Source organism: Nesoenas mayeri (genome assembly GCF_963082525.1).
Source record: "Nesoenas mayeri genome assembly, chromosome: 1".
Classification (NCBI taxonomy): domain Eukaryota; kingdom Metazoa; phylum Chordata; class Aves; order Columbiformes; family Columbidae; genus Nesoenas; species Nesoenas mayeri.
In genome coordinates, this window is record NC_137541.1 from 114895045 (window position 1) to 114952275 (window position 57231).

The following is a 57231-nucleotide window of genomic DNA, read 5'->3' on the forward strand; positions in this document are numbered from 1 at the left end:
GTTCTTTTTTACTTTAAAAGATGAATCATCTGGCCATTAAAAATAATCTCTGAAGAATTTCATGCTACTCATTAAAGCAATAGATATAGATTTATTATACGTATATTACATGTATATGTTATATGTATATATTATACATTATATATGTGTATAATCTCTGCATTATTCTCTTTCATTATCCTTTAGGAGGTTTATTTTCTTATTCCACTTTAAATCCCCTTTTTGTAGAAAAAAACAGTGTAAATGCATGCAAAAAATTAAGAAAACAAAATGAGTTACACAAAATCTGTATAGTCCGTTGAGTCTGCAAGGTCATCTTTTCAAGACTGATATTCTGCTGTACTGCTTCATTACACTGGCTTCATAACAAGCCATTCTGAAGGATAAATCTGCTCTATCCAAGCTTTAGGGGATGACTTTACTCACGGTTTTGGCAAAAGAATTGCCTCAGTGGGTATAACCATCTTCTGCTAAAATGGCTGCAGCTGGCTTTTCTTTGCCCAGATTAATACAGAATAAAGACACTTCTTTTCTGAATGCTCTATAAAAATGTGGTCTTATGTCTACAGGAGAGAGGGGGGAAAAAAAATCTCTCTGTTCCATACCATTGTCTCACCTGATGTCATGCTCTGGCCGAAAGAGTGTCTCACTGAAGACTGGAGACATGTCTCATAGCAGACCTTGCTCCAAGGAGAGCTGCGAACTACGTTTCTCTATATTGCCTCAACTATTTCACTGAGGACCCCTCCTGCGTACTTTATGGAAACTGAGTTCTGGCATACAGGCTGTTCAAAATTAGCATTTCAGAGGGGAAGGCTTATGGCATCTTTCCAAGCCTTCTCAAGAAGTCAAAAGATTTTAAATTTGCTACCATTGTTTCATGTTTCTAGGGAAGAAAATCTCAAAACCACTGATGACACAAATTTAGTTGCAGATCTTTTAAGAATCTGGTCAAAACTCAGAGATGAAGAGAAATCTGTAATTGCTATGTGTACCATTCAGAAATGGAGAGTTCTGGGAAGCCCTGGTTTACAGAAAAGTTATTTCTGTTTCCAGTTGCCCTGGAAACTGTTAAAAATCCATAGAGAAGATTATTAAAGAGCGATGAGAGTGAGGTAGTTAGCTACATGCTTCTTTCTTGGTGTTGCTGTGCCAAGCAGCCATAAAACAGTAATTGCTTAGCAGAGTTTTTAATCATTTAAGGAACAGATTTCTCCCATTACCCATCCATCCCATTACCTTCAGATGCTTCAAAGCATCCCATGACTCTGTCTCACACCTATACAATGAATGAACAGAATACACACCTAATTGGAGTTTCACTATGAAGATTCTTAGTAGCTCTAAAGAGGTTGGCCAATGGGCATAATGCTGTCATACAGGACTGAGCAATTCTCCCTTTGTAGAGCATTGGTAAAGACAACTACAAAATGTATTTCTACATACTATCCTTCTTTCCTTCTTTTTTAATGCAGGACTGAAGAATAATAGGTAGAGGAATCAGATCCTTCACTAGCTATCATTTTGCTCTCCAAAATAATAGCGCACATCAATGTCACTCCTGACTTGTCCATGCTGAGAAAATGCACTGTATTAACATTTTTCTGTAATAGCATTTGAAGTAACAATATTAACCGTGACTTTACCTGCAGATGAGACAAAACAAATAAAAATAGCTTGGTTGACCCTGTGTGGGTTAGCGATATATGGATAGGTATGCGTATAACATTTTGTTGATCCTGATTTTGTCATGATGTCAAGTTATTTGATGTGAAGCGACTGGAACTACTGCCTGACAAAACTCTTAGTAAAGCTAAGATACATACCTTGTGGTTTCTTACTTAACAGTGAAAGCTTAACATCTTAATATCCACATAGTGCTAGCCATTTGCCATTGGGAATTTGAACTGAGCTTTCATTTTGTAGCTACTAATACAGAAAAGTTATTAGCTCAGCTACTCTAAACCTTAGAGAATTATCTTTCACTTTAATGATTACTAAAGAAAGCTGTCCAGTTCGATGACTGACAAAATTCAGACATAAGTACTCATTTGAGAGTACTCAAATGAGAGATTTTAAAGCTTATTGTTTCAATTACAAAGCAGTTAAGAAGCCAAACTGGGCTCTTCTTATATATTATCATGGAGACAAACAGAAGAGTTCAGCTGAATACACTTAAAAGAATTTTCAATAAAAAGCTGAGCCTGTCACCATACCTTGTCTAAAAGTTAACACCTAGACTTCCACTAGGTTATCTTGGTTTCCTAACTACAATTTTATGTCAAGAGCACTTGACATGGATCACCTGAAACTTAGAACAGTCCCTTGATGTTTCTGTCATGTAAGTATCCTGGAATATAATAAATAACTAATGCAACGCTGAACTCATAATTTCAGGCACACTGTGCAGACAGTGAAACAACTGAAAGTCATTTTTATGCCAGGCATGAGTTTCCACTGCTACATGTCAAACAAAAATTGAACTTTAAAGATACTTATGCCTTATTGTAAATCTTATGGGAGAAAATGTTTCAAAGTAGTAGCTGGTGATTCACTGATTATCCTGAATATGTGATGACTAAGCACCACAATAGTACTTGTGATACTACAATTGCATCCTCCAACAGCATGGTGTCACTCTGAGGAAAGTGGAATAGTGAATACACAGCTGTAAATAATGTCATTAGAAACCGATTGCGCAGACTCATCTTTCATTGTTGTGCTTCAAAGTCTTTTTTTTACCAGTACTTTACTACGCAATATATGTTGTTTACTAAAAGCCAAATACAAAGACCTACAAGTTTAGATCTGTGCACTTTTCTCAAAGCTTGGCAGTGCACATGATTTGCATTAAGAGAATTTATCTGATTAAATTTATGAATCAAGACTTCAGGTGTCATTCAGATTTATTACACTGACATTTATTACACAGTGGTAGGCAGTTGTTTTTTGATTAAGGATTTTTTGTTTTGATTTTCAAAGATTATTTCAATTGGCTTTGGTGTAAGCAGTCTGTGGCTTGTCAGTTTGCTGCTGGAGGTGTACATGAGGAAATACGTATTTCTGCATTCTTGTTTGAGTATAAATAACTACTTAACAATGTACAAAATTTTAATTAAAAACTACATTCTAAAAATGACAGTATATGTACTTTCAGATTTTTCAGATTTTGAATGTTCACTACAAAAACAATTTAAAGAGAGTTATCTGAAAGATTCTCTTTCTTCAGCAATCCAGAACATTTTGGTTTTTAATTTATTCTCCAAGATAAACCAGCACCTGAAATAGCTGAGATATACTACATCTTTCACATACAAAACTGTTACCTCCTCAAAAATTTTGCTTTGGAGAACAAATAATTAATATGAATTTCCAAAGTGAAAAGGGGAATAAAACCTCTACAGAACTACAAAGAATTTTTTAAGGTGTTTTGTGAAGAATCACAAAACAAGTTGGAGGCTATTTACATCAAGTATAATCTCTCATGAGCTATTTTACAGAGTAATATAAATATCCTTTAATATTCAGTCACTTGGAAATAGCATAACAAAATAACTCCTGGGCACTTAAGCAAAACAGATGAAATATAATGAGCGACTCCAAATCAAAATATGTTGATGTTCTCTCAAAAACTCAGTGTGTCTCTGGAAGATATTATGCTGCATACAAAATGAATTCTTAATGCTAACAGATACAGAGAAAAACTAACTTGGGAATATTAGCCCACAGTTGGATGCAGTATGTGCATTTTTTCCCAATTCTTATAGAAAAAAGTTTGAGCATCTGGAGTTTGTCATGCAGCTCCCACGTATTTGCAAGTGAATGAGGACAGTCACTACTTTCTGCTTTTATTATGCCACATAGCTTAGAGTATTGCATGTCTCTCCAAAGTCCTGTGCTTTTGTTGAAATCCTGCCTTCAACAAGCTGGCTGTTACTCAGTGCTTAGATATAAATATGGATAAAAGCAAATTTTCACCAATTACACCACCACATGCAGGAAAGTTCTTCAAGATTCTCTGTTCTCTGTACATTGCTGAAAAGGAAGCCCCATGGGTCACTGCTAAAATCTCCCCAGCCTGCAAGAGTGGGTCTCTCAGGGGAGACCCACCATCTGATGTAAAAGCAGCGGTTTCTGTACAACCATCCATAAACATTAAACCCATTCTCATCTTGTATGGGTGGATTTTTCAAGGCACACCCAACTTAGTAACACAAGTCTCACCAGCTTCCCCGTGCAATTGTTCTCCACATCATGCTGGTACTTGCGAAAGTGCTAACCCAGCTACTCTTGATACAGGACACGTGCAGGTTTGCTTTGTTGCTTTACTCCTCAGAGGTGGAAACGAAGCGCATAGTAAAACAGATAAAATATTGCAGCTCTTCTGCTGCTGTGTTTCTAATCATGAGAGTTGTTTTGTGCCTTGGCAAGATGCTGGACAGAATGACAGTAAGTATTTTACACTCCTGTAAGCAGGCCAGCCTCTGCCAGGGCAGCTCGCAATCCCCAAATCACAGCTGATTGGTGATTATTGTTGAGTTTCCAGTTGAACAGCACAGCACAGTCTCTTGTATTATCATAGGTACACAGGGAATGGGAAATATTATGCTTCAATGCTACTGTGATCTATATCCTTAAAAGTATAGGTGCAGATAAAGGCTTTGTTTAATATAAAATTCTGCTTAGAGCTAGTTCTGTTTAGCTCTCTCTCACATTCTCAAAATGAAACCACAAATACTTTACATTTCACACAAACCACAAATGCAACTCGATGTGAAAGGTGACGTACACATGAGAGATTACAAAGCTCTAAACCCACAACACTGAACCTGGGACAATCCAGCAGCTTGCCCTGCAGTGTACGTCAGACAGAAAGCAAAGAGTCACGTCTGATTTTTCAATGCTGAAACACTTATGAAAGACAGAACGGTAAATACCTTTACACTTGACATTTCAGGGCCCTGATAATAAATATTTTCATAACTATCATAGAATCACAGAATGTTAGGGATTGGAAGGGACCTGGAAAGATCATCTAGTCCAATCCCCCTGCTGGAGCAGGAACACCTAGATGAGGTTACACAGGAAGGTGTCCAGGTGGGTTTTGAATGTCTCCAGAGAAGGAGACTCCACAACCCCCCTGGGCAGCCTGTTCCAGTGCTCTGTCACCTTCACTGTGAAGAAGTTTTTTCTCAAATTTTAATGGAACCTCTTGTGTTCCAGTTTGTACCCACTGCGCCTTGTCCTATCATTGGTTGTCACTGAGAAGAGCCTGGCTCCATCCTTGTGACACTCACCCTTTATATATTTGTAAACATTAATGAGGTCACCCTTCAGCCTCCTCCAAGCTAAAGAGACCCAGCTCCCTCAGCCTTTCCTCATAAGGGAGATGCTCCACTCCCTTAATCATCTTGGTTGCCCTACGCTGGACTCTCTCCAGCAGTTCCCTGTCCTTCTTGAACTGAAGGGCCCAGAACTGGACACAATATTCCAGGTGTGGTCTCACCAGGGCAGAGTAGGGGGGAAGAAGGACCTCTCTTGACCTACTAACCACCCCCCTTCTAATACACCCCAGGTACCACTGGCCTTCCTGGCCACAAGGGCACAGTGCTGGCTCATGGTCATCCTGCTGTCCACCAGGACCCCCAGGTCTCTTTCCTCTACACTGCTCTCTAATAGGTTATTCCCCAACTTATACTGGAACCAAGATAACAGTATTAATACTTGTTTAAATTATTATAGCATGACATTGCCAAGCAAAGAAGCAATGGGCACTATCACAAATCCTTAAAAAAGACAGCGATTAAGTGTACTTGCTCTTTCTTTTTTTTTTGGAATAGAAAAATAAAGCTTCTGTAGCTCTCAGCAACATGTTTTTCTGACACCAAAGCTACCTCTTAAAAATCCTTTCAATATGCAAAAGCAAACCTCTCTTCTCTCCATTAAAATGGAGAGTGTACAAAAATGTTACAATTCAGTGAGTGACTTCAGATCACGAGCATACTCAGAACTTAACTGAGGACAAACTATAGGTTTGCCATTTGTGCAAGCAAAATATTTGCTCAGTTGCTCATCAAATGCCACAGTACTAAACACTGTCCATTACTGGAATTGTATGTTTAGAAATGAGATGAGAATTATTTGCCCTTTTACATTTATGTTGCCCTTTTTTACAGATCTGACAACATTCTTTTGTCTGAAGATGCTGCTATTGCTAAGCATGATTCTGCTTTCCATAATATACATTATAAAATTAAAGACAATACACAGAAGTTCAGATGAGTACACAGTTCATAAATCCAGCCTATATGCACTAAGAAACAATTCAGTTTGCATTAACAAAGATGCTCTTCCTCTTATGACTATCATATGTTTTAGAGTATTTAACAACGCTGTATCGCAGTTTTTGATCTTGAACGTGTAGTTGGTTGATTGCTAGTTAACTGTTACTAATAAATCAGCAAAGCAGTTCGATCTTTATTCGATTTAAACCACAGAGCTGAACAGTTTTTTGGTGTGACAATCATGAGGGAATAAATAATGAAGAGGGAATAAATGCCCTTTTTTCTAATACAAGAACATTCAGATGTCAAATGAAGGTACCAAAAGACAGATTCAAGACAAAAAAAGGAGTTACTTCTTCAAATCTAAGAATCATTTGCCAAAAGACATACTGGATGATAAAATGGGTTAAAAACTGACTGAAAGCAATTCATGGGAAAAAAGTGGCTATGAAATACAATAAATACATCTTCTGAACCACAGGTTGTTGAATATACTGAATATATTGGTATACTGAATATTTACACAGGAGAAGTAATGCTACATGTTTGCTCTACTCTTGTGGGTTTTATTTGCTGGTTGTTTTGTTTGTTAGTGTTTTTATTTGGTTGGTTGGTTTTGGTTTTTTGCCACACGTTCATCAGTAGCCATAGGTAGAAAAAAAATACTGAACTAGACAGACCTTTGGTATGAGCAGTTGCCTGTTTTTTCTCCCTGGATTGAAGGATTTTTTTTCTCTACTAAAAACTAGTCCAGTACTTCTGCCATATTGCACATAAATCTTTTTGTATCCCAGAATAAATAGTGAGGACATACTGAATTTCCACAAAACCACAAGTACCAAACTTTATAAACCAGTATGAGTCAAGCTAAATAAAATTCCACTCGTTACACTAATGAAGTTCCAAAAGTCCCCCCAAAGCCCAGAAACATTGGCACAGTGTACAATTTATGTAACGAGTCTGTGGAAAACCCTAGAAGCACTAGAGTAATGCTCTGCCTCTCCCCTACCACAGGAATGATCCACAAAACAATATAAAATCAGTTCTCAATTCAATGAATTTTCATCCAGACAAAACGAAGCAGAGGAGATGCCCATAACTTGGCTTCCTTTACTCTCCTGGGAAGCCTTATGCTATCAGCGCATGTTAAGAGAGGAACAACAAATGGTCCCCGTTTGCCTAAGGATTTACATTAAAAGCATCAGCCAAACAGTAAATGAAGAGCCATTCCTATGGGGAACTGGAAATCACTTGCTTCAAAGTGCTCTCACTTTTTCCCGCCTCTCTCTAAGAAATACTTTTATAAGAAATGACAGACATTTTTTTTAGAGCGCAGTTTTCTTCCAGAGCTGAATTTCAGAAACACAAATAAGTGGATGTCATATCCAAGAAACATGGTTTTAGGCCTATAAAAATACTTTTCAATATTACTCTAAATTTAATCACAGTAACATCTTAATCTTTCCTAAGAAAGACAAAATAACACAGCTTAGCTCCACTTAGTTTCAAAAGCAAATATTTTCACAGCAGGTCTGTGACAATGCAGCACTTCTAGTACATAACGGAGGACTTCGTTGTTAGAGAGAGCTGTTTTCTTGGGACATTTAACTGTTAAAATTGTTAACATTTAACTGTTAAAAGATTCCACTCTACCAGAATATGAAGATACTTACCCTTTCTCAAAGACTTATACATACTGATGTCAAGACAATATATTCCAGAAAATCCCAAGGCTTGAAACAAATTTCACAGGGACGAAATACAGTCACCGGACTAGCTTTTTGTTACGGTTAGGGCATACGGCACATTCAAATGCAGTGTATGGGAAGGGGTGACTGAGGTAAGAAGGATTGAGCTGAACTAGAATCTACTGGCAAACTATTAATCTGCTACAGTCTTCTTAGAAAAGAAATTCTGGAGACATTGTGTGAAAGACCCTTTAATGCCAGTATCTTACAAAACAACATCAAAAATGTTTCATAATCTCAACATAAGTATTGATTCTATTAACATTATTTATTCTATTAACACCTTTATTGAATTACATTTATTCATTCTGACTCCTTTCTTCTCCTGCCCTCATTTTCAAATAGGACTTAAATAGCTATTTTACTAGAGAATGGCAATACTGAGATCTGTTTACAAAAATTTCTCTGACCATCCACAGTATTTAAGTAATAACACTGTATGACGAGTCCCTGTCCCTTATTTTGCCAGTTCTACCACTAACGGTTGAAACAGTATTGCAGTATCTTATGAAGTCACAAAAATAATTTGCAACAATTGTTTGCATACTTTAAGGAAACTCCAGAAGTACTAACATAGTTTGTCTTTCTCAAAAAGAATTCAGACTTTCATACCATCTTCTCTACTATTCCATCTGACTTCTTGGTTTATTACAACATCCTCTTTTCGGAGATCACAGATATAATTTTTGGAGGGAAATATACAAATCTCTTCCAATGAGGAGAAGCTTAGGCTTAGATCCTGAAAACATATGTACACTTCATGTTGCAACAACCATATTCCCCTCCTGGAGAACCTTAGAGTTAGATAAGTAATTTAATTTAGTCTTTTGTAGGCAGATATTGAATATTTTGTTTATTGCACAGTATACACAAGCAAATAATGTTTTACGGGTGTGTATTTTCAAATTCTTGATTTTTTTCTAATTGCCAAATGTGATAGCCAAAAATTATCCCTCAACAGATGCATTCTGACTCTAATGTAATCTTGGCCAGATTCTGAGGCTTGTATTTGTCTTTTTGCACACAATTGTGTGCTGACACCAAAATAAGAAGTCAATGTTAAGGCCTTCAAAACAGTCGAGGCCACCATTTACTGAGGCTTGTATCGCCATTTACCTCATATCTACTAACTCATGTAAATTTGGCAACCATTTTTTTAATTTATGCTGAGTACAAACATTTTACCAAGATATGAACAGAAGAAAAGTAGGGGGAGTTAATTTAAAAATATCTAACTTTGATAACTTACTGACACTCCTTTCATAGAAGGCACATTAACAAGTAAGCTATCCTGCAATGAAAATTGATATATTACCTTGAGAAATCTGATCCAAAGGCAAAGCAGATCACACTGTTACAATGTATCATTCATGTTGTCATCATGACACTATAATTTAATTAAGAGGCAAAGACATTTTGCCTCCTCAGCAATTATTTTTAAAAATCTGTGTCATATGTGATAAACACGATTGTGCAAATGACTGTATCAACGATTTATATGATTTCTCTCATAGAAGCTTCCCAAATCTAAACATTTTCTAGAGTGTTTTTCAATAGATTGGCACTTTCAGCATATGCATAATAATATATTTTGACTACATTTAAAAAAAAAAAAAAAAGTGATAAAAATCAATCTGCCATAGCATCAAAGTTTCCTGAATAGGCTTAAAATGCATCTCCAGCAGTCTATGCTACTTGAGTGTTAAATAATGAGGTAGCACATTGTTCCAAAATTGTTCTGAATTATGTAAACCATTTGCTACATGCTGTTTAGACTTTGTTCTTCGTTTAGAGCTGTTTGTGAAAGCAGCATTTTTTGTCTTCTCTGCCTCCCTGGTTTTGCTTTTCTTCTGAGGAAGCTTATTACTAAATTTTTTTTTTTTACCTTTTGATTTTTCTTCTTCCACTACTACTTCCTCCTCTCCCTCATCCTCTTCCTCCTCTTCTTCTTCCCCCTCTTCCTCTTTTCCTTCTTGTTCCTCCTCTCCCTCTTCCCCTTCTTCTTCCTCCTCTCCCTCTTCCCCTTCTTCTTCCTCTCCTCCCTCTTCTTCTTTTTCTTCCTCTCCTCCCTCTTCCTCTTCTTCTTCCCCTTCTTGTTCCTCCTCTCTCTCTTCCCCTTCTTGTTCCTCCTCTCCCTCTTCCCCTTCTTCTTCCTCTCCTCCCTCTTCCTCTTCTCCTTCTTCCCCTTCTTGTTCCTCCTCTCGCTCTTCCCCTTCTTGTTCCTCCCCTCCCTCTTCCTCTTTTTCTCCCTCTTCTTCTTCCTCCCCTCTCTCTTCCTCCTCTTCTCCCTCTTCTTCTTCTAGTCCCTCTTTTCCCTCATCTTCTTCAACTCCCTCTTCTTCTTCCTCCCCTGCTCCCTCATCTTCTTCTACCTCTGGTCCCTCTTCTTCATCTTCTTCTTCCCTTTGCTCTTCTTCATTTTCCCACTCCTCTTCTTCCTTGTTTTTATCTTCTTCCCCCTCCTCCTCATCTGCTTCTCCCACTGCTCCTTCTTCTTCTTCCTCCTCCTCCTCTTCCTCTTCTCTTTTCTCTTCCACTTCATCCTCCTCCTCTTCTCCTTCTTCTTCCACCTCCGTAGTCTTCCTATTTGCATCTTCCTCTTCCTGTTCTTCTTTGGATACCTCTTCTTCTTCCCTCCCTGCCAATGATTCTTCTAACTCCTCCTCTTCACCCTCTTTGTCTTTTTCATTCTCCTTTTCTCTGTTTTCTCCTTCATTTTCCTTCTCATCATTTCCTTCCTCTTCTGCCTCTACCTCTTTTGCTTCCTCCCTCTCTCTATCTTCACCTCCTTCCTCACACTCATCTCTTCCCTCACTTTTAACATGCTCCTCCTTTTCTTTTTCAGTGTTTTCCTCTTTTGCATACTCCTCTTCCTCCTCCATATCCTGCTTTTCTCCCTCACTCAGCTTTTCTTCTTCCTCCATCACCCTGCCTTCCTCATCTCCTTGCTCTTTGCCTTCTTCCTGATTAATCTCTTCAACCTCTTCTGCACCCTCATTCTCAGTGTCTCTTTCAGCCTGTGATTCCTCTCTTGCACTTTCTTCCTCATTATCTTTTTCCTCTTTGTCTTCATCTCTTTCTACTGAAACTTCATCTCTGTCTTTTTTAACCTCACTCTCTTCTTCTTCCTCCCCTAGTTCACCTTCACTCTCAACTGTTTCATGCAGTTTTTCTTTTCCACTTTCACCCTTTTCACTGACTTCACTCTCCTGGTCTTGATTAGATTCCTCCTCATTCTTAATTTCTAACTCCCTGTCTTCATCAGATTTAGCTTCAGTGTTTGTTTCTTCTTCATTTGGGCTTTTTATATCAGTCTCTTCAACATAGTCTTTCTCATTTTGTGGAGGTTGCATCTCCTCAGTTTCACTGTCTTCTTTTTCTAAGTCCATATCTTTTACTTTTTCTACTGTTTCCATTGCCTTCTGGACCTCTCTGCCTTTATAGTAGTCCTCTTCTTTTCCCCTACTCTTAAATCTGTATTTTCCAAGATCATTACTACTTTCCTCAGTTGAAGATGACGACATAGTTACAGCTATTTGTTTCAAAAACGGATCCTTTCTTTTAAACCCTTTCTGCTCTTTACTACCTTCGTCTCCTCTGACGCATATTCTTTCACATTTATCAGATTTTTCAACAACATCCTTTACTTTGTTTTGACTTTCTATTGCATCTTGACTACCTTGCTTTTTAACAGGACTGTATTTTTGTACTATTACCGAATCAGTCTGGGGCTGATCCCTGGACGCAGAAGGAAGTACATCTATTTTAAGGGATTGCTTAGATTTAACAGCTTTTGACTTTTTATTGGAAGAGTTTGTTTTTTCATTCAGAATTTGTTTTTCAGTTACACTCTCTTTGACAAATTCTGGATTTTCCACATGTTCTTTTTCCCTTTTCACTAATCTGCATTTGTCCCTAGTAATTCGCTGAACACCACTTTTCAAAGTACTAGCACTTTGTGAATGCTCAGATTTACCTTTCGTTGTATTATTTTTGGCCACAGGCTTCCCTACAAAGGCACTACGTTTTTCTAAATCTTGTTCTGGTAGCTCTGAAAGTGAAGACTGCTTTTGTAAAGAGCCAAAGTCTGATTTTGAGCCCTCCTTCATGAGATCAGAATCCTTGTTTTTCAGCCCACCCTTACCATCTCTTTTCAGTTTCACATTTTTATTGTTCTTCTATTCCACATGAGAAGCAGAAAATTAAAAAAGAAAGAAGGAGAGCATTAAGGACAAATGACAGCAAAAGAAAAAAGGTTACAAAAACATCTGAACAAGAAAAGAAACAATTTGTGTGAGGCAACTAAAAGATAGCATAAAAGGTAGGGTATTTAACATGCAATGGATTTACAAGTGCACATATTAGAAGAATGTAATGTTCTGCTGATGGCAAATGTACTACTACACCTTTTTCACTATCCAAGCACTCAAAGTAAACACAATAAAACTGTGCAGCCAGCATCATGTCCCATAAGCTAGAGCATATGCAATGTGTGCGGCTGTGCAAACAGAAGAAAAGAACTATAGTTCTCTTACACCTTCCTCCACCTTTCCCCTTGGGAAATCTTCTGATGCACTCACCGTTATGTTATTTCTATTAAGTTCAAATATCTGTTGTCTCCTGCTTTAAATTTTACACTTGTTTAACAAACTCTACAGATTAATTTTTAAAATATAAAATTAAATTCTATATACTACATGCTGAAATGGTGGGATCACTTTAGGAGTGCGATAGAAAGATAATACATTAGTATTTTAATCTCATAGTTAAAGCCAGTGTTATTGCTCCTCTAGATATACTCCATGGTGAATATCTGTAAATAAAAACCTTACTTACAGTGTGTCCTAGAAGTCAATTAAAATATTTTAATATCAACAAACCAGTACAAATGTATAGTATCAAGTAAGTTACAAAGTGTATATGATAGTCCGTTGCTCTTGAAACTGCTGAAATATTATATATTCTCATCTCAAACTATGCTGGATATGAGGAGTTCTATGTGTCTGCACAAATTCTCCCTGACTTCAGTCAGCTGCTTAGAATTTTACCTCATGTATATTCAGAAAATTAGCAAGAGGAGGCCTACAAAAGTTGCCTAGCTTTTTTAAAACTCCAAACAAAACAATAAAGTACAAGGATAACACAAGAATTCTAGATCTTTTCAACATCAGTATAAGTATAAAAATATATATATATATATATATATATATATATATAAAATCAGCTACAGTACCTTTTGCTTTTGGAGTGGTGATAATTTCAAGGACTGGTCACTGGGATTCAAGCTCATTGCATGTGTCTGCAAAAAATGAGATCTCTGTCAAAAAAAAATATATATAAGTAATAGGGAAAGCAGCATCAAAGCCCAGTTCTACTAAACACAGCTATTATAGGAATATTTTAGTCTTATGGCACAGTTTGGGTTGAGACAAATATGTATGATCACTCACCTCACCTATTTCACTTCCACTCCCTCATTTACTGCTTATAGAGTGGTAATCAGCTCAGATGTCAACATCTAAACTGTCTGTAGAGACTGAAAGCTACATGCCCTCTCTTACAACCCACAAGCACATTTTAGATCCACCTGCCACTGCAAAACTGTGGCTACAAATATAAGACCTTACTCCCTTGTAATCACAACGTTCAACTTAACAACCAGTTTGACACCACAGCCTTGAAATAACTCATTCAAAGAAACATTACATAGCAGAAATTTTCCTTGGAATTTTTCTTTGTATTTTTGTCAAGTTTTCCTGAAAGACTTTGTTCAAATTTACTGTTTCATTCTGATAAATGTTTTACAATTAATTCAGAATGGGTACAAAACCAAAAAGGAGAATGAAATCTAGCACAAAAAGTGTGCAATAATGTCTCAGTAAATTAAGGAAGGCTATGTTGTGCATCATATCTGAAAATAATTTTCTTATTGTAAATCAAAATAAAGTTTTATAACTGTTAAATAAATGGTATGGACCAACAGATTGCTAAATTATTAAGTACTGTAAGTACCAACAAGTCCTAATTTTGTAAAATGTGCAATTTCTCCAGCATAACTGACAACATATCCTGAGCTGAGTACAGAGTCTCATTTGTCTCCATTCCATTGACGTTTAAAAAAGACAAAAACCACCACTTTTTCCAGTGCACTCCATTGAGGCCAGGACATGCCCTATCTGCTGAGAGAACAAAATGTTTTGGAAAGGTGCACAAGTGATAAGGTGAATGTATTTTTAAAATAAAAGAAATATGTAGGAACATGCTTGGGGATCACTAAATAATCAAAATGTCTGCACTTTGGTCTTCCCTTTAATATGATCCATCTGTACTAAAAAAGCTCTTCCAGGAACAGGAAAAGACAGCTCTCCGCATGATTTCCTGCAGTTTTCTTTTGGAAATCATCAAGATGAGGAAAGTCAGAGATCAAGATCACCATGTGGGATCTGGCGTCCTTCTTCTTTCTGATATCCAGAGCTGAAGTGTAGGGAAGGGCTGCACTACTTGGGGCTGCTTCAGTCTCATATTACAACATTACTTGGAAAATGAAAATAAACTTAAGCATTGGACAATGATGATATTAAATGCACACTTATGTAACAGTATGTCGGTACTTGATGCCACATATTACATTTCAGGGGAGCCAGGAGTTCCGTACTGGAACCTGAATTATTATTTAGCTGCTTTATTCTTCCCTGCATAAAAAAGGACTGAATGATGGATTCATTAGTGGAAAATATTACCATATTTAGGATGTCAGTTGTATCTCCAAGATTTCTGTCATTATTTTCATTATCTGAATCTTCTTCAGCAGAGCCTTCACCAGGTTTATCTTTTTGAGGATTCTTTACTTTAAGGTAAAATAAGGGCAAGTAAATAAATACCATAGGAACGAGTAATATATAGCAAACAGAACACCCCACTCTTGTAAAATAGAGATTATCTCTATTTTACTGACACAGGACTGAAGTCCTGAGATTCCTCACTCCCTCAGCCTAAAGCACAGCAGAAATGCTTCCACCCCCGTTTCGTCAGTATTAACATTAGAGGTAACTTAGCAATCTGGCCTCTGTGGGCTGTAGATCTCTGACTAGTTTTGCAGGCTTTCAAAGCATAAATATTACACGGGACAAAGCTGCTTTTGCATAATCTCTTTAATAATAGTGTACCAATTAGACTAAATTAGCTGCAGTCATATTATCTATAATCTATTGCACATTATATGTGTCATGGATAAAGAGACAGTGAGTTTAACTCCAATGTAGCATCATAAAAATGTACTTACATAATTTTCAGGTTCACATCAAATTAATCAGGTGTATGATCAGCTTATTATGGCATAAAACCTGAGGGTTTAGGCCTCAGAAGTGTCTAAAGGCATTTCAAATCTCACTGCATTGCTTTCCTGGAACCAAAAATGCTAATGGACATGCTGGTAGCTTAATTCTAACTTAATTAATTCCTTTCAAATTGGATTTAACTGTCCAATAAATCTGAGCTAATTTTTACACAGCAGCTCTGCATTCTGCACTCTTCAGCATTGCTCTTCCCAGGAAATCACGCATACTCAGGAAGCAGTGTGAAGTCCAAAACTGCTCTAGAGAATCTGTGCAAAAATCCAGCACTACCAGTGCCACTGTTATCCAGGCTTTTGCATTAGCCAGAATATTGCAAATCCTTATTATCCTAGATAACAGAGAGTGAAAAGTACTTTTGCATTTCCAAATGAAGAAGAAAGCTCCTATAAGATTTAGTAGACATCTTTTCTTATCCAAGGTCTCCTGTAGGCCTTCCTGTGTCTTTATGGTTGTTCCTAATAATTTTTTTCCTGTACTCTTTTTTTTTTTTTTGTGAAAATGGGGCAAGTAGTTACTAATCTTACAGTATTTTTGTGAAGTCATATTTCTGGAGGCTTGAGGAACGTCAGGTACAATTCAGAAGTTGTTTCTCTTTCACTCAACCCTCCTCTAAACCTCTAAGCACATTTTCCAAACATGAACCAAGTGTGAGGCAATTTCTTGCAGGCATTTCTCAACTTTCATGTCTGTATTCTGCCAGAAGCTCTTGAGATAAGACTGAACTTAAACCTTCTTTGATGTTCAAACTGAGCATTTTTTTATGAATGATGAGAGCTAAACTAGGTAATTTTTAGAAAACAGCAACAAGATGGGGAGACACTTCACCTTTTCCATGGTCTCTGTCTTTCATAGGTTCAGCTTTAGGAAGACTCGTTGCAGAAAAACAGAGTGGGCTAGTGTTGCTAGTCACAGGCAATGAAGAATTTAAGCAGCTTTCTCCCAGTGGAGGCAGACTTCGTGCCATACGAATAAACTGTTCTGGTGACCTTTCCTTCAGAAGATTAAAAGAAAAATAATAGTGAATAACAGTAGAATAATAAAATATAAGCAACTTCTCACGCTTAACACTTGTATTTTCCTTCAGTTAATGATCCAGTGTTGTAACTTTGTATGCAAAGCATAACAAAATTTCTTGACCATTTTAATTATTTATAAAAAGTGGAGAGATATAGGGGGATATTTTAGGTCGTTTCTACACAATAATCTCAAGCAGGCCTAAAATATAGAAAAAGGATACAAATAATTTTTATTTTTATTTAAAATGAAAATAATAGTTTCCCAAATGACACTGACTTACTCCATCCACAGCTTCAATATATTTTTACAAGATAAAAATGTGGTTTTGTGGTAGAGTTAGTTTTCAAACAGGTAAGTGAAATGATCCAACTCATTGTGCTGCTAAAGAAATCACATGGAAAGTTTAGTGGAGATAGAGAAGAAACTTGTATTTTAAGTAGCTACAGGCTCTTAGGATCATTTTAAGCTGACTGTGAAACTTTCCCCTTTGATATTATATAAACTATGAACTTGTTTATTCTATTCAAGGACTAAGAGGGAACACCAAAAAGAGTCAAGTTCTTGTTATTCTTTTAATACTTCTAAAATATTTTTTTTAAAAGGAAGAGGGTCTACATTTTAGAGTAAAAAAATTACAAAAGCAATTTGAGCCTTCTTCATGGAAATAAACAAGTAAATCTGACCAATATTTATCTTTTATCTGCACCTGTTTTGGCACCAGGGCAGCTATCATTCTTCTTTTTATACATTCAAATTAAACACATATTTTAGGGAGCATGCTGGGTTTGTGCTGTGATTTTAGTTTAAAAAGCATTTGTTTCCTGAAACAAGCATGGCAACTCTAAACAGCTCTGAATTTACCCTCTCTCGACGTCGCATTCGTGCTGATGTTAGTTGTAAGGTGTTTGTGAGTAGTGAGTCCCCACTCATTTCAGTGATAGTAGCAGTCAAACGGCTCTCATTTAAATCTTCTAAGAGTAATTCTTCAGATCCTTCAGGTCTTGGAGCAGCAAAAACTAGCATGTGACAACCACCACAAGCAACCTACAGCACCAAAAAAGGTCTGCTTATTTCATCTGCAAGTATCAGTACAAGGATCTCATTTCCTTAAAATCATCTTTAGGGATTTAGATTATTAGAAAAACATCATAAAGTAAGAGATGTTAAATTGCTTCCAATTTAGGTCCTACTGAAGTTAGGAAGATAAAAGTACGTAATTACAATTATTAATGACTAGTGGTCTATATTTTCTTCTTACTTAAATACAACATATTTGCATTGAACAGAACACAAAATAGGTCTGTCAAATTATTGATACAGAAGAAAGCAAAGGTATTTCCGCTAATATTGAAGAGATTTGAGCTAATTATTTTGAAGTAAATCAAATGTGAGCAATATCGGTAACTTGAGCGATCCAAATCTCGATATTTTATCACAAAAGTCACAAAATATAATGCAAAGTCCTATTCCCTTCAATAGGCAAAGTATAATTGCATAAAGATCAGAGGCTTAAATTCCTAAGAAGGTTAAGTCCCTTACCACTTCTGACAAAACTTCCTTAAACTCTAAGTCCAGCAAACAAACAGAAGTGAGGCACAGACCTTTGCCCCAAATGTTGCTCAATCCTGGGTTATGCTTGCGCTTTTGAATGCCAGCAATTCTATAATATTTATTTCTTAAACACCTCAGGAAGTAGATTAAAACAATGCCCTTAAAGGAAAAGAGTATTTCTCCTTTCTCATCCCATTTGGATTCAAGAAAGCAACTCCTCAAATTTTCTTAAGATTTAATAAATGAGCCATTGTACAAACAGTCATTAAAATTAAAAAGATGTCACTCTGGTGCTTTCAGAACAGATATTAGTTTCCCTCCTACTGCAAACAATCTAAGAGCAACAAATATTCATTTTTATAGGCTATTACCAACTCTATAGACCAAAACACTATAGCATAACACTACTGAATAAAACCCTAAAAAGCAGTCTGTGTGTGTAACCCAAGCCAAGAACATTCTAAACTAAATTAGCAGTGAGATATAATTCTCTTTTTCTTTCAATATGTGTTGTCTACCAATTAAATGTTGTAGAAGAAAATAATTCTATAATGAGATTTCAACTCTCATTAATGATGTGCTTCATAAAAATATACACATTTTGATATCTGAGAAGCATGAACAAAAGTTTTACCAAAAGGACTGTGAACCTCAGGAAATTATAACACAAAGTGGGATCAAACTGATTTGTGTAATTCTCTTCTCCAAGTCCTAACTTGCCGTGTCGTCCATCTCCAAAAGTAAACATGAGGCCATTCTCTGTATACAGAAAAAAAAAGGATGTTGTTAATAACAAAGATTCAGTACAAAACCAGGGCAAAATCATTACAAAAAAAAGTAACAGACCATGCAAGTACGGAATATTTCTCCTGCGAAAGCAAAACCTGAACAATTCTTTTCAGATTTTCAACAGACGAATACAACCCAAATAGATATATATATTTTCAGACAAAATACTGTTGGAGATTAGTTAGTCTAGACAATTCCGGAAAAAAAACAAACAAAAAATGCCAACAAAACACTAAGATTTAAACTGTATAGCAACGCAAAGGCTTCTAAACAAGAATACTTGTTAGCAAGGTATGATTATGAGGTAACAATTCCCCAGGAGACACCATGTACAGAAGCATGCATGGCATGGCTGAGAATCAAACTTTCCTAATACGAAATCTGTCTTTCTCACTAGTTCACTTCCCCTTTAGAACTAGTAAGTCTGCATATGACTTCTACTGCTCATTTTATAAAGAAAGCTTTTACAGGATAATAGAGAGTCACTAGAAATGGATTTCAGAATTTTTCGCTTACATACCTGCAACTACAGCAGTATGATTTTCCCCACATGTAATGTTACATATTTTATGTCTCCTCAAGTGTTTCACAGACTTTGGTACCGAAGTTTCAAAAATGAAAGTACCATGTCCCAGCTGCCCATATTGTCCAAGTCCAAAAGTATATACATCTGTCTCTGAAAATGTACAAAGTAATTAATTAAATTTATCAGTCACGAACAAAATTTAAAAACAAAACAAAACAAAAAACAGGCAACGAAGCACCAAAATATATACAGAAAATAATTTTGACTGGTTCAATATGCAATATATTTTCTAACATAACTGCAAAATAATCCGCTGATCACATGTACACAAAAAATCAGCTAACAAAAAATTTATGGGAGTTTACATACTGCAAGTAATTTGAGACCACAATGTTTACATATGTGCGCGTTTTCAAGCAGAACAGACTCACCTTAATTTCTGATTACCTGCATGTACACCACATGACCCTAATTTTAATAGACTAGACCTCTTTAAACCAATACTAATTTGTGTCTAAGAAGAGACTGGAACAATAAGAGAACAGGTTTCAGTATCCTGTTCAACTACCAACTCAGCCCTGCATTACATACAGAGAACACTATAACTGTGTTATCTTGTGACAGAATAAACATCCTTCCACATTTATATTTTGTCCATTTAATGGATTGTCTGTGCCAGGAAAAAGAATGAGAGCTTCTCCAAAGTGATAAAGATTCTTGTTGTGTCCATCCCTGGCACTCCATCACAATAGAGGAAGACTGTGAAGCTTGGAAAGCTTGATGAGATCATGCTTGGAAAAGACTAAGTTTTTTTTGGGAAAAGGTGAAGTTTTCCTGGAATTTTATTCCCTGCTCCTCTTTCTTCTGCATGTGGGCAACAAAGGAAAAGCTAGAGAAGGACTAATTGAAACTCCCAAAATTGTTATGAAAACCTGTGAAAGATTTGAGAAGAACAAAGATTATTCTGTGTCAAGAAAAATAACTGAGACTTTGGAGCAATATATCCTTACATCATTGCCATGAACATGTCACCAGGTCAAAAATCTCACCACCTTCCAGAGCAAGAGAGGAATGGGTATCCACAGCTGAATGTGTGGAACAACACTCGATGGAGAATCTTTGCTTTTTGTGTGCCTCTTTGTGTCAAGGGAACAAGGTCACTTGAATAACAAAGTAAGTTTCAGTGCCACAAAAGCAGCCACAAACTGGAGAATTATTAAAAACAAATTATGCTATCATTCCTCCAAGCTAACCCTTCACTACTATCAGGGAAAGAGAAGGCAGAGAACAGATCAGATTCTGTATTACTAGACCAGTGCAGGGGACAGGGACCTGGGGATCCTGGTGGACAACAGGATGACCATGAGCCAGCACTGTGCCCTTGTGGCCAGGAAGGCCAATGGCATCCTGGGGTGTATTAGAAGGGGGTGGTTAGTAGGTCAAGAGAGGTTCTTCTTTCCCTCTACTCTGCCCTGGTGAGACCACACCTGGAATATTGTGTCCAGTTCTGGGCCCCTCAGTTCCAGAAGGACAGGGAACTGCTGGAGAGAGTCCAGCACAGGGCAACAAAGATGATTAAGGGAGTGGAGCATCTCCTGTATGAGGAAAGGCTGGGGCTCTTTAGCTTGGAGAAGGAGACTGAGGGGTGATCTCATTAATTCTTATCAATATGTAAAGGGTGAGTGTCACAAGGATGGAGTCAGGCTCTTCTCAGCGACAACCAGTGATAGGACAAGGGGTAATGGGTACAAACTGGAACACAAGAGGTTCCATTAAAATTTGAGAAGAAACTTCTTCTCAGTGAGGGTGACAGAACACTGGAACAGGCTGCCCAGGGGGGTTGTGGAGTCTCCTTCTCTGAAGACATTCAAAACCTGCCCGGACACATTCCTGTGTAGCCTCATCTAGGTGTTCCTGCTCCGACAGGGGGATTGGACTAGATGATCTTTTGAGATCCTTTCCAATCCCTAACATTCTGTGATTCTGTGATACTATCACAGTATATTTACCAACTCATATTGAACCTTCTAATTTCAAAGGGACCATGATCAAATACTGTAACGCTATGTATGGAAAAGCTCTTTCTAGGAAAGGGTTTGCCCTTTCTGTCCCTTGTAAATTGCTCCATATTAAGATGTAATGAATCCACAACATAAAAACGAAAAAAAAAAAAAAAAACCAAACAAACAAAAAAAAAAACCCAAAAAACACCAAAAAACAAACCAACAAACAATGGTCTCATAATTTTTCAGATTGTAGATGAAAAATATTCAGTAAAGCTTGGGCTTTTTACTAAAGGTAATAGCAAAGCTCCCTCTGCTGGAAATTTCAGTGCAAGAAATCAACACGTTCTCAGGATCTTGTAAAAAGTAAAACCTGAAATAAGAAATTTTCTGCAACATTTAGACTTTCTGCATAAGAATGAAAGAACTACTCCTGAAAGACAGGAGCTTTCTCTAAGCGAAGCCAAGTCTCATCTTCATTTTAGTAAATGACTTATTGCATAAATCCCATGTAAAAGTACTGTATCTTCTTAACTTTTCTTTGGAGACTGGCAAATCTAGTAATTTTCAAACTTTATGGCTTTACTCGATTAACATAATTATTCTGAGTGAAGTTGGACTTTTTTCCTATTATCTTATTTCCTATTCTAGCTTAAAACATACAATGCCTTTTTCATAAAACAAGTTAGACCTCTAAAGGCCTTTGTGTTTAGAAGGAGATGTTCTCAAATGAAAATTTTAAATGTACAGGAAATTATTTTCTTTTCCCAGTTTCTAATGACAACGAGGAGAACAGGCCAATCCAAAACCAGGTTAGAGTACTGCTGTAAGAATTTTTTTTCTATTACCCCTATAGACCAGGTTCGTCTCAATTTTGCTCCTTCTAAAATGCACTTATTGGTCAATTATCAATGCATAAGAATAGAAAAACTTTCTCTAGTGCAGAAGTGAGGCCCAACCTTAGTAATAATCTCATTTATCAGAAATTAGGTATTTCCTCCAATTTATCTTTATAAATACATGGAAAGAGAAGTCTCTGGCACAGCAACCTCATAGACGTAGTGATAAAATGACAGAGGTGAATTTCATCATTCTTAGCTTGAATTTGCTAATGAATTTGCTGACAGCACAAATCCAAAGGTGGATACAGCCCCATTTTTACTGTCTTCAGTCCCCGTAAGGATATGAATGGATGAGACAAATGAAACACGCTGCCAGCAAAAGGACAGACCTCGCTCCCCCATTCTCTCTTCAGTTCCCACTTGCACTGTCTCTGCTGTCCACCTGGCTTTGCAGTGAGCCAGCTCAGCTCAGTTAGGCCACGTTTTGGGGGGTTTGCTGATGTAGTCTCCTGTGGAACAGCCAAGGCACCACCAGAGTGCTACAAGGGGAGAGGAAAGACATACGGCCACAGTCGCATGGGGGATGTGGAGCTGCCTGCAGGGTGCCAGCAAGTCACAGGGAAGCCTCAGCCATAGGAACAGCACCCAGAAGAAACTGAACACAGGTCCTGGCCCGGCCTGGGAGAAGGACCTGCTGCCACTACAGTAGCAGCCCGTGAGAAGGGCCCTTGAAGGATTAAACGGTTTCAGAGCTTGCACAGAAGCCAATATTTCCACTGCTCCAAGTGACCGCCAGCACATGAGTGCCGGAACTGCTTCTCCTTGACTTCCTACATTTTCTTTCTTGGAAGAACAGGGATAATTCCCTGTAACTGTGCATCTTCCACCTTTGCAGGCATCTCCTGGAGTACATAATAGTTCTTTAATCTCTGTGGCCACTGTCAGTTTAAACAAAATAGTTCTAGACAAAACTCTATACAGCTTTCCCACATGCTTTTTGCTGAAAGAACTCAGTGAGCTCCAAGAGTGTTTTCAAGATTCATGTATTCCTTGCTATGTATTTAAGGCTACAAAGTTAAAAATCTATGGGGAAAAAAAAAAAAAAAAAAGAAACAGACAGGTATGCTTGTCCCCCTCCACACAGATTCATTTCCATTGAATTATTTTTACTACTATTACTATTATTCCAATGGGCTGTTCACTCTCTGTAAAAAACAGCTGTTGACACAATACTCAGTTTCATGAGAGCTAGTAATTGGATTTGGGGATTTCAGTATAAATAGTATACAGACTTAAGAATGGTTTGAAAATGAAGATAATCCTATATGGTTTGAACAGTCAGTTCTGTCATGAAAAGATAGAGCTTTTTCATCCTTTTCATTCTCCATCAAAATGGAATCTTGACTTTCCTTTCTTTTTAAAAGACCTTGAGACATAAGATAAAGAATCCAACATTTTACATGCTAACACGCTAATGTGCTGCATTGCTATGTCAAATGATCTGTTCTCAAAAGGACTGTTTCACCTTTTCCTTTGAAGAGGTAGCTTTGCTTCCCCTCCCTTCCAAGAATGAAAAGAGGTAATACATCGTTTTATAGAGAGGATTATTCCCAGAGGATCTGTCATCATCTGAAAAAATTGACGATTTTAAGGCCACTCCCAATCATCTGTTTCTCCTTCAATGTCTAGATTAATAAATCATTGCTATTCTACTTTTATAAACTTTATTGAAAAGGTACGCAAATTGAGACTGCTGCTCTCTCATATTTCTTTTGAAAATGACAATGCCAACAGCTTCCATTCTCAGAAGGAAGCATTTGCAAGTATTGTCAGTAGTGGATGCATGTTTTTTCGTCTCTGAGAGAGAGAAGTCACCTGGGATGAGGATATGATCTTCTGATGGGCTGTCATGAAATGAACAGGTTTGTGCTGCTACAGCGAGAGAAAGATTTTGCTTGTTCTGTAGAACAACTGCAAATATTGAAGGCAGAAGTGACAATAAGATTTATTAAGAAGATGGTTTCCAATACCATATTCAACATTTCTAAAACCTTGTATCTTTACTTTTTTTTTCCTAATCATTGCTCTCAAAAGTTTAATTTTTTGTTCTCTGAGGGGAAAAGGAAAAAAAACCAAAAGTTTCCCTTTTGGAGTTTCAGAGAAAAAAAAAAGGAATTCTTTCTTTTTTTACTATATACTTTCTACCATTTACTTTAATACTTGCTGGAGAGATTCCAAAGAGTGGTTTGATTTAATAACCCAGATAAGAGTGGTTCTTCCCATACAAAATTGCCAACAGAATAGATAAGGCAGTCATAAAAAAGAAATCAAATGAAGTCCTTAGGAATAGACTAATTGTGTATGAGAGTCAGGAAGAAACTTGCCTTGTACTCAGTAAAATAACTGGATTATGCTTTCTTCTAACTTGATAAACCCTAAGCAGAACTGATGACAAGAAATGAGCCAAGATGTACAACAGTTTCTCCACATGACATTTTCTCCAATCCTATTCCTATGTTAAATGAGATGGATGAAATAAGAATATACAATAGTCAGACACTCACTTCGTATTTTTTGAGACTGAAATGACACACCTTGAAAAGCTGGAAAGACTCTGAAAAGATGAAAACTGCATCAGTATCTATTGTGTTACTAAAGCCAAGCAGGACCCTTTCTCACGCAAGATGATACATGAAATTCAGAATTTCCTCAAAATTGTATTGCTTTCTTAATTTGGGAAAATGAGCTAAAAAGAGGTATAAATGTTACTATTTCACTTTAAAGATATATCTCTCATCAGAATTCTCAATTTGTGGTCATATCACTTGATCTCAAGATGAAATACACATTTCAGTAGTTATTTCAGGCTGTCTCTGGTGCAAAGCCTATAATGTATATATGCTACACTCACTTTTTAAATTATTACAGCATCCAAATATATATATTTTCCCTTTTTTCCCCAAATTTTGTTTTCAGTCAGAAAAAAAATCTTTCTATCAACACTCCTGACAAAGTACCTTTCACCTGAGACAGTATTTCCATTATCCTTTACTCTTTTGTTCAAAGTGTCTTAAGCAGAAGTTCATAGCTGTATGTTATTTAATAATAGCAGAATCACATTAAAAAACATCTATCTGACATTTCACTCTTACCACAACAACTAATAATCTGTAGGAAAAGTGTATTTTGTTGGAGGATATGGTTTTCCTCTTCTCTTAACCCAACTAGATCTTCTGGCACTCAGCATTTCGATCATCGACTGCCAACTAAGCCTACTATGTTGTTTTCTTCACTGTATTTGTTTGTTGGCATTTATATTTTGCCTCTTTGTTCTAGCTCTTGTACAAATTTCACTATAATGATGATGTCACCCAGGTCTACATCTTCCTACCAAGTCTCTGTAACAGTCATTTGTTATAATGAAATTTTATCACATGAAATAATGAAAAACAAAACATCTATTGGCTGGTTTGAGATTTAGGGTTAAAAAAATAATCAATAAAGGTAATCAAATTCTTCCTGCAGAACTCCACTTTATAAACTTTAAAATAATGCTATGATTTATACATTTGCTGGCCCAAAATTTATGGTAATTTTTTCCTAATAATGATAATCTGATTTCATGTAAATAAATTTAATTTATTATATAGAATACTGTCAGGGTAAGACTGCATGTTGGTGGAAGAAGACAGACAAAGGCATTGAAATTTAGACGAATGTTTGCATTATTTCCTGGATTGGCTACTATTATTTCCTCTTCATAGTTTTCTCAAAGAAGTTTTAACCTCCCCAGAAACCTGCAGCTTGACTCATCATTACACATAATCTTTCCTAGCACATCACTTCCACCTTTAATGTCTCCAGTGGCTTTCAGAACAATATCACATCATATTACAATCTCCCTCCGTTATATTTTCAGTTTATATTTTAGAAATTTTGGTTACATAACACTGAAGGCACTCCACCAGACTGACGAGAGATAACTTTAGCCTTTTCAAAATACAGAGTTAAAGACTGATATCTATACATCCTACTGACTTTCATAGCTTTTGCATTTTGATAGGAGATTAATTATAGGCATATTATACAGCTGTGGAATTCATTACAAGCCAAAGCTGATATTTTTCAAATTGTCTGGGGACAAAGTCAAACTTCCCTTTCCTGCTTCTACGCGGTTATACTTCAGGATACAACATGTGGAAGTAAATAGCCAGCAATGCTTTGCATATATCTCTTTGAAAAATTAACTTACCAGTGGCACACAATTATTTGAGTAATATACACCATTTTTTGCTTTCCACGTATGATACTTACAACCCTGTGAACTAATATACAACAGTTTTATTTGCTGATTTTACAACTCGAACAATATGTTGAATGTCTGTATCTGTACTAGTTTTATACCTATGTTAAAAATTCTGCTTAAAGTCACTGGCAAATTCTGTATCAGAAAAGAGACATTTAATCCATTTAGGTATCTAGTAGACTGCAGATCTCCATCACTATTAACAGATAGTTACTTCAGAAGTGACTTCCTAAATATTCAAGGCCATTTACATTTATTACAGATTGCGAACTTTCCTCTAAAATTCCCTCCACACACCAATGGCACTTTCAAGCTCGTCAGAGGAAACAAACATCTGTCATCTGTGTTGCACTAGGAGGCACTGCCTTGTTACAATCCCAGTAATAAAGGTGCTCACTCTGTAAAGGACATCTTAAAATGCTACTTATTGGAGCTGACACTATAAAGAAAAAGAAGATAGTATCAGTAATCTTTCATCCCTTCAGATGCTGGAAATCCTGAGCTGTGCGGAATTAAACAGGCCTCCAGCTCAGCACAGAAAGCTACACAGATCACATCCATGAAAGGTTATCCCATTTTGGACATTTGAGCTCTTATAGGATTTTCTTACAAGCAAAACAACCCTATTTGTTATTTATACCATCAAATAAAAAGGACATTCACATGGGAACTTGCTACTGAAGTTTTACATAAAGGCAAGGACGTGCAGGTGGTGTAACCACTGGGACCAAGCAGGAGCTTCCTGGAAGCTTCTCGGTTACAATCAGCTGGTGAAGATCATCCTGTAGCAAAGGCACATGTGCAGCCCAGATGTGAACATCAAGCTACAAAACTATATGGTCTTCCAGTTAGAATCACTGCAGCATCTTTCATTTCAGTGGGATATCAATTCTTCAAAGTAAATTGAGTTTACAGATTAAGTTATAGGGCTGTAAAAAAAGCTAGTTAAATTGCATACCTGTTAGCACCACTGTGTGTTCTCCACCACAAGCAACCTTATTAACCTTTTCCATAATTCCCGGTACAGGCTGTGGGACTCTATTGTTCTTCAGCTGTTCAGGCAATAATCCCAGTTTCCCATTCTCAGGTTCTCCAAAAGTATAGAGCTCACCATCTCCTGTCAAAATACAGAACAGAGGAGGATTTCCAGCATGTACTCAGAAGCAAGGCCGGCTTGCCAAGACTGCTGCAGGCACACATCAGTAAGACAGGAAAGTGTATGAACACTACAGGATAACTGAACATATCTGTATAATGTCCAAATAGCTACACAAAGCAGCCTGCTTTGATGGGACAAGACGCAGCTAAATTTTAGCCCCTCTTCAAGATAAGAACTGCAAAATTTAGCCTGCAAGAAATCTAGTCAAGGGAAAAACAAAACCATATACACCATGCTTCTGAGAGATTATAATTCCCTCTCTAATAAGTTTTTATGTCAACTGAAGTTGCTTGTAAGAATCTCAATTAAAACAGAAAATCATTTTGCATGGAATCTTGATGGAAAACCCACACTTTTTTCTTGTAAGATATAGGGAAAAAAATAAAAGATTAAGTGACATGAAACTGTGTATGGACTGGACAGCAAGAAGAGAGCTATATATCCAACAACAGGAATACCGCAGTAGTTCCATAGCAAGAACTCCACCAAAATGAAGTTAAAAAAATACTGACAAATCATACAAGACCCCTCTCATTCACACAGACTTTTAAAGAATCCAGTTCAAAAACTGTTCAATCCCAAATTCAGGTAATTAATTTTCTTTCAAGTTTCCTTTATTTTTTTCTTTTCCAATCACTTCCTTTGCTTTTCAACTGCTATGTAAGTCCCAGTTATGCTTCAAGGCAGCACTCTATATATCCTCCTGCCATAGTCAAAAACAAAACACATAAAATGTAGCTTCCGTTGCTATATTTACAATTTATCTATGTTTATCTACTTCTTTTACATTTATCTACATTTTACATTTATCCACATCCTTGTTTTACAATTTAACTACATCCACACTTCTGATTTTCTGTCCTAAAGGGCCCCCAACTATTCTAATAGGTCAGAGTGAGGTTTAGGTAGAAAACTGTCAGGAAAGCTTCAGGTGAACAGCTGAGTGTTCTCCACCCCTGGAAAGATTACCTGTGGAGCAGTGTCCTCACAGCAAATTGTGACCTAAAATCTGAATTTGAAATTACTTTAAAAAAAAAAAAAATCATACACTGTTATGTAAGAAAAAGTTTGGCTGTATCAAAGCACAAAGATAAACAAAACTCTCTCATGGAGCTAGTCCAAGATAAAGAAATGTTTAAGCTAGCGTAGGAGCTGTCTGCTAAAGGGAATTCAAAGAGAGAGCTACAGTTACATAATCAACATAATCACAAACCCCAGCTGCATTCTCTGTTATTGAAGCTCAGTCATCGGAAGCACCCATCCACAATATTTCTGGAAACATGCAGATGTGTATAAAAATGTACAAAAAAGTACAAAATGTACTTTTACTTTCAGAAGGCTATATTTTGTGTTCACAAACTTACTTTTACAGCATTTAGAGGCATTATTATTGCATGATGCACAAGTACCTGAGAGATTCTTCTTCAAAAGTGATTAATTGCTTGCCAACATGAAAGTCGGGTCAACCTTAGAAATGCCCATAGACAATGAAAACAGGTGACCTCAAAGGAAGTTTGAAAGCTGAAGCCTTATTTGGGTGTTCAAGATGGACTATTAGAGAAGTCCATTCCTCCACTGAACATAGGCAGACCATAAGAAAACAAGCTTATTACTAGTTTTCTGTTAACCTTTGTGAATATTCTCCCATTTGCATAGCTGCTATATTTGTTGCTTTCTCCTTGCTCTTTATCAGCCACAACTTAAATTTGGGAATTTAAGGACAATGGCAACGACCAAAAATATAAGCCTCCACAGAAACAGGAAATCCAGAAGAGCTAAAAGTAAACTTATGAATAAAAATCTAAAGTAGAAAACAATGAAGCTATATATGCATTGTAAAAGGAAATGACATTGGTGAAATTATTAAAACTAAGTTAAGAAAAATTGAAGGACATGATTCAAAACTGAAGTTTACTAAAACTTGGGCATACCAAGTCAAGACGGGAAAGGAATTTTATTTTTTTGAATTTTTATTTCTGATAATGAAAAAGTCAAAACTGGTGTCAGTAAGAAGTGTGCCATTTTAATTGAATCTTCCTGAGCTTTGCTCTGGCAATATACTAATTTAAAATTCTCTTTTGCATGAATAAAACCTGAACAAGAATTTCAGGTTGCAAAACCGCACCTTCTTTTTGTATAACTACGAGACATCTCGTTAGTAATACATTTTCATTTAAGTTATCTGCTAAATCCAATACATAAACTAGATTCAAGATGTTTTTCCTGGAAAACTCTTTTGCCAGCAATATGTATATATATTATGTGTGTGTGTATATATATATATATATATATATATGTACACACACATTTTCTTCGTGGCACTTGGCTCTTGCTTACTTGCTGCCTAAGAGTAAGCACAGCAGTGGGTGCACAGAACTGAGCAGCACTGACTGCTGTTGCCAGGATCCTCCATCAGAAGGGCTTTGACTCATCCTGAAAACCCTTAAACTACTATCTCTTTTGATAAAGCAGTGCTTCTCCTCTCGTCCTTTCAGAGGAAGCAATTCTGGAGCACTCATGCTCATCTGTGATGTATGTTACCTTTGGTATTGAAAGTCCACAATAAGCAAAAAAGAAAAGGTCTACTTATTATCTGTTTTCTTCAAAGGAAGCATGAGGACAGGTTTTCAATTAATTTTAACTATAGGCAGAATCTGAAGTACGTATCTTATTTTATGGTAAAGTTCATTTTGAACAAAAAAAAAAAGCATAAATTTATCAATGAACTTGAAAAGTTTGAAAAAAAAAAAAGAAGTATGACATACTAAAAGAGCAAAAACTGTAAAAATCACCTTTTTCATAGAAGTTGAATTCCTGCTTTAGATGGAAAATAGGTCCTAAGCCTCAACATAAAGTTGCAACCCAGCATTTCCACCAAATATTTAGAACCTAACTATGATGGCACAATATTTAGCTATATATCTTACAAGGCCTAAGAAATTTAACCTCTGCCTTAGTCAAAGAAACCCTGGACTCATTTATGTGGTTTCTGTATTTTCCGAGATCACTTCTGCCTCTCACAACAGCACAGATTCTACAGGTAGCATGCTCCTGGGCAAGTAAGGCTAGCAACTGCCCTTACTATCTTTACTGAATGCTCTAAATGTAATCAGGGAATGACAATGATACAGTCTAACTCAATGTCAAGCTTCCTGTGGGGTTTCACATGGTTCAGGCTATTAAGAGTAGCCACCCATGATCTAGTCACAGAGCTACATTCACTTCAGCAAGATAACCAAGAGGACAGCAGCTGTGTTTCCCCAACAGCAGTGTACAGAGGTGTAACCCCATCCTCACAAATGTCCTTATTTTTTCTGTCATTCTGACATTTTCTTCCCTGCACACACAAACTACACCAATAGTACTATAACATTTCATTTACCTGCATCTATCTGTGCAGAAATACCTTTGTTGCATACTTCTAAACTTCTTTTCTAAGATGTGATTTGTGGTCATTTCAACCTGTGTTTTTTAAGAAACAGCAAATTATCTCAGCTGCAGAAAGGAACATATAATTTCATTTCATTTCTAAACTAGGGACTGTGTTTAGGCTTCTCTGTTGAGTTTCCTAAGTTTGTTCTTCAAATTTGTTCTTCAAACCAACTGCAAGCTGAGGCTTTTAGTAACCAAAACATGCTGTTGTTAAAAATAAATTTTATTATAGATTGTATGGAAAAATAAATTAAAAAACCAACAGAAAGAACCTTGTATTTTTTGGAAAGTAAGTATTGTTTTAATACTCTTGGTTCTGCCATATATTTCTAGAAACAAGCTGATAAACTCCCAAAAGCACTTGGGAGTTAACTACTTATGCAGTTTGCTTTGAGGAGACAAGTACTTCTTTTTAAACGCTACTGCACTGCAAGTATTAATCCAATCACAACCTAATTAATAGGATTAGAGATTCAAATGGCCAAGCTTCCACTGACTTTCCAAACTAATCAAGTATATTACATTTTTTCAACTTAATAATCCAGCTAACAAAGATAAACTCATATATTAAAGCAATTTTTGAATATATTACACATCCCTTTAAAGCAAATAGTAGTCTAAAAACTATGAAGAATAGGTATCAAGCAGAAAAATAATCCACTCAAACCTAGATACATTCTGAGTACAGTAGGTGTGCGGTACATCTGCATTTTAAGAACAAAAAAAGTTACAGGTATGTCTCAAACAAAGCAACCTGATCTAGTTGAAGATGTCCCTGCTTACTGCAGGAGGGTTGGACTAGATGACCTTTGAAGGTCCCTTCCAACCCAAACTATTCTATGATTCTATATTTAAGTCCTTTCTGGTTCCATGAATATAATTTTGCTGTAAACACCAGAGTGGTTTGATACATTGGCTTTTCCTGCTCTCCATCTCTTGCAGTGGCCAAATGAGCTAAATATGCTTGCCAAGCTTAATGCTTTCTGAAAAGTTGTCCCCTCTTGAGGGAGTGTGGTGAATGGCTAGTCAAGTAAAGATCTGTATATGGACCCAAAATCACTGCTGCACACTTTCAGCTCTTTCTCTGTTGCTTTGTTTAAGACATACCTCTAACATGGGGGTCTGATGTCCAAAGTCCACAAAAAGAAATGAAACAGATACTGCGAAAAAGTCATAAAGAGGGCAGGAAACCACAAACTAAAAACTTATTTTCGGTGGAAGTCTTTGAAGGAATGCAAAGCAAGAGGAAAATGGAGCAAACAATCATCTTTCAAACACAGAGTAACCAGACCAGCTTCCTAATTTGCTGCTGGAAATGAGCTAGTCATTGCCTGTGCTTGGACATAGTCTAAATTTCAGAAGCATTTTTTTATTAAAAATAATTCCAGAAGTGTTTTTTATTAAAAATAATTCCAGATATATTCTGTTCTTCTATTTTACAACTACTTTTGACATCAGTGGGACTCATGCATACATGGCACAACGCAGGTAACTGACATGTCTAGTAGCTGAATTATTGTCTGCAAAGAAGACCTTCTAAAAAGCAAAAGTATGCAAGGTATCAAATAATCTTTTTGAAACTACTATATTTGAGAAAAGAGGAGGCTTGTAAAACCGAAGTACAAATTTAGATAACTGACTTCCGCATAATTTCCATTATAAATGCTTTCATCTACTAAAGGTTTGTGTCAGGATTCCACTCTACTTTTCATTGACTTGGCTTGACAGTAGTCAAACACCTAAAAGAAAAATGCCTATTAAAAATTCTGTGTCAAAGAAATAACAACTTTAGTTTAGTTTAGTTTAGGTTTTGTTTTTTTTTTTTTTTAAAAAAAAGGCTGGAATCCATACTTCGCCACCTTTTTTCTCAATGGTCTCTTATTAATGAACATCCTGCCCTGGAGAGGGCACTCTGTGACCACACTATGTATTCGAGCATCCTCATTAACCTCCTTTTAGTTTTAATCCAGATATGCCTGTGATCCTCACAGTTTGCTCAGCCAGTATACAGCTATGTCAAACATAAATGTATTAAGAAAGGGAACCATATGGTGCCATGCTCATCAGTTCCAGACAGCCACATGTGTCAAGTTCTACATCCTGCAACTATGCCTTTGTATTAAAGATACGAGCCATGTTTAAAAAGTCAAAATGTAGTAATTCTATAGTATTCTAATAACTGATAGGTTATAGGTGTTGAAAGCTTTCTACTAACAGTGTTTCTCTCATTTCTTCTATAGTAACAGCAACCACAATCTATAAAAGTTCCTCTGGTATACTTTATTGATGTTGAGGGAATTAATACAGATTACACACTTACCTGAATAGTTCAAATTTCATTTCTGGAAATGAAACGGTGGTTCTGTTAACAACTTTCCAGATATTTCCTCAAAAAAATATGTATCAAAAATAACACTAATCACCCTAAATTCTAGTATACAAGATAAAACATACAATACATACATACAATAAAAATACACGTAAAATTCCCTCTGCTAGACAAACTTACAAACATAATTCAGTGACTAACTGGTGATTTGAGGGAAATCACCTACCCCTGTAATATGGATATTCCAAATGCTATGTAATTATCTAGTTTGCTGTGTTCTACTGCCCCTCAGGGGCAGAATACTGAGGACGTGAACTCCTGTTCTGAGCCAGTTCAGCAAGTCCTACAGGCAAGTGTTTTCCATACACGAAAAAGAATCTAAGTAATGCTAAAAGAATCACCTTTTTTTAAGCAAAATCTTGTAACAACATAGTGCCTTGACTTCCTTACTAACAAGGCTTTAAGAAAAATAAGGTAAGTACATTTGTACTCAAACAGACTTGGCTTGAAGAACTTCCAAATTCATAAATTAATGGCTAACTTCACAGCTAAAAAATGTTACTATGGCACAGTTAGATTAAATTCATAAGCTTTGTTTTTAAACACTGTCTGGATATACATTGACACTAGTGCAACAGAAGATCAATTCAGTAAAAGTACTGGATGTTCAACACTAAATTTCTATGATAGTTAAAGTATCTGTCAAACAAAACTGTCACCAAGGGCACAAAGGAAAATAATTTAAAAAATTGCTCTTTCACCAAAGAAGAGGCCATCTGCATATCAGTAGTTTCAGCAAGACAAACTGAAGCCAAATTTGTGCAGGATTTGCAGATCCTAAGGCTGAAAATTAAAATTTTCCATATCACGCCCAGGCCTGTTTAAACGGTAACAGGTTCAACAACTGCCCGTTTCCACAGATGACAACCAGTACATCTTATTAATATTTTAAGAGCCTCCATTTCTCTTACCCAGCTGCTACCCTAATCCTTTTTTTCTCACCCCCTCTGTGAAAAGTTTCCACTTCCTTAGAGCACCTAGCATAGACTGTGCTCTCCTTGCTCTTAGATGCTTGTCCTCCATCCTTCTTCTAATAAGAGCTTTTGTCACATCCCACTGCAGTTTTGTCAGAGTGTCAGCTCTTGGCTCTAAGGCAGAAATATACACCTTCTTACTATAGCCTTTATGTAAGGATATGTTTGGGGTTTTTTTGTTGTTGTTTTTGGGTTTTGTTTGGTTTTGCTTTTTTTCTATTTATCTCAAGTTCAGGAAGCTGTAGATTTCCTAGCAGGTGCTGAGCTCCTGATCAGTCAAGTGGTACTTAATTCATTAACTATAATGAAGCATCTGTAATAGAAGTTGCACACGACCAGCATAACACCTAATTAGTATTTGTCCACCATAGGAAGCTCTCATTCTATTAACAGCATATGCTCAGAGGGATATATAGATTTTGTATGTGAAAAAGTAATATTTATCAAGTAACCTGAGAAAAGTAGCTGAATAGTTCCTAGGTACCCATAAAAGCTTTACAATCAAAAGTATTGATCCTTTGAAATCTTTAATTGCTCTGAAGAGAACTGTAAACCTTAATAAAGTAAATCTATATGGCTGAGAGGAATTTTGTGGCTGCTTACATAGAATGCCACCAGTACTGACTGATAAATTGACCCATATTGGCATTATTAAAGAATGAGCAGCAGCATCACTTTGGAAAAACACAGAGAAGTGGGAAGAGAGTGGTGGAAAGGAACAGAGAGTGGGTTGGTTTGGAGATCAGGTGCTGACTCACTGTAGCATATGATTCTCCTCATATTGTATACTGCCTGTTTAACTGACTTCAAAATCTAAAATTTAAGAAACAACATCATACTTTGACAACAATCTTACACTGATAGCAAATTAGATTAATTTTTCCTCAAAACATAAGTCTATTCAATATTTATCTTTCTAGAGAAGATGAAGATGATTATTTGATCATCACGAAAAAATGAATAATCTCAAGTGATGTTAGATTATTGAAAACAAAAAATCCACAAGGTTTGTCATAAAACATTTTCATTTGTCAGGAAAATAAAGTGCATCAAGATAGTAATTCTTTCTAGTATACTTTTGCACAACAATGTGCAAATACAGAAAATCAACTGCATTTCTTTCTCACAGTATTATCTCACTAAAATATAGTAGATTTCCTACAAGTTTCCCAAAGAAATTAATTAGGACCACATTTTAGGGAATTTGTCTCTGGCAGAATCTCCCAATGTGACACAAAACTACGTAGATGACTTTCTGCCACATGTCTGTTTCTAACACCTATAGCATATCTAGTTTCAAAAGTAATGAAGGCCTGATTAGCTACCTTTACAAAGCCAACAATCTGAGAACCACTGACTTGTCTCCACTAACTGCTATTCCCGTTCTCTTACCTGTTATCAAGGCAGAATGATAATATCCACAGGATACAGAGGAAACAGGTTTTCCAACATCCACTTGACAAGGGACACTGACACAAGCTTCATCAGCCAAGCCAATCTGACCTTCCGAATTGTCACCCCACACAAAAAGCTGTCCATCCTCTAAAATGAAGACACCGACAGTTAACAGATTTAAAACCAAATCTAATAAAAAGTTAACCTAACCATTTAAGAGCACTTAATATACTCTGTGTATGATACTACTAAATGTCATGAACACAGGGACATAAAATGGCATTTGGTACAATACAACAACACAGTCTGAAGTAAGAAGGTATCCCTTAAGCTTTTCACAAGTGACACAGAACATTTAGTCATCAACTGATGACGGACCATAAACAGCAACAGGAAAAGTACTATGTAAAACCATTCCGTCAAAAAAAGGAAGACTGAGTGTATAAGACAATTCAGTTGCCAGGGGTCAGCATGAAAATATTACAGAGAATTTAAGGCATCTTCTCATTTCTAGTAGCGAGTCACTACTTTCTCATTCTTCCAAATTTATTCTCTGTCCTGACCTTAGTACACATCCCACTTATTCTTGCATTATCTTTCAGTTATCTTCACAGGTGATTATATTGCCCAGCTTCATTTTGTTTTCCTTAAACTATCACAATAGCTGTCCCAGGTCTATTAAGACCAGCCTCCGTTGACAAAAACATCAACGACAGCAGTAAAAAGCAAAAAAAGGTGGCCAACAACATGAAAAATCTCTAGATTTTTTTAGAAGAGATGAGGTCTTCTCTTGGTGTGTTTCTTATTAAGGGAAATAAGTTGCAAATGAAACAAACAAACAAACAAACAACATACTATCTACAGTGCTCCTAAGATGCTGTTGGGAACTAAAATCATTCAAAGTTGACTTACAAATCTCAAGAGAATGTTAGCAATTGCCACCAAAAAATACAAACTAAATGAGCAGGCTAGTATCTCTCTCATCCACACTTACGCTCTCTGTCACATTCTGAAATGACAGCCTCAATAACTTATCCTAAACATGTACAAAACCAGCTGCTTTATAGTAAAACCTCAGAAATCACATTTTATGTTAATAAAGGATCACTGATCCAATGGCTGAAAGCATTGTAACTGTGGACTTCAACATGTCACAACTGTAGCCTGTACCAGCAGACCAAAATAGCTGCTCTAAGAAGTGGAATTAGACAAACTTAGTTTTCACAAGATTCATGTTTTGTAGCTGGCTTCCCTGGAAATGAACTGAAGATGTCTCCCATTTTGAGGCTATCCATAAAATCTCTCCTTAGTAAGGATTCCTACTAAACCAGTACAGGTTGAGCTCCTGTTGCAGGCCATCACTCATGGCAAAGGTCTACTCTCACAAAAAATGTAGGCCTTTAATGAGACTGCCACCCCTTACCAGACTGTGTTGAAAAAGGCAATTTGCTATCAAAAAATGACTATGGTTACCAATGAAAGAAGACATAGAGGCATAGAAAATACACCCCACATACGCAGACAGGATGCTGAAATAAATGTTTTCCTGGGACACCAGGCTGGACATGCATAAATAGATTTTTAATAGTGGTTGTTCTTACCAGTTACTGCTGCTGACGTGTATGATCCAGCTGCCAGCTGTTTGATCTTGTGCTGGTTGGTAAAAAAACTAATTAAATGAAATGTGTTCCTTTCCTCTGTGTCACCTAATCCCAACTGACCTTCACTGTTACCTCCAGCAGCATACACATTTCCTTTTTCTGCATACAGAAAAGCACATGTAATACACAGAATGAAGACATTCTCATCAGTGGTAAAAAGTCAGAGAAATGGGAGCAAGTCATTTAATTTTCAATGGCAAAACATTACCAAAAAGTCAAGATCTACTGGCCCACAATATCCTTGAGTTGACATGAGCAGTTTCTGTTGTGGGTAGCGAGGAGATTTTCCTGCACACACATGGATCAGAACTCTCTAAAGGCCTTACATGAACTTAAACTGACCATGTTTCCCACCGTTCTGGAGACTCTTCTAAGAAGTAAATATAATTTGAAGTTCTGCAAGAGTTCTGAGAAAATTACCACTAGTAGCTGTAGAAGCAAGAAGGAGCTCCTTCCCCAAATAATGTATATTTTTAAGATAAAGCAGGAGAAAAATGGTGAATGATGTCACAGGCAAGAAAACTAAAGTTGTATTAGCAAATTAAAGAGATGCATAATTTGATAGTTTTGAGCACTGTGAATGAAATATATTTTGCTTATGTTTTTATTAGAAATATTATACTCATTTTCATATTTAAATCACTTTTAATTTAATTACCTAGGTCTTTATTTTGTTTTAGAATCTTAAAATCGAAGTTAAAGCTGATAATTGATATCTTCAACTTAAGAGAATTTTAAGATTTATATTTTTAATTTTAGTACGTTTCCCATCTAAAGTGCTTATCTATGATGAAAAAATAAGGCCCATTAATAACCCAAATCCAAGCACAAATCTGATAAGCAACTGACATACAATTTATAAACGGTCCTTGCCATATAAATGGCCACAAGTTATCTAGCCAGCATGTACATTAAAAGTGACTAATATCTACCCTGTGTAGTCTTGATTACTCAACTGTTATTAAAATATTCTGTTTTATTCTAATAGTCTTATTTACAGTGCTTAGGATATCCACAAATATAAACCTCCTAATAATCAAACAATCCTCTTTAGAACATTACTGCAAGCTGAAGGATTGCAACCACAAAGATGGCTATTCCATTACATAAATTTCAGAAGCATGACAAGAATTTGCATCAATTCTCTGTATACTGTCTCTCTAAAAATTTATTTTTAGTTTAAATTTACAGTTTATTTATTTATAGCTTAATAAAGCAACTTGTCATTGAAATAGCAGACTACCTTGTCTAAAGAAAATGCAACAAAATTTGAAGACCTGAAAACATTCAGTTCTACTATATTTACTCAAACATCTAACTTCACATTAATAAAGATCAACTACTTATTAAAGGTAAATTTGAGTACAGATATATCAAAAATATTAATATACCTTTACAGAGCTTAAATGAAATATTGATAATTGTTAACCACACCTCAAATGTCAGCAAGGTTTTTTTTCATCTGTCTATTGCAAGCAAACTCATATGTAAGATTATTTTGTAAATGCGTTGGCGCAGAATAAATCAGGCATTCAAATAACCAGATATCAAAACCCCAGGTTTTAACAGTCCCATTTTCATTTGTTTTTCCTTCCTCAGCACTCCTGGGGTTCCTAAGGTTATTTTGCATGAAACCAAAACGAAAAAAATCTATCTTTAATACATATATAATATAGGTTACATACCTGTGTAAACTAAAGTGTGGTTTCTTCCACAAACAGCAAGTTTTGTTTTTTCTGGTTTTAAAGCTATGAATTAAAGCCAAAGGGGGGGGGTAAAAGTTATAAACAAGCTGATAGCTGGTTCAACAACAAAATGTTCTATGCTCTAGAGGGAGCTCTGATTTTTTTTGTTTTAGCAAAAGCATGACAAGATTCGTTGCCCATTTGAACCTAGCACATGACTTAATAAATCAGAATTTCCCAAGACAAAAAAGCAGATACACACTTTACAAACTTACAGCTGACACTCAGGTTAACTTGATGATGGCTACTTCATCCCAATGCCACAGTGCCCAGAATTTACCATTCATGGGATGTGCCTCAAAGAATATATCAAGTTGTAGGACAAAATGCATGCCTAAAGCTGCCTTCAGTTTTCTTTAGAAATACTATTCTTAACTTCCTCTTATACTTTTCCCACTATCTTAAATCTTCAAAATCATACCATTCTTTTGTCTTATCATCCCTACCTTCCTTTGCTAGGCACAGCTACCTTTTTTTCTTTTTCTTGCTAGACAGCCTCACCTAGGTGTTCCTGCTCCAGCAGGGGGATTGGACTAGATGATCTTTAGAGGTCCCTTCCAATCCCTAACATTCTGTGATTCTGCTCTGCACTGCCCTCTTATTGAACACTAAACTAAATTCCTAAGGACAGTCCTATCTGGACTAGTGCCTAAAATTTTTTGCATATACCATCCTGTCTCAATTTCAGCTTACTTACCACCCACCCATTGCACGTACTTCTCTGTAGTCTGGTCACTGCGAAAGGCTGAGAATGTGTGTGAGAGGAGTCAAGAGCTATTTTGGAGGGAAAGAGAGAATACAGTGGTGCCTTTTCTCCCATGGCATGTGCACTCCATTTCAGAAACAGACGAAAAATATCTCAATGACTTTTCCATCCTCTCTCCAATTACTGATCGTTGCCAACAATTTATCTTCTCTCAGCCATGTCCTTGGGCCCTATACAATGCTCTTAAAATGGCATTATTTTTACATAATATATCTTTAATTGTTTTTCCACTGCGCTAGTCCCTGACAAAGCCAACAATCACCATCCCTTTCATAAACCCTTTTTCAGTCCTTCCAAATTAACTTTAATCAGCTCCATAACACTCAGATTAAAGTCCCTTCTACCAAGTCACCAAATAAATATATCTAGTTAAGCATGAACTGTGTCTGGTCTCTCACACAGACACAAACATAAATTGTCCAAATTCAGGTTCCTGCCTCTCCTATCCAACACCTACCACCACCACCAGGGTGGATCATAACCGTTCCAACACTGGCTTCTTCCTGCAATGTTAATTTGCTGCTTTATATCCCAAAACTTCATCTGCAACTTCAGAGATGATCTTATGCAGCTCTTCAGAAGCCTGTGCTCTCTAATCTTCCTCCCATTTAGGCTAATCAATTGTATTTGATAAGCCAAGCTATACTGAAACGTTGACAATTTTTCATAACCAATGTCATTAGTCTCTAGTCAAGTTCCAGAAGCTATTTTCTCATAGAACATGCAGCCACATCCATTTGGCCCTAAGCAGAAACCGAAACGTGTCCTTGCAACCCCATTCCCAAAGTCAAGTGATGACTGAAAGCTAGTGAGAAAAGCTCCACAACTTTCTCCTCCTGCCTACTGCCAAGAGAAGAAAGATACCCCCCTTGTGATTTTTTTTCAGTGAATGCCAGGTCTTATTTGAATTGCTGTCATCTTCTCTTCATCTATTACTCTCCATTGCAATTTGACAGTAAACCAAAACTTGACACCAAATCCATTTAAGCCAAGGTAAGAATCAATCTCCCACATGGCTGACAGAAGATGTGAACCTGAGAGTAGCTGCATTCACCCTCTGAAGTGAAAGATAGGAGCACATAAAGGACAGGAGAATAAACTAAATCAGGAAATAAAGAGTTTGAACAAGCAGAATAATTTGTTTTTAACAGTAAGCTAAGAGATTGATCTGCTGGCAGAAAGGATGAAGATAAACATTTAATGGTGAAAAGAAATGTGTTAATGGGATAGATTTGATTTGACTTGACATAAATAAGGAGATAGGGAAAAAGGTATTGACTAAGTTTTGTTTGACAAGATAAAATCAGCTAGGAAAGATCAAGAAGATAACAGTACCATGAAAACATATTTTGCAACACATTAAAGAATACGGGCATTTATTTTACTGCTTCATACAAATACATTAACATTCATGCCCCCTTGGGCACATCTTATACTTGCTAAAAATGTAGCAGTATTCGTAGAAAGTTCCTCATAGATTTGTTCTTTTATAAAGGTGCTAAGACAAAGGCAATACAAAGGTTACAAAATGCTGTTGGAACTCTGATTTCTAATGCATGAACAACACTGCAAAGACCAAGCATCTGACTAATGTCTTTGCAGTCATAATGATGATGTGGTTTGTCAGAAAAGGCAAATATTACACAAAATGAGAGCCCTCAAAAAAGACAGGACTCTATGTATCTGAAGTAATCTTTAGATGCAAAAGGACCCAGATTCTGGAACTAATGGAAAATCTATCAAGGATCCTTTCAAGCCACCTTTATGAGCTTGTGCAGTAATATGCTAAGTGTGATGAGTAAGGATGGCGGAATCAGTTATTTTGGAACTGCATCTTATAAAGTACCTTTTCACAAGGGTGTCCTTTCAAAAAGACAAAAAAACCCAAACCAAACCAAAACAACAAACCTTTAACACATGTTGGTTTGCTGACAGTGTTCTTTGATCCTAGTCCTAATTGGCCCCAGTTGTTACTGCCGAACATGTATAGTTTACCATTCCCTGAAAAAAAATGCATAGTCAGAATCAGAACAGTTTGAATACCTCATACAAGACAAGAATGGTCATTCACACACTATGTTATTCATTACATCTTTTTAAATGTAAGGTTTAAGATTAGGCAATTCAACACTAAAGTGTAAACAATAATTAATGTCCTCATGATTTTTCAGTATAAAAGTAGCAATTGCATTGTTTAAGCAAGAAACCTCCAGCCAGAAGGGACAAAAAGCAGAACATCCTCTCCTTTAATTACAGCACAGATAAAGTGCTCTTCAGAAAATGTGCTCTTGGACAGACTCTGCAGTTCAGAAACCACAACATCTATAGGCCCACTTATAAAATAACAACACATTTACCTGAGTACCCACATCTTTTACCTCAAAGACAGAAATGAATAATGTAGGTACATAATAATACAAACACACATTTGTAATATTCAGATTATTTTACTGTTTAGGGGGGCTATTTCTTTTACTGCTAAATGTCTTAAAATGATTTACAAATTTGCACTTCTACAGAACATAGTTTCTGATAAATTTTCAAATGTATTCACAAATTGTATTAATTTATTATTCTGTGTATAAGGAAGGCATCTTTATGCAAAAACGCCATGCAGGGAGTTTTGTAAACCTAAATGCAACTGTTAGATTGTAAATCTTCAACAGGAGCAGTGCTAGAACTGTATGTCAGAAACTGGTATAATGGGTCATGAAACATGCAGGTTTGACCATTACAATCAATGAAATGTTTTAATTCCAAATAAACAGTGGGGTTTTTTTAAGAGGATGGTATATGAACAGATGAAACTTCTGTCATCATGCATGCAAATCAGCCAGCCAAATCTGAATATCAACAATACCTTAAAATGAACTCAATTAATTTCATTTTTTTATATTTAATTTCATTTTTCATTTCACACCCGAAGATAAAACCCATGTTCCAACAGAAATATTTGCAAAACAACAGAAACTGATTTGTCAAAAGAAAACCCTTTTACGACTGCTAAAATGAGTTTGTTTACTTTTGAGGAAGGTCTACAGAGCTTTTTGAGTTAGACTCCATCACAAGGCTGTCACATAAACAACCTTTGTCACCCAAGCCATCAGCAATTATCACATGATCGCAACACATAACAGCAATTCCACATAATACCAAAATATTACACCTATTTGTACTTCAGTAGTGTACATTCCCAGTGAAGGTTCTGAAAGTGATTTACAGAGACTCTGAAATATGACACTGAAATGTTTAAAATATAGCCAAAAAAACCCCAACTCTGTTAAGAAAAAAAAAAACAAAACCAAACAGTTTATTTTCTTAAATATAACCACATACTTTAAAAACAAACAAACAAACAAAACTACCACCACCAACTAAAAATAACTAGTATCTAAAGTCCCAATCAAATAGTTACATTTGACAATTTTTGGAGCATGGGGCTAAATTTCAATATTATGTCTTTCCAAGAAAGCTGGAAGGGAAGAATGTCTGTGGTCAAGTCTATGCCCATGGTATTTTACTAACAGCATTTATATCACCATCCCAATTTTGATAACGAAATCACGTCAAAACCCATGTAGAGCTGTCTGTCACTGAGAGGAAAACATACCATAACAGAAAGAATTTTTACTAGCAAATAGCATCTTGTATCAGTATATGCCTCCTTATATCCTTGGTTTATACTTTCTAACTACCTTTATAACACAGTAGTACTCCTGTGGGAATATGACGCCAAACTTCTGTAATTCAATTTAAGCACATCCTCTTTTATCTGTTCAAAATTCTAACAGGTCTTCCTTTTCATCCGATAATCTGCTGCTTCTTACACCAGTCTTCAAATTCCCAGGCGTTGCTTTGTAAATCGGGGAGTTTATAGATGATTTTTTTTTTTTACATTTTTACAACTGAGTAACAGCCTTTTCTAATTTCAGGCTTTCAACACTTAGTGGTGTAACAGAAAATAAAAAAACTGGGAAGCAGGTAACTCAGACAGCAAACAAAAACTAATAGGCACTGCAGAGCAATCTAAACAAATGCCTTTTCTGGGTCTGTACAGCAAATCAGGTTTTGGAACAGACATGATGCAATCTAAGCTGGCCGGGAAACATGACAGAATTTTGCATGCAAGAGGCCCTATTTTCATAATTGCATACTGAAATATCTTCAGTCATCACCACAGGTGCACTGAAGTGAGAACTAATTCAACAGCAGACAAATAGGCAAGGATCATATTTCAAAACTTTGCAAACTCAGATTGCTCTTGGTTTTTTGCTTCCACTTTAGTGCTGACATAGAGAGACTGGGACCATCTGGACTGGCTGGTAGATGACAGGTCCGGCACAGTAAGATTATGACTCTGGGAAGGAGAATGGAGACAACAGGATGTAAAGAAAGGGACTATTCAGACTGTTGCGGTGATGAAAACCTACTTCCACCACCAGTCTCCACCTTCATCCTGACGCAAGACTGGAGTATTTCTCCAAAGTATATATGGATTGGCTGATCACCAGCAGATGTTTCACCAACATTAATTGAGGGCCATTAGGGAAGCCACAAGATGCTTACGTCTCCAGGAATAGAAGTTTTGTGAAAGACTTCAGGAATAGAGTGTTTTCTAACCAGTACATCTCTCATCTGAGTAGCTGCTATTACAACTGTGGTTCCCAGGAACCCCATCTGTCACATGCTCCCCTGGATCATGAAGCACCACTAAAGGTATTCATTCAGCAGCTGGGAAATACCAGCTGAAATCCTCAACATGCTTCATGATAATAGAGGGAAGGCAAGTATTCCTATCACCTGGGTTTTAAAGTATGTTTTATGTATTCTCCCCCTTGCTTTCTAAGTTATATTAGCATGGGAGGGATAAAAATGGGGAGACAATGTACAGACTTTGAGTATTTATTACAAGATTCTTTTGAGAGGATGTATCTAAAGAAAACACAAAAATTAATATATTTGGCAGAGTATCATTTGGCAGGCACCATGTTTGTTTGTTTGTTTGTTTTTATTTGTGCTATTTTCTAAATAAACTGTTAGCAGTTCATTTAACATTCATATACCATTCAAATACATCTCACAAAAATGGGAATGACATCGGTTTTGTTAGGCCAGTCACAATATTCTCAAAATAAAACATTTATTGGGCAATAAGAATAGTCACACTTCAGACATTTAGCATCACACAAAGTAAAACAGTGCAGTATGTTGCTTGCTCCCACCTATATCAAAGATCAACACAAACATGTTCTAATCTTTCTCATTTTCCCCCTGCAACTGATGCAAAAGATGCTGTGCAATGTTCCAAAGGGCTGCTGGTAGGCAGAAAGAATATAAGGAATCTGGTATCCAAAGACCTAGAGAGATTCCAAGGTCTCTTTGGTGTAAATTGGTTAATGCCTTACAAAACTCAAAATTATGAGTATACCATCTTGTTGTGGTTCCATATGCACCTCTTTTCACTCTCACTTTTACACTTCGTACTTCTTTCTTTCCTTCTGCCCTCTTGCACTGGAGGCTTCAATTCTCTCCAGAGCTGAGTTCACAAAACGTGTCTTCCATCATCACCATTTCCTCCCTTGTAAACACGATCAGTCTCTGATCAAATGTGGGCAAGCTGCCTAGGATATTCCAATCAAGGCAAACAAGCGTTAACACTGCTGTTAACTCTAAGAGTTTTGAAGAAAAGAAAATTAATAGAAAGATATTGGGAGGAGATTCTTAAAAATATGTGTAACATCACTTAGGTCACACCTGCTCCCAAAAGGATTAATAAATTGCTTTCCTAAGTCTGCAGTTATAGAAGATGCAGGGAGTGAATTGTCAGTATTCTTGGGCCAAAAAATACAGAAATGGGGCAAGAAACATTATTAATCATATTACAAGTGAAGCTGGAAGACATACTGCTCATGACTGCATTGAGGAACTAAAGACAACTGCTTAAAAATTCCTGCCGAAACATTTAAATTCAGATTGTACCAAAGGCAGAGAGAAAATTAATAAAGAAATATGAATTTCAATCCCAGACTTTAAAACTGCAGACAGAAATGTTTCTCCAATTAGCTCAGCAAGCCAACTCAAAGTCAGCAAGTAACACTTTGCCTTTCTATTCCAACATATGGCTACAGTATGTAAATAAAATTTTGGACTCTATTTCCTGAACTAGAAATTTAAACAACAGTGTTTTGTGTTTACTTTACACTTTTCTTTCAAAAAGTCATACAGGAATATTGATGCTGGATTAGAGGAAAGAAGTATTTGAAAATTTCTGAATATTTTGTTTGAATGCTAAATACTAGTTTCTGTACATTTTCTTCATTTACACTCAGTTAAGACGCAGTGTTAGACGAAGCTGTCTCTCCTGGCTAAAACCAGCTTTAAGGAACGTATGTATCAGTCTGGGTGATTGCTTTACTTATGACTGTTGAGATATGTGACTGTAAAATGGATATATTTCTATTAGATTTTAATCTACCTCATATTCCCACTGTCTCCTACATAGGTCCTACTACCTATTCCAGGGGGTGGGGAAAAAGAAAAAAAAAGGAGAGGGGAGTTTTGTGATCTGTAAATGAAGACGGAAAGTAAAATGAAGCATGCATGAACACACACCTGCTTGAGATACGTTTTCTTCCTTAGCGATGTTTGTCTTTTATCTCTTCCAGGTCAGGCTGAGATGGATTTCAAGAAACTCTTGGTTTCCCACAAAGCCTGTACCCTTCTCAGTAAACTCATTACTGGCACCCACTTCTGGAGTTTTTATTCCAGGTGTTACTGCAGTTCAATGTCATTCAACAAGGGCTGTAATTCCACTGAATCATCCAGCTCCATTTAACAGCAGAAATGTGAGGTGTGCAAGGATATGCATAGGTGCGAAGAACAAATAAGGGACAAAGGCTTTCTGTTTCTTTACTTTTTTTGTAAGACTTGTAGTTTATCTACCTTTACTTGTCATTGGTCAGCATTTTACCCTCACTTTTGCCTTTTCTTCACAATGTCCCCAAAAAACCTTTGGTACCACAGAAATTTTGTAATTGTGCATCTACAGTTCCTCCTCCTCAAAAGCTCTGAGCAAATAAAGATCTGATTGTCTAGAAGTTTCCCTAGTGACATGTCTGCATACTACCAACAGCAAAGGCCAGCTAGAGACATTTTTGAAACATGCTGAGTACATCAAAATAACAGGGAGGAGGGGAGACAGTAGGGAAATGCTGTTGCAGGCAAACCTATGCCAGTTGACTTCTTCAAAAGCTTTGTCTAAGTGGCCACAGTGACGCAGGAATTAGGGGACGGTTGCTGATTAGGGTAACAGTGCTGGCACAGGCTGGGAGAACTCAAGGAGGCAATTTAAACTGATTAGTCTAAACTGAGATTTATATTAGTGTTATTTTAAACTGGGTGTGGGCATATGAAAGGATATGTGAAAAAAAAAATCAAAAGGAAATTCACAGTGCCTCAGGTTACATTCTGATTAATTTTATGCAACAGGCAATTTCCTAGAACCAGTTCAATCCAAGAAAAACTGTTTTGTTCAAAACAAAATATTCATCTTCTATGAAGTTAGGCTTGAAAAACTAATTGTATAATTCTACCTCAAGATGTTCTGCAGTCCGTGAAATCTGTACTCTTTTTCTTATCATGCCTAGGAGAGTTCATTCAAAAAATTCAGCATCTTAACATTGCCTGGGGCTATAGCAAGAGACCCTCAAGAAATTATTTAATGAATAACGACCAGCTGGCCACTGATAAAGAATAAATCTATTCCAATAAAAAAAAGTCCTGGAATTATGCATATAAATTTCATAACAAAATCTTATTACCTATCAGGAGTTGAATGTCAATACAATTGACACACTTGCTCGTCAACAAAAGAGTAGTCCCTTTCACATAAAAAAACCCGAACAAATTCTTCAATGGTATTGTTTCCAGCATTTCAAATAAATGAAAATAAACATCAATACCACTCGTATTGCATCTGAGCTTTGAATGTTTTTGCAATTTATTTCTGATTTTAGCAGGATTTTCTGAAGTTTTTTGAGTTGCTCTTTCAAGGGTTATTTTCAGTTGATAGATAATAGTCATTCAAATCTTCATTTCAGAGATTCCCTCACGACAGTTCTTGGGTGCATCTTCTGAAAACCTTCCGTGACCTCACACTAACTTCAAAGGCATCTGATAGTTCCCACAGAACAGTTCTCTCTCCTCCCCACAACCTCATTTGATAGATTACCTCAGGACTCAAATACGAATCGTCACTTTCCAAACCGTCCAAAATATGACCTTTATCAGACACTCCATTTCCGATACTAACCTGTAACAATAGCAGTATGTTCATCTCCACACGATATCAGTACAGGCTTGTCATTTTTGAACCAGAACTTGCTAGGAATATCTTCTGCAAATCTGCTTTTTCCGAATGTGAAAACAGCACCTGATTCTAAAACACACAAAAAAGTCCTTTTTAGTGAAAACAAACTTTGCCTCACACATTTTGAAATAGTAATGTCCTATTAATTCAATTGAACACTTCAGTTTCCTATCTTTTTGTTTAAAAAAAAATGGCTGAAGCGTTTTCTTCTCTTTTTCCAAGACTACTTCATTTTAAGCTCACATCTTTCTAGCACTCGTGCCAAAGCAGAGCTCTCTGGTTCATTTTTCTTTTGGAAGCGTTAGTATGAAAATATAGATATAATATTAAGCCAGCGTATACAAAAAGCAGATAATTTGATTCACAAATGTCGTATCTCATTCACTTCACAACTGAAACTGAAGACGTCAGTTTGAGAAGTAAATCCTGCCAATTCACAAGTGACGGGACAAGAAGAAATGGCCTCAAGTTGTGCCAGAGGTTTAAACTGGATATTAGGAAAAATTTCTTCGTGGAAAGGGTTGTCAGGCATTGGAACAGGCTGCCCAGGTAAGTGGTGGATTCACTATCCCTCGAGGTATTTAAAGGGCGTTTAGGCGAGGTTCTTATGGACATGGTTTAGTACTAGAGTTAAGTTATGGTTGGACCCGATGATCTTCAGGGTCTCTTCCAGCCGAAATGATTCTATGATTCTGCTCCATGATTCTATAAAATTAAATCTCACAGAACATAAATGAGGCTTTCGCTGTCTCAGCACCGAGCAGATGTTTAAAAATTACTGCAGATCAAAGCACGGACCAAAACTCCTGTATTAACTGAGACAAACCGCCTGTTTAGCACCGCGGCACCACACCACGGCGGTGACGACAGCGCGGTTCCCCCCCGTCCAACATCCGACGTCAGCGGACGTGTCTCTCCGCAGACGCCGGAAGACACGGGCCGAGCGGGCGGCCCGCAGCCCGGCGCCGCGGGGCAGCCGCACCAGCAGCCCGGGGAGAGAGAGCCGGGGGCGGCCGCCAAGCGCACAGCGGGGCGACCAGAGGCAGCGCCCGCGCGCCGGGGCAGGGAGGCGGCCGTTGGGGCGCCGGTGATGGCGCCCAGCGCCGCCGCGGTGGGAGAAGCGGGCGGGGACCGCCACAGGCGGCCGAGGTTCCCACCACCTGGACGCGCAACGCCGTCCTCTGTGAGGAGCCGGCACCACTCACCGGGCACCGGCAGCTCATCCTCCTCTGGGGGCTCGGCCATGGCAGCTGGCGGCGGGCGGCCGCCCCCGCGCCCCATGCACGGCGGCGCCGGGCGGCCGGAAGTAAACACAGGCCCTGCCACGGGCAACGGCCATAGAGAGCAGCGCAGCGCGGCCCCGCTCCCGCCGGCTGCGCCGCCGCCGGCAGCGGGCCCGGCCGGGGAGCTGGCCGGCGGCGCGGGAGGGAGCGCCCCCTGCCGGCCGGCGGTGGGAGCCTCCTGTTCCTGTTCCCGCCCCGCCATGTTGGCGTTACCTCGCGGCGGAGGCCGTTTGTGCGAGCACAGAGCAGCTGCGGGGCGCCGGGCGCGCTCACGGGCGGAGGGAGGGAGGCAAGAATCACCTCCTTTGGAAACACCTTGCAGGTTTCGGGAGCTGCAGAGGGTTGCGTTCCTTGCACTGTCCCCACATGCCTGTGCGTCCTCACTGTCCCATCCTCTGTAGCCCGTCCCTGCCTGCAGCTCGCGAAGCAGCCGTCGCACACCGGGGTTCTGCCTGGAGCTCCCTGCTTAGCCGGGCCGGGCTCCTGATGTGTCTGCTTGCCTTGCTGAGTGCTCAGAGGGGCTGCCCTGCCTCAGCCAGCGGAACAGAACTCAGAACATTTATTCTGTCACCCATGGCGTTCTGCTGTCCTAAAAGAAGTTTCCTCCAATAGTCTCTGCTTCACATCTAAAGTCTTCTGCTTGGGTGCACGAGAAGACGTTCAGTCGTCCACCCAGCCAAGGACACGTAGGTGACAGCAAATGAGCAGACCCCACTGGAATAAGTCCAGGGATTTGTAACCTTTTAACCATATTTAATGTGCAGTGCCAAATTCCTACTGGAGCTTTTCCTACCCCCACCCCCCCAAAAAACCCACAAAACCCACAAAAACACACACACACACAAACAAACACAAAACCCACACAACTGTGGTTTGCAGATTTCTATTTTTTTTGTGTGCATGTGCATTTTAGATATGCCAGGTTGCCAGGTCATCCCTCGCTGAAAGATCTTGCCTTCGGGATGATGTACCTACTGCAACAGAGGGTGCAGCTGACAGCCTGGACAAGCAATTTAAGGCTTGTTTTATGTAGAGTTTAATGAATACAGTTGTTGGTGCATAAGCTGAGGTATTCATGTAAGTACACACAACGAAGGATGGCCACGTTTTCAAGAGGGAGCAGAAAGTGTTGTGTGATTTTTGCCCTTACATGAGGGAGGAATTTGATCTCTTTGAACCCCAATATCCCTCTGATGTTTTCTGCCCTAACTGCTTCTCCTAAGCCTGGAGTGAGGGGATATCCAGCAAAAGCTGTTCAAAATAAAACTGAACAAACATTGTTCCACAAAGTGATGCCTGAGGTTGTAGTAACCATATGCTGTGGTTGCCAAGAGTATAAATGAGTTATGAAACAATCAGGATGGTTCATGGGGAAAAGGTGTCTGCAGCAGGGTTTTGGTTTCTATGGCTGTGGGATCCTGTTGAGGATCAACATCTGGTTGGGTGAGATGGGAGCCATCTCACAAAGTGGGACAAATGTTTTTCTGCTGGTAGGATGGCTGACCTGGTAAGGAGGCCTTTGAACAAGGAATGATGGGGAAAGGACAGAGTTAGCAGCAGCAGAATCTGCAAGTGGCCGGACGCTGAGCTTCTGGAAGTCTGCACTGGCCACCGCTGAGTACAGGATGGATGGGAAAGGCTGTTTAGAGAGTGGGTGTTTGGTCTTGGCTTTGGATGACCACTGCATGCAAACAATGCAGAAGTTGTGCTGGCAGAGGTCCAGTTATGCCACAATGTCCCAGTTGTCCAAGCAGACACATGTCGCAGGAAGATGCACCTGTGAGCATGGTGGGGTGCAGCAGATTGGGAGCTGCTCTGTCTGGAGGTGCCCCAGCTACTGAAGTCCCACTCTGCAAAAAAGAGGCACCAAGATCAGGTCCTGCCTTGGGGCAGGAGGGTGGGGAATGATTGATCTGTGAAAGGACATTAACCTCCCAAGGTGTTTCTTTCAGGTTGAAAGGAAGAGCATGGGCACTATGCCATGGCCACTGCTATTTAAATGCTTTTCTTGCCTTTACCTACTCTGATTTCTGCTTCCCCTCAGGAAAGGAGGTGTCAAGCGTCAGCCTCCTGCTAGCTCAGACAGGAAAGAGGCCTTATGTTCATATTAGACAACTATATCAATACCATTCCTTTATCCTAATCTATTTTTCTCTTACACTACATTATTCTCTCCTCGCCACTGTGTCTCAGCCCCTGTACTGCTATTACTCCGTTTTCAATACCAAGCCCTGTAATATAGAAATATACCAAACCAATTCAATCCTGATTTCAACATTGGAGCGTTTTATGGTGTTGTGACATGGTGGCACACTGAGCCCTGGCAGCCTGGGGGCAGCTAGCAGGAACGGGGGCTGGCTCTAGGGTTCTGCACTGAAGGATGCTGCTGGCATCCCAGAAGTATGAGAAGTTTGTCGTACCAACAGCCATGCCAACACCGATCTGATTCTTCTCCCACACCTGGTGCTACTGCTCGCTCACAGGAGCTTATGAGGGACTTGGTCCATATGGGAACTGGGTTCGGGCAGTCCCTGCACAGAGGAGACCTGATAAAGGGGCACTGGCACTGTCCCCTCCCTGTGGGGCTGCAGGATGAGATTGTGGCCTTGGCACCTTGACCACATTTCCTTCCCCCACCATCTTTTCTCCTGAGTACCACTAGTGACACACGCTGAGTCCCCAGAGGCTGGGCTTGAAGGCCATGGGAGTCATTTGCCAGAGAAGAGCAACCAAGAGGGAAACAAAGGTCCATCTTTCTTCTCTATATACAGCTTTTTTGGCTCTTTCATTCCCTTCCCATTCATTTCTGTTGGGTTTTGCTTCTGCCTGACATTTCCCCTGGCAAAGGCTGCGTTTTCCAGATATCTCAGGGTTGGTTTGGAGCAAGTGTTCTTGAACAAGTCTCACCAAGAGCTATTGCCCTGCATGACTTTTTCATGGCAGTCTCTCTTTCTGGGGAAACCAAACTTTTTTCCTACATGTTTTAATTATATGATCCTCACATTGCAATTTCAACATATAGCGTTTCTGACAGATATGCTATTACCTTGATTTACACAAGTACGCTTCTCCTGACACAGAGGAGGAAATGAGAAAGTAATGGTCATATTTCCGAACCACCTACAGTGCAGGTGGCATAAAATCTTATCTGACAATTATATTTGAGGGTAGAAATTTAAATGAAATCGCTTTAGCAATTGACCAACATCAGATTATACAGCAAGCAATTTAACATAAGGAGGTATGCAGGCTGCAATATTTAGCTTCCTGGGCCTCACTGATGGCTGTTTAGTGTTGCCATAGCACAATTGAAAACTTGGTCCAAAAAAGCCCAAGGAAGATATATAATTTTAATGTAGCCCTTCCTTCTCTGTCCTTGTCAGAGCCATGAAGGCATGAATAAGCTGTAATGGCCCTGCCCAGCCCCACACCCGTGGGCCCAAGACCCTCATTTTGGCTCAGTGCGGGGACATCAGTCCCTGCCCAGGCCCTCCTGGGGCTGTGGAGCCCGCACTGTCCTGGTCACCTCCCCAGGGGAGCTGCCCCGCTGGTGCTGCACCCTGACAAGTCTTTTGCCTTTTTCTACTAGCACGTCCTCCTGTACAAATATTTAACAAACACAAAATTGCTAGGAAATGGTATTGACACAGATATGATATGATAGGCCCCCAGGGAAGATCATAAACTGTGGGTGGTGCAATGAGCCCCGTGAGGAATTGCTGTCCGTCGAGTTTAACCAAGGAAAGCTTCAGTGTCAGCCCCTGCCAGACCCAGCCCTGGCTGAGACAACCAAAGCGAAGATTTTAGTTCTTGGTTTTCCCTCTTTTGCGCAGCAGCACAGCTCACTTTCTGCTTCATAAGCCTTTGTTTCTCTTAACTTTATTTGTGGGACTGAGAGAAGTCCAACACGAACGGAAGATGCTGTTTAACATGAGGAACTGCTTCAGTACTGCAAAACTTATAGGGACCAGCAAGCAGCTGCTGCGACCATTTTGGTAAGCTTATCCTTTAGTTTTATCTGGGGTTCAGTAACATTTAGTCAGAATCTGGAAGACATAAGCAGCTGAATCGTGTTAAGCAGTGAGTATTTCAGAGAAAGACACTTTTTTTTCCCCACATTTTGTTGCCTTTTTGCTTCCCAAGGCAGCAAGCTCTGCGTTTTCAGGGAACTGGAGGATTTTCCTTTTTAATGTTTGTGAAATACTGTTCATTCTTTCTGTGGGATTTAGCAGCAGAGTCAAGAAGGAATGTTTCTTCTTGAGGTCAGTGTATGCTGCAGGTGCTGTAGTCAATAAATATCTGAATAATGTAAATTATTATAGGAAATTCATATAGACAATTATCATGGCCAGCACTGGGGTGGGAAAATTCTCTCTTTAAAGCTGCAAGGTGAATCTTCAGTATTTTTTTGTCTCTATATATGTTGGAGATGAGCAGGAAAAGCGGGATGTGGTACAAGATTCAAAGTTAGCCAGGTAGACCTGGCTCTGTGATGTGGCTTTGCCTTCTTTCTTCGGCTGTATAGGTGTGCCTGTCCCCATGCCTTCATGAAAGTACCTGTGTGACAGTGTTCCAGTAAGCTTCTTCTCATGCTTGTCACATCTCCAGGATCAGGTTAAAATAAAGACTTGAAACTTAATTCCACATCTTCCTATGTTTTCATGTCGATGTCAATAAGAATAGCACTAACAGCATTATGTAGCAAATGATTAGTGCTAGAAAACAATATATGGGAATTTCACATTCACAGGAATCCTAGTATGCAATAAGTAATTTTTACTTATCATTTTACAAGTTATGGGATTTATTTGCTACAGTTTTAAAGTGGTCCTGAAACCTGAGTGATAATTTTTTGTGGATTTTGGTGGTTTGCTTCTGGCAATTGGTAGAAACTTTCTCTGGTCAGCAGAGATGATAGAAAAGCAAGTTTAGAAAACAATGACAGGTAAGCTGGTTTTCCAGTGAAGTAATCCAATTTGTTAAGCTCCCCACATAATGTTGTTTGTTATTTTTTTTTAACGTTTTATCATAACATTGGCATAAGCTATCAACACTGTGTGTAAGCACTGCAAGTTAAGCACACTGTGGTTAATACAACAGAATAACCTAATATGTATCAGTCTGTGCTAGTAGTCCAAAGTAATTGCTGTCCTTGCTCAGAAAGGAATAAGCCAACTGCTTGACCTTGCAATTCTGCCTGTTACATTTTAACTTAGGTATGTTGTCTTGTGCTCCTTCTCTGGAATTTGTCCATTTCTGCCTCCTTCAGAGCATGTGGACAACAGGGAAAGGAACACATTTCTTGAAAGTCATTGCAATAAAACAGAATCATCATGGAAACATAGAGGCCAGGAGGAGACCTCTAGTCCAACTTTCTGCTTGTAGCCTGACAACAGCATATGAGGTCAACTATGTCTTTCTTAGCCGTGTCCTGAAAATCTCCAAGGACAGTCATTCCAAATCCTCCATGCGTAATCAATTTCAGTACTTTACTATCTACCAATGCAGAGATTAGTGGTGGGTATTTCTCAGCTCGTTTCTCAGCTCATTTCTCAATTGTGCTGAGTGGTAAAACAAGACCGATGAACAGAAGTTCCTACTTGGCAGGTTGAGATTGGCCAGTCTCTAACTCCCTGGAAGGAATTGAAGGCTGTAATTAGAAACTTGAGGAGCAGACCAAGGCTGCTTTGGAAACAATGCTGCAAAGGAGAGTAGAGTGATCAAGCAGAAAGCAATTGCATAGATTTTAAAACAGGACAAGTATTTTTTTTGTTCCCCCCAACTGCATGGGGTAGCAAATTCCTGCTCTGAATAATAACATCAACAACAACAATAATAATAATAATGTCACAGTTATGAAACAAATTTCCTTCAGAATATACACATTGAAGTTAGAGCCAATCCCTTGCATAACAACTGAGAGCCTTGGTATTCAAAGCTGTATTTCAGTAACTCGCCTTGGTAAGCTGTTTTTCATGCTATGGTGGAAGCTACCTGACCCATGAATGCCCAGCCTTTCTTATAATGTCAGGTATATTCTGTTCTGCAGCTGTTGAATATAGAAGTACATAAAATCATTTTGCTAACTCTGAAACACCCACTTCAAATTAAAAAATGGGGCATTTAGTTGATTCCTAACTGTTTCTAAGTTTTTTACCTCAAGTTGGAGGCAAGCATGGGGACAGAGGGATAATATTTATAGCAAAATATTGAAACTTAATTTTACTAATGATTGTAGTACTATGAAGATTAGTCTTTGTGGCTTGGAAATGTGCATTATTTTTTTAAACGGTACTGCCACAGGTATTTATTACTTAAGTCACACACACAGTTCAGATTGTGTTTCACTTAAGAATCAATTTCCAGAGATACTCTGAGAAAATCCACGGGCAACATTAATCTTAGAACAAAACAAGGCCACTCTATCTGCACAGTACTACTGAAAAGTTCATCCTCCTGTGGTTTGGGGGCCTGTGCAGAGAGCGGGCTCTGATGGTGCACATTGATGGGAATCTTTGTGGTGCTTCGTGCTTAGCATAGTGGTGGATCCTCTGGCAGCCTGGATAATCTCTGGAGCATCTTGCTCTGATATACAACAGCATATACTGAGTTCCAGCAATTTTAATCTGCAGGACATCTGTGTGGGCTACTTCATATATACTCCAGGTTTCTGCTCTTACACATAATCCTTTTCACTGTAAAAAAATTCTTAGTAATGCTGGTAATATAATATGTATATAAATCAATTTTAAGCTGTCCAGAAGGAAAACACACAGCATTTCGATATCTTCAGTTAAAGAAAAAATTCTGCTACATGATTTGAAAAGTCATGCAGTTTGTGCTGTGATGTCAAACAGACAGTAACATGTGGTACCATTTCCTTAAGAGCTTCTCTCTTCCTCCAGTTTCAGTTGGAGCCTATGCCACAAAATCCTGCAGAAAAAATCTTTCTCTCCAAATTTGACTAACACAACACAAAAATCTTTAGAAGCCATAACAGGCCTATCCACTACCAGGGCTTTTATTTATTGGAATTAATGGAAGAATGAACAGAAATTCTATTTTTTTTCTCCCCCTGAATTTTCCTAGCTCTGAGCTTCAGGACTGGGCAATTGGCAGGGGCTGTAACTGAGCCTGGCCTCAGAGGTGAGCCAGAGGGAAGCCTACTTGGAAATACAAAAGCGGTAGCTGCACTCAGTCCATTTGTTTGTATTGCTTTGGTCTCCATTCCATCAGATGAGTCTGAAAATGCTGCCTTCAATTAAAAAGACATGTTTAGCTTGTACCCATCCACACCTTAGGAAGAGTACAGTGCAGGCTGTGTTATGCTATGGAGGGCTGTAGATACAGTACCAGAGAAGGGGCTAAGCTGCCACTCTCCCTTATTAATCTTCAGCCTCTGGAATCATGGGCTTGGACTCAGCTTTCATTAAGATATCTCATCTAATCTAAAGGAAATTTGATCAAGTAACTTCTGCGAGTGATTATCAACATCCAATTTCATGTGATGCTGAAGTTGTGAATCTGGCTTGAGGCTAGAATATACTGAATAAACACCGAATCACAGAATGGTTAGGTTTGGAAGGGACCTCTGGAGATCATCAAGTCCAACCCACCTGCTAAAGCAGGTTCATGTAG

The 57231-nt window shown here is 38.0% G+C and overlaps 1 protein-coding gene across 1 annotated transcript; it reads right to left on the reverse strand.

Moving 5' to 3' along the window:
• Positions 1-9317: 9317 nt before the first annotated feature.
• Positions 9318-49598, reverse strand: RPGR (retinitis pigmentosa GTPase regulator). The gene is made up of 14 exons (XM_080360597.1): positions 49516-49598; positions 48254-48379; positions 41851-41943; positions 39117-39179; positions 37372-37530; positions 35768-35917; positions 27380-27538; positions 19265-19420; positions 18590-18714; positions 17266-17448; positions 16213-16378; positions 14773-14879; positions 13266-13331; positions 9318-12210 (listed from the first exon to the last, which is right to left on the reverse strand). The coding sequence occupies exons 1-14, from the start codon at positions 49589-49591 to the stop codon at positions 9724-9726; spliced, it is 4116 nt and encodes a 1371-aa protein (XP_080216723.1). The 5' UTR covers positions 49592-49598; the 3' UTR covers positions 9318-9723.
• Between the last annotated feature and the right edge of the window lie 7633 nt (positions 49599-57231).

Bases quoted from the DNA above. Each gene is read 5' to 3' on its own strand.
- RPGR (XM_080360597.1), bottom strand. From the start codon at position 49,591: ATGGGGCGCGGGGGCGGCCGCCCGCCGCCAGCTGCCATGGCCGAGCCC. The intron at 19,421-27,379 runs GTATGCAATTTA...GTACATTTTCAG, and splicing joins ACACACAGTGGTGCTAACAG to AGACAGATGTATATACTTTT. The intron at 16,379-17,265 runs GTAAATTCAGAG...AATCTTCTGAAG, and splicing joins GAATGCGACGTCGAGAGAGG to GAAAGGTCACCAGAACAGTT.